Raw genomic sequence first — 72089 nt, 5'->3', positions numbered from 1 at the left:
GGCATCCCCCAGTCCAATTTGCTGTCAGGTTGCAAATTGTACATCATGGCATTCAACATCTGCATGTATTTACTTCTGATAACTTGCCTAAATTTGGGCACAACTTCTCGAAAACAAGAGACCTCTCGAGCAGGGGGCAATCGATCCTCAAGTAGAAGAGAGCAAAAACAAAAACGCTGCCCATCTTGATCAATAGAGTCTTCAAGGCCCGAATAAGAATACTGTCCACACAGAAGAAACGTTCTTACAAGTCCTAACTCCACCCTCAGCTTATTCAAGCCATCATAATCCTTGCAGAAATGAACTTCGCCCACCAGCCACTGCAACTTACCTAAACTTAAATCGATGCATCTTACACACTTCTCCATCATCATGCTTTGTGCCGAATCCGATGATCCCTCTTCCACTATTCTCATATCTGTGTCTACCTCTATCGGTATGGTGATCTTTTTCTTGTCTACCTCTCAACATTCACCAAGTCAGATCTGCATAAGGCATCACTGATATTCACAATCTAATAGTAAGGTGGCAGTACAGTAAACGGACCAGAGATTCTTAAATCAGGGTTAAATCATCATCCACCCCCTTTTGAAATGATGTTGCATGCATTTGCAAGAAGTGAAGGTAGAACAGCACAATAGAGATTCTTAAATCCCATTTTACCGCAGGCAGCTGTGTTTTGACGGAGCATAAAGTTGGTGTGGTTAATTGCAACTAATACCGAGTTTAATCCTCTTAGCTAGTTTGCTGGCTGGATTGTTGTACAACAACTTGTTCAAATCTGGGATATGCCAAGCCTGTCAAACAGCCCGGAGTCAAAGTCAGAACCAGCCACATTACGGATCGAAGATACCTTCTTTCCAAGTTCAATGAAAAAAAAGGACATGGGTAAAAAAAACTACAGAAAAGACACTAAAAAGAAACAACAGGTCACAACTTTCTATTAATAACTACCAAAAAACAATAGCAATAAAAACAATGATCTTAATAATAACAGTCTATTCTCTCTAGTTGTCAGAACATTTGTAATTCTTCTTTAACTGATAATACTCCAATGGCACATCCTATAGTTTGCAAAAATTGAAACATGCAAACTATTTAATCAGGAAAAGAGCATAATACCTTCTCATTCAAGTTTTTCTAGATTTTGAGGTTGTGAAAAGAAGTCTTTTGTATTATGAGCCACCTCTGCCTCCAAGACTGCTTCCAAAACTATGTCAGATCCCATCACCGTATCTGACATCACTATCAATAATAAGTGTTTTGTGGCATAATTAGTCATAGCAAATTCATCAATAACCTAAAACTATCAGGTTCATATATCAGCAAGGCTATATCACGAGCACTTTCAATGGCCCAACATTTACTTTCAACATGTAAGAGAAACAAATTATAATATTCCAAACTTTATAATCAACAGATGCAGTAGATGGTGGCCTAATGTTGTGGAAGAAAGTAAAAGAGACCAATCGTGCATTACACCAGGCAGTCTCCAACAGCCTGCAAGATTGGAGAGTGCATTTATTCTAGCTGATTTATTGCTCTAGCTCCCAGTCTCTACCAAAGAAACTAACAATTTATTGTAATGGTGACGTCGCCTTGCCAACTGCCTCCAAACTGTCCTAACTAGCAAGGCAGATGCTTCCATCTCTGGTGGGCCTACATCTTCCTCCTAACCATATTAATCCTTGCCTAATGTTCAGGAAGAGTCTTGATTTCCAAGATGAAATGAAGCAACATATTCTAAAATGACATGCTAAAAAAAAAAAAAGCAAATTTCATAGAATGTAATGCCCATACAGTAGCTAAGCTATCTCCTCAGCTTCTACTAGATCATTCAGGCAACACCTGATACAAACTAGTAATACTTGTTCATGTATTAACTTCACCAAGGACATAAAAGTTTAATCTAGTGCCACCAACAAATAAGGCTATACAAATCTAAATTACCTTTTAGAGCATCCTCAAACATAAAGATATTTAACTGCCTATTCCAGATAATTGGTCAGTATTAGAAAATACCCTCTAAATCACCCAAAATGCAAAAAGGAGACTGAAAAAGCTAGATGATAAATAGAAGCACAATTAAAGACCAGTAAGAAGAAAGACAGAAATCAGGAAAACCAAAACTGGAACACACCTCACACCTTTTCGATTTGGTAACAATCCTGCACTTTCAGCTGATACAGGTAGGATGGTAAGACCAGATTTATCTGTTAGCTCATTAAGAACTTCATTATTCACAGAAGCAGGGTTCAATGACTTAGATTCAGCCAACTTTGCATAAGATGTAGCTTGGCTGTGCATGTCAGATGAGGCTGAGGCTCGTGAAGCATAATCCTGGAAAAGATAAAGTTTACCCGCTGCTGATAAAACTCACTGCTAATAGTGTAATGTTATAGGAAATAGATTTTAAGCAACATGATGAACCTTAGCAGCGGGGATTGCTAAAATGCTCTCTTTATCTGCTTATTGCAGCCCAGTTTCATCTAAGCCAACCAAAAAAAATGTTACGGGAAAGCGGGGGCAGATTTAAGAGGGGGGCAGTGGAGGCCCTTAAATTCCTATAATACTTCTATAATTTTGACATAATTTTAAAGATGCTCCCATAATTTTTTTTAGAAAAAATGTGAAAGAACACAAAATTTATATCATTCACTTTCCTCCTCTGGTCCCCATTTTCCCCCCAACAAGGCCAAGTACCAATTATATCAGTCATTCCTTTTGGTCCCCACTCCCCAAGTTCCCTTTACTCCTGTGGTCCCCCATTTCCCTTCACAACCGGCTCCTCTTCTTCCATACCCAAGCCAACTACTCTTTCTTTTTATCACTTCATCCAATTATCATTTACTGCCTTTGTCCCCACTCCCCAATTTTCCTTACCTCATCTGGCTCTCGGTTGTCCCCACTCCCCAACATACGAGAGCCATTTTTTCTTCCACAACCAAAGCTTGTTACTCTTTCTCTTGATCACTTCATCCGATTTAGAGATTGCACCAGAATCAATTGATCTTCTGGGACCTGGGTCTGCTACATTTTGCAGCTCTTTTCACCAACTTTAGGAGACCATCAAAATCAGGTTCTAAACAATTACTTCTTATTATTATTATTTTAAATTTGTTTGCAAATATATTTCTAGAGCATGAGACTATTACTGTTTCAAAGAAATTTAAAAATTGATTAGTTAATGTAATAACTAATAAATGGGTTATTTGATAAATATTTTAACTTGTGAAATGGTGATTTTATGGATTTAAAATTTATTTTTATTTTCCTTGATTAGTTTCTTATATTGGAGTTAATGTAATGATGAATAAAGGGCCATTTGACATATATTTTAACTTTTAAATTATTCTTGTATGGATCCTTTTGTCTAATTAACTTGATTAGGTTCATATGTTGTGATTAATGATTTGATATAATAATGAATAAATAAGTCATTTAATAAATAACTTTAACTTGTAAAATAGTTCTTGGATAGATTTTATTGTACATTTAATATTTTAATTGGATTAGTATCTTATATATTGATTTTAATTTCTTTAGCTATGGAGAGATATTTCAAGAGGAAATCAATGGAAAAAGAGTCATCTAATAAAGAAGAAGTCAAGGATAATGAAAGTGCAAAAAATGACAATAAAAGAAGTTACTTGGGGATTAACTTAGATGAATTACCTGCGAATCCAGCCTAAAGAAAAAAAATTGGGGATTATCATCCAAGCCTTCAAGATGAAATTCGGAGATATTACTTGGCAAAGGGACCATGTCAACCTCATGAGCATGTTTTTCCACAAAGAAAGATAGGAAAAAAGATGCGTCGATTTGTTCGGGGTTGGTTTGATGATTACAAGAATTGGTTAGAATATAGTATTGAAAAAGATGCCGCTTATTGCTTAAGCTGTTATCTATATAGACCAGATATGGGGAACAATCTGGTGGTGATAGTTTCATTAAGGAAAGATTCACAAATTGAAAAAAAAAGGGATAGATTTGATGTTCATGTTGGTGGTCCTAATAGCGCACACAATCTGAGTTGAAGTAAATGCCAAAGTTTATTAAATCAAAATCAGCACATCGAAGTGGCATTTTTTAAGCAATCAGAGAAAATGAAGGCTGAGTATCGGACTCGTTTATTAGCCTCAATAGATTGTGCTAGATTTCTCCTACTCCAAGATTTGGCTTTTCGTGGTCATGATGAATCTAATATCTCTAAAAATCAGAGAAATTTTCTTGAACTTTTGCACTTCTTTGCGGATCATAATGATGATATAAAAAAGGTTGTTCTTGAAAATGCCCCTAAAAATCTCAAACTCATTGCTCCAGATATTCAAAAGGATATTTCAAATGCTTTGGCAAGTGAGACTACAAGCATTATTGTAAATGACATTGGACATGGATTGTTTGCTATTTTATGTGATGAATCTCGTGATGCATCAACAAAGGAGCAATTAGCAGTTGTTATTCGTTACGTGGATTCACATGGATATGTGATTGAGCGTTTTCTTGGCATTTTACATGTAAGAGATACTACTACTCTTTCACTTAAAAAAGCAATTGATGTTTTATTTTCAAAACATGGTTTGAGCATATCACAAATCTGTGGTCAAGGTTATGATGGTGCTAGTAACATGCGAGGTGAATATAATGGTTTAAAAACTTTGATCATGAAGGAAAATGGTTCTGCATATTATATTCATTGGTTTGCACATCAGCTGCAATTGTCATTTGTAGGGGTTGCAAAGAAACATGTCCAAGTCTCTTCTATGTATAATACATTGTCTACCTTAGTGCATGTTCTTGAAGGTTCATCTAAAAGACAAGAAATTCTTAGAGAACAACGCCTTAAGAAAGTCGTTGATGATCTAATGACTGGAGATCTTGTGAGTGGTCGGGGTTTAAATCAAGAAACTAGCCTTCAAAGAGCTTGTGATACATGTTGGGGTTCATTTTGGCTCGTTGTTAAAGTTGGTTCTTATGTATGATTCTGTAATAGATGTTCTTTTGATAATTGAAAATGATGGTCTGGTGGAGCAAAGAGGTCAAGCATATGCACTTATTAATTCTTTGCAATATTTTGAATTTGCATTTATTTTACACTTGATGAAGAAAATCATGGGAATAACGAATGCACTATCTGAAGCATTACAAAGGAAGGATCAAGATATTGTGAATGCTATGGGTCTGGTCAAAGTTTCCAAGCAACAATTACAAGCTACTAGGGAAGATTGATGGGATTTTTTACTTGATGAAGTTTGTTTGTTTTGTGAAAACATGAGATTATCATTCCGAAAATGGATGAAATGTTCATTACTAGTGGGAGATCTCGAAGAAAAGTTCAGCAAATTACAAACCTTCACCACTATTGAGTTGAACTATTTTGTGCTGTGATAGATTTACAACTCCAAGAACTCAACAATCGTTTCAATGAAATCAATATGGAGTTGCTTCTTTGTATGGCAAGCTTGAGCCCAAGTGATTCCTTTGCAGCATTTGATAAGAAAAAGTTGATTCATCTTGCTGAACATTATCCTTGTGAGTTTTCTAAGTTGGATATTCTTGCACTTGACACTGAATTGGATACTCATATTAATGACTTGAAATCAGCTAAGGAATTTCTCGATTTAAGAAAAATCTCTGATCTAACTCAAAGGTTGGTGGAAACTAAGAGAGATATTGTGTATCCATTGGCTTATACGCTCTTAAAGTTGGCTTTGATTTTGCCTGTTGCTACAACTATAGTAGAAAGGGCTTTTTCAGCTATGAATATAGTGAAGAATCGGTTACGAAATAGAATGGGAGACACTTGGATGAATGATTGTTTAGTTACATATATTGAGAAAAATATACTTCGTGAAGTTGAAAATGAGAAAGTTGTAAACCATTGTCAAAATATGAAAACTCGTCGTGAACAATTGTAAATAGTTTAGTTTGTTTTTGAAATAAAATTATTATTACATTAATAATTTTGAGTTTGTCTTTTTATGTTTTTCATGGAATATACATATCATTTGTACTTGTTGGTGAATTTATATATATTTTTTTGCTTAAAAAATTAGAAAAAGAGTAGATAAAAAATTTTAGTGTTATTTTTGCTCTCACTAAAATTTTTTTCTATCTCCGCCACTGCGGGGAAGGGGGGTTGAGGTGAAAACCTGAAAAAAGAAGATTTTGGCTATTCAAGAACAAGAGTTGTAAGCAGATTTATACCATTGGTAGGAGATGTATGCACACCATTTTCCACAAGGCTCCGTGTTAATGGACCAGGATTCATGAAAGATATAGTTCGAATCTCATAACGAATGGCTTCCAGTTGGGAAATAGTGTCTTGTAATTCTTTATGCACCTATAAAACACAAACTTAGTACAGCTCATCTACAAACATCATTGAAAGACAAAGTGCACTTTACATTTCAATTGTCTAGCTAGTGAATCTCAGTCAACAACCATGCCATACATGTGCTTTCTATACAAACAGACACAAACATACAGAGACATATATCTATGGGCATGTGTGTGTGTAGAGAGAGAGAGAGAGAGAGACCTAACGAGCCTGAGATTGCTGCATAACACTATCGAATTGGCCACGAGCCACTTGGACATATCCAATTGCCCTTCCAGCTAACCTCCCCGTGGTTCTTGCAATTATTGGCAAATCCTTTGGGCCTGAACTACAACTATGAACGTCAACACATAAACCTCAATTCAACGTTGACTCTATTACATGTGCACATATGCCAGAGCAAGAGACAGAAAGTATCATTTCCAAAGGATCATCCTTGGAGCCACCCAAGCAAAAACGGAAAAACTGCAAAACACAACACACTTTGTCGTGATAGCAAACAATACAACTTACTACATTGTTTCATCGCATTTAGAATCTACATCAATTATACGTAGGTAATCATCCAAAGAGATGCAAAGATCGAAATCTATACAAGGAGGAATAGCCAATAGCGTACCAATTAGCGCAGCAATAGCTCCAATTATGAGAAACAGCTCCCCATAAAAAATCCCAAGCATCACTCTTTGCTTTTGTTCCCCATCCTCCTAGGCACTTGTACTTGAGCAAAGTGCATGACAGGGCTAAATTAGTGTTACTTTATGAAACTTTGGCTCAAAGATAAAACTATAAGGTGTTGAAAAAATGTACTAATAGACACCTTTTGTTGTCTTCTTTATTCAATGACAATAAATTGCACATTGTATTCAAGAAACAATCAATTAAAATCCCAAATTGCAACCACTAACACCAGAATATTTATCGTTTTGCTTTCTCTCTAACACCGCCTCCTCACGCGTGATGCACACAAACACAATTTCACACACTAACACACACACACAAAAAGCACCAAATTTCATGCCAATTATTTATAGCATAAGGATTATGAGAATAAAAAATTCTATTGTCATTATTTAGTTAAATTTTTACTTTAGTATCACCAAATGATACGATTAAACGGATTATATTCTTCTCCTTTTTTTAACTCTCTCTCTCTTTAACTCTCTTTACAAATTGTTTTTAACTTTACAACTGCATTGTACCTTCTTAAAGTGTAAAAATACGAAAAATTAAAGAAAAATAGGCTAAAAAGCATGTATGATGTTTATCATGTGTGAGTTGAAACACAGCACTATGTTGGTTTCAATAACTCCTAAATATGGTAATGTAAAAAATCCTTGCCTTGATCATTTTAGATATAGCAGTCCAAAATGGTCTTGCTTAAGAATAACTATAGTCACTTCAAAACAAAAAAATAATTTAAAAAGTAATTAAAAATTATGAAATGCCTATATAATTGAAAATTATGACGTGCCTATGGTCCAAACGATATACACAAATGTGAGAACAGCTAAAAACAAGGAAGTTTGTTATTTTTTACTTTATTTTTTGACTTACTTAAGCAATATATGCAAACGTGAAAATAGTTAATAATAAAAAATAAATAATTTTTACTTTGTTTCTGCTCATAAACTTGGGTATCTTATAAAATATCATTTTGCTTGAAAGAAATAAGTAGTTCACTATTCTAAATCGCCAACATGCCTAGTCACCACAACTTACTTTCTTTAATTATTAAAAATTAGCTTTAAATTATTTACGTTCTCTCTTTTTATAATTTATGCCAAACTTTTAATAGAATGCTTATTGAGCTGAAAAGACTTTTATAGGTTGAAAGGTAGAAAAAAATTTCTAGCTACTACTTGTTCAATACGTAGATCAAATAATTTTCACCATGCATTTAGAATAGACTTTAGTGGGAGTTTATCACTATGTAATGCTTGCATTATTCTCTTCAAACACCAACCAAATGGCAACAATGGAAAAGGAAAGAAAAAAAGAAAAAAAGTGAATCAACGTAAATGCAGGAAAGGAAATAACAACATACAAAAATGGTAAATATGAAAAAAAGCAGTGAAGCAGCTGATTTTAGAGGGCAAAGAAAAGCTGAGTTCCACAAACAAATTTGATCTTACTCCATATGCCTATATCCCCTCAATGGGCAAATCACTGGCTCACTCCTCGCTCCACTCTTTTCCCTCATCATCTTCTTCAACTTCATCATCTTTTTTATGTCCCATAACTGTATGCTCTTCTCTTCACACTCAATTGCTTACAAACTCAGAAATCTCAATTCTTTTCTCAGTTTCCTCTTGTTCTTCCAAGCTCCAATTCATTCAACAACACTCCACTGCCACAACTACAACACTAAAGCATCCAATTTTGCTCTTCACTGCCCTTGATACGCCCCCTGTTGACGCCCAATCCTTTCTTGCCACTGTTAGTGTCTTGGCTGCCACTGCTCTCTCCCTATTTCTTGGCCTCAAGGTTGCCTTTTTGTTGAATAAATTTGTTATCTTTTTGTGGTTTCTGCTTGATTGGGCTTCATATGCTTATTGGGCAAGGGTCGTTCTTTTTTTTTTTTTAACGCTAAATATTCTTCAGGCTTTAGGATTATCTAGTGCAGCTTGAAATTATAAGCATACAGTTTTTATTTCTTTTGCTAAAAAGCTATTATTTTTGTGGTTTTGTATATGCAGGGGGATCCTGTTCCTTGTGACAAGTGTGCTGGAAATGGTAATCTCTTTTTCTCGGAACGAAATTATTTATACATTATTATGCACGCATTTAGTCTACATAATCAACTTGTATTTAGATTGCAAGTGCATTTTTATGTGTAATTTTACATTATTGTATTAAAACTGGCATTTTCATTTATATGCACAAAAAATCTAATGCAGATTGGCAGGAAATTTTATAAATCTAGTTAAGTCAAAAGTTAAGTTTCTAGACATGCTCTCTCTCTATCTCTCTCTTTCTCTGACGTCTCATTTGATGTTCCCACAAAGGTGAAAGTTTTTTTTTTTCTGGTCGAGCAATACTGATGATCACTATAGATTTTGGTTGGCATGTTTTGTGTGTTTGGCTATGAAAAGTGGAAATCAAGCACCTCAACGTCAAAATAGAAGTGACTCTTTTGCTTTCTGATTAGAAAAGGACAAAAGAAAGAGAAGAAGAAAATAGGGTGGTAGAATTCTTCAGGAATCTTTTTAACCAGATGTGATTTAAAGGTTTATCGCCTAGAGTTCTACTTTTTCCATAATATGAAAAGTCTATGTCCAATGAGAAGAAGTCTCCTAAGTCTGTTAAAGAAACAGTGAAATTGAAAATAAACTTCCCAAGTGCAGATTGTGGAATATTAATCTGGTATTACTTCGTTCAAAAATGTGTCTGTATTAATTAGATATATGCTTTTAGAACAGTGTCAAAATGAGCATCTTTAAGTTGAGGAATTGACGTACAATTGATTCACGAATTTCCAACTGATACCATATTGGAAAATTTAGCTATTTAGCTCTAAGACTGTATGAATGATTACATTCCAATTTACAAAATTCATAGGAATTCGTTTGGTACATAAAGAAGACTATGTTTCTCTCTTTCTTGGATGGTGCTTAGCTTCAATTGACTCAACAGATTATTGCCTGAGCTGCTGCTTTGGCAAAAATAGACTGATAGAGGCACCATGTGGAATCAAAGTGACAACCCAACATTGCAAGGCTTCAGAAACTAATTTCCAAGGGTGAGGAATGGGTAGGATGGTGTAAGATGAAGGTCAAGAATGAAGATCATACTTTGTCCCTTGTTAGTACCAAAATCCTTGAGATGGTATTTAAAGTCGTACCTACCTTGACCTTTCAAATTGCTAATTGAACAGGATTTAAGTAACTCTTTTTCACCTTTTCTTAAGCATTAGCAAAATGAAAATAAAGCTGCTACAATTCGATTTGGGAGTTTTTAAGTCAATTTACTAGTTTAATATCCTCTATGATGTTCGTTTGCATGAGTTATACTGGATTGCTGTTTGATTACTTGCTTTTGAGTGATTGACAAAATACCACTTGGTTTCTTTTTGGGCAATTTTAGGTTCTCCAAATAATATGTTATGTACTTGGCTCTAAGGATAAAGGATTAAGTTCTGGAGCATATTTTGTTGTCAAAACGGCCACAACAATGTTAACACTATTGCTTGAGTCGTGCGTAGCACTGTTCAAAGAAACTATTTCATGAAATTGAAATGTCTCCCTAGGATTAAACAAGCCTTCTTCTATTTGTTGCGAACAAGAAAGACAAACTTTCTTCTTATTGCAAACTAGAAGGACCAGAACTAGCAAATTAAACCAGCAGATATAGAGAGAGAAGATGAGAACAGAATTGTCAGGAAGGTATCAACTGACAGAAATAAAAGAGAGAGAGAGAGAGAGTCAGAGCAACTATCAGAAAGGTATAACTGAAGCTGCTAGGGCAAGTTTCTGAGGGAATGGATGCTATTTATAGATTTTAGAATGAGGTGCAACCTTTCTCACTTCCAATGTGGGACAAAAATTGCAATTCTTCTCACCTCCCGATATGGGACAGAGAAAGCAATCCTTCTCATCTTTCGATGTGGGACAAAACTTTTGAAATACACTTATATTTTACAACAATCTCCTTCCTATTTCAAAAGGTTTTGGACAAAAGATAAGAAAATAATCTGCTGGATTTATTTGGGTGAAATGTAATTCGTTTAGTGTCTTTTGGTCTATGAACCAAACTTAGATTGATAAAACATGACCTATAGAATTATTGATGAAATATAAATTTCTATGAACCAATAACTCTTGATGTATGACAGAGATTTTATCAATAACATTGCAACCTATAATTTGTTAACGCGGTTTTGCGCTTTTAGGCGGTGCGCCTGCCTGGTTATTCATGAGAGCTCTAAAGATTTGACCAATGAATCTTATATGAGCGGCCCCACTCCACTCTGGTGAATTCATTAAGTGCGTATTGCTTTAAATACACCTCCCTAATAGGATATGAATTCATTAAGAGTTTTAACTCATCCTTACAATTACTCAAAACACTTATCTCCAGAGGGACTTAAATTTGAAATGCTTTACCATCAATATTGACTTGTTATTATCCATATGAACCTATTTCATGGGATCACCAATTACATAGGTTGGGTTACCATCTCTATTGGCAACTTGTTGGTCGAAGTCCCATTTCTTTTGAAGTTTGAAGAATCAATTTTCTTCCTACGGGTTTAGTCAGAGGATCGGCCAAATTCAACTCTGACTTCACATAATAAATGAAAATAATTCCATCTCTAAGCAGCTGCTTTACAAAATCATGTCTCAATCTCATGTGTCGACTTTTACAAAGATACGATTTCTTTTTAGCAATAGCAATAACCGTTTGACAATCACTATGTATAGGCACGGGAGGCAACAAACCCTTATTTGAAGGAATATTGGCTAAGAAATTCCTTAACCAATCAGCCTCAAAACCAGTCAACTCCAGAGTTATAAACTCTGACTCCATAGTTGACCTAGCAATGACTGTCTGGCTGGCTGACTTCCATGCTATTGCACCACCACCAAGGGTGAACACATAACCACTAGTGGATTTTGTATCATTTGAATCAAAGATCCAATTAGCATCACTGTATCCTTCTAGTACAGTGGGAAATCCACTATATAAAACACCATAATTTATGGTACCTCTCAAATATTTTATTAGTCTGACCAATGTAAGCCAATGCTCACGATTGGAATTATGAATATATCTACTCAGTCTACATACAATATAGACTAATCTAGTCTTGTAAAATTCATTAAATGCATCAGACTCCCAATAATCTGAGCATATTTCGACTGAGCGACTGGGTCGCCATTATTTTTCTTTAATTGAGTGTTAGCATCATAGGGAGTGCTTACGGGTGTCACATCATAGTTTTCAAACTTCTTAAAATCTCTCTGTATAATGTTCTTATGACAACATTATACCATCATCTCTCTTTATGATTTTAACACCCAATATCATTTTAAGTTCACCCATATCTTTCATATCAAAATTGGAAGACAAAAATTCTTTAGTACTATTGACAATATTTAGACTAGTACCAAATATAAACATGTCATCCACATACAAACTAATTATCACATATTGATCATTTACAATTTTAACATATACACATTTATCCACTTTTTACAGACGAAAATTCGTCTTTGATCAATACTTGATCAAATTTCTCATGCCACTGTTTAGGAGCTTGTTTTAGGCCATAAAAAGATTTAGTTAATTTACAAACCTTATTTTCTTGTCCAGAAATAATACATCCCTCAGGTTGGATCATGTAAATTTTTTCTTCTAAATCACCATTTAAAAAGGCTATTTTGACATCTATTTGATGAACAAAAAGTTTATGAATAGAAACCAAAGCAAATAACACACGAATAGAGGAAATTCTTGTTACCGGTGCAAATGTATCAAAATAATCAATATTTTATTTTTGAGAAAATCCCTTAATACGAAACGAGCTTTGTATTTATCAATAGAGCTATTGGGATTATATTTTCTTTTAAAAATTCATTTGCAACCAATAGATTTTGCACCAGGTGGTAAATCTACCAAAATCCAAGTTTTATTTTTCATAATAGAGTCAATTTTAGTTTTAATTGCTTCTTTCCAAAATTTGCTATCAGAAGAAGAAATAACATCAAAATAAGTTAAAGGATCATTATCAACAAGAAAGGTTTGAAACTCATTTCCATAGGAAAATTCTTTTCTTGGCCGTTTACTCCTTCTCAATTCCTCATTAGAGGTTATTTCTGTGAGGACTCGCAAAAATTTTCTTATTTAAATTCTTATTTCGAGCTTATTTAATTATTTATTTGGTCAATTGCCTCGAATATTATTTTCTAACCTTATTAGACTTAAATACATGGAATTATGGCTTCATTATGTTTTTAAAGTGACTCGTTTCAAAAATTAATTTTTGGAAGCTCGATTAATGAAAATAGTGAAAACGTGTTTGAGAAATTTTAGCCAATTAAGAGTACATTAAACTCGGAAAATTGGAGACATGTACAATGTTCTTAAAATAGGTAAATTTAGGTTTAAGTACTCAAGTGATAGTTAGTGGTACGATCGTTATAAGAATTTCTCGAACGTTTCACCTTATCACGCCTAAATTGGAAATACGCGTTTTCACGCGCGCGCTTAATTGAGGGACTTTAGACCATTATTTTGGGACAATTAAGAGTGAATAATATTTACATGAAAATAAATGCATTAGAGGTTTAGTGCACTAGTGAACCAAACGCACGAGAAATCGAGCCCTAATCGCGTCAAACGCCCCCTAATGTGAGTTGACTAATGGCTGATTTGTGGCCACAAGTTAGTATCTTCTCTTGGAAGCTTAAAAATCTGATCACTCTCTCTCTCTTCCTTCTCAAGACTGCCGACCAGCCCTCTCTCTCTCTTAAGCTCCATTGTTCTTCATTTTACTTCACAAATCTTACTCAAACCACCACCAAAACATCTCCAAATTCAACCAAACTTGCACCACACTTAGCTTAAAACTAGGAGATCATTTTGAGCTGAAAAAAGGGTGCTGGAAATCACGGTTTCTTGGAGCATTTCAAGGGCCAAAAATTCTGATCTAATACATTAAGAAGGTATAACATGATCCATCACCGTAAACTTGATTTATAATAGTAGATATGCATCTCTAAGTACTTGCATGTAAGTAGATGACTTGATATTGTTGGAAAAATGTGAAAGTAGGCTCTATGAACTCCCACTCTTGGGTTGTTGCTGATTTGATGATTGATGGTGGATATATTGTTGGTTTAGTGGTTAAAATGATGGATTAATGGTGTGTAATTGATAGAAACTTCATTGGGTGCAAGAAGCAAAAGTTTCCGATTTTGCCCCTGCCTTGTTCGGCCATTCTAAGGCCAATTTTTAATGATCTAATGGCTTAAATTTGATGTTTATATAATGTATTAGATGTGTGAAAAATTTCATTGAAAAATAATGAGGTTTGGTTGGGCAAACGAATTTTTTTTGTGAAACTAGCAAATCTGGAAACTGTTCACGTATGGCTCTGACCAGCGGTGGTGTTTCGGCCATAACTCCGTCCTCGGATGTCGAAATCACGTCCCGTTGGTGGCGTTGAAAACTAGACATTGCAGGCTTTAATTTGAGATAAAATACACGTTCTGATTCTTTGTGAGTGAGCCGAACCAAACGTTTTAAGATCGCTGTCCTGTTGCTCTGTTCAACTGGAATGAAGTGATAAGGCAGCAAATTGATGCCCGATTTTGGACTAGTTGGGTGCCAAATTTTGATGATTTCTTCTGTGATATTATAGCCCTATGAATGTATTTTTCAACGATATAAACCATGCCCTATTCTGAGTTAAATTGACTGAGTTGTGACCAAAACAAGAGGACTGCCCTGTTTTGGAAAAACCATAATATTTGGACTGGTTTGGGACAAAACCCGGGAGTGATCTTATTAATTGAAGTTTTTGATGCTAAACACTTACCAAAGGTATCATGGATGTATCTTAGACCTTTATTTCACAAATAAACCATGGTTGGATAGCTTTCTTGGTTAAACGATTTGAATTGGGAAATGAAAGTCAAAAGACAGATTGCCTTAGAAATTTTCCGGAACTTTGGATGATTAATTAACTACCTTCCCGAGGGTATTTTTCCCTGAAATTTGATAGAGAGATACCTTTCATATAGGAGTAACATACTGCAAAATTTTATACCAATCCAAGTTCGTTTTGACTCTTAGCGAAGGTTCCAATTTTGAAAACTCAAATCTGGAAATTGTTCACCAGACTTGAATTTTCCTAACTTTGAGCTACCGTATTTCGGTGTTCGAAACTCCAATTCTCAATCTACTTGTTCTGTCCTAAACCTTATTTACACCTCTAATTGAGTTACAAATTTTAGAGGCTAGCTCGCAACGTGTGAATTTTTCCGAATTTCCAAAGTTAGCGAAAAACCAACCCCGGCTCAATTCTGAGTGTTCTGGAACAGCAACTTCATGCCCATTTTTGAATGCCTTCCACTTAGATTCATGGAAAAGTGTCTTCTAAGAACTTTTAGTACTTTCTAAGAGGTTTCCAACGGTACCAAGTTTTCTAATTTTGGACCTACTGAGTGCAAGATCTGATTTTTCTAAATTTGACGCGCAAAGCTGAAATTTGCCGATTTCTTCGAAAAGGAAATTTTGAAAACTCGTTACTCCTTCTTGATGATAATTGGTCGCTTTAAACTTGATTTCATGAAGGAAATCAGTTTTTTTTTGTGTTAATAAAACCTCACTTTTGAACCTTTATTTTGAGTGGCTAAGGTTCTTGGTTTGAGGTATTGACTAGTCCAAATGAGCGTAACTCCTTTCTTGATTAATACATGATTGTGAGTGAAAAATACTTGTTAATTGCTTCAGGTGCTCAAGCGAGTCTTGAAGAGAATCCCGGAGGGGACAACTAAAGATTTTCTCGCTCAATTACTTTTGAATTGGTGAGTGTCAAGTGCATGACTTGTCGTGTTTACTTGATTTACCTGCTTATATACGTGAATATCACTTGATGAGATGAGTGTGTACTTTATCGCACTCGCTCTCCTTTACTTGAACTTTACTTGTATTAACTTGGTTTTCAAAGTCGATTGAGTGAATCTCGTCGACTAAAATATACTCGTTTTCGTGTGCATGTCGTGTTGCCGTGCGTGTCGTGTATGTCGTGCGTGTCTTGTTGTCGGGTGGAGTGAACCTCCTCGACCTATGGGGACGCCCAATTCTCTTAGCCAATCTTGCAACTCGAGCCGGCATGGGCTTGGTCGAGAAGCTTGATAAACCAAGAGAGTAACAAAATACAACTTGATCTTTTGAGATCTTGTTCGGCATACTCGTGGAGTATCGCCCTTTTCGTGCGTGTTCAAAAATCAAAACTTAATCTCTTGAGATCTCGTGTGGCATACTCGACGAGTATCACCTTTTCGTGCGTGTTTGGTTTCGGATCCGAGAGGGTGGAATGTTGGCCGGAGGAAGTAATAAGTGAAGTTTCTACGGATAAAATACCCACCCGGATAACGGAGTGTCATCACGAGGGGGTATCGGATCGAGCCGTGGCGAAACAAGTGGAAAATAGCTCCTGAATATTGGGAATGTTACTTGGACAACGTGCTTGCATGTGTGTTTTCTTGGCCTCACGAGCGTTTCGCTCACCCCGTAGATTTGTTTTCCTTAACAGGAATGGATGGAGTGAAACTCGTTGGAACCCTTTGGATGTACTTTTGTATTAGGGTTTCAAATGTAATTGACTAGACATTTTGGCTATTGTATATAATTGGGAATTGATGTATCTTTTGGATCCTGATGTAAGAATTGGATAACGGATGTATTTTGAACTCGTGGTACAAGACTTGGATATTCGATTATGGAAGCGATTTTTCCTTATTAGACTGGTATAAATTGTTATATATTGTTAAGTTTGAATTGATTTGTCTCGAGTCCTGGCGAGAGCTAGGTAGGCGTTCTGCGGATACCCTTGGGTTCGCCCTTGGTAGAAGTGGGGGTGTCACAATTTCTCTATTTATTTTAACAGGTGCATGAGAAATTTTATTAGACAGTGGAAAAATATGTTCAAAAAATTCAGCATTTTTTGTCTCAATGATTGTATTACAATCAAGTACATCATTTCTTAAAACAAGAAATCTATATGCAGCTCTATGTTTAGCATATCCAATAAACATACAATCAAAAGTTTTAGAACCGAATTTTCTTTTCTTAGATTCAGGCAATAACACTTTAGCTAAACATCCCTACACTTTTAGATATTTCAAATTAGGTTTATAATTTTTCTATAACTCATAAGATGTTTTGCCCGTTCTTTTATGTGGAATTCTATTTTGTAAATGACAAACAGATAAAATAGCTTCCCCCCACAAATTATCAGGAGTATGAGAACTAACTAACATGGAGTTCATTATTTCTTTTAGTATTCTATTTTTCCTTTTAGCTACGCTATTAGATTGTGGCGAATAAGGTGGTGTTACTTCATGTATTATACCTTCATGTTCACAGAAGCTATCCAAGGCTAAATATTCACCTCCTCTATCTGATCTAATTCTTTTTATCCTTTTATTCAGTTGATTTTCTATTTCAGACTTATAGGATAAAAAAGCATTATGAGTATCATCTTTATTTCTTAGTAAATAAAGTTTAGTGTATCTCGAGTAATCATCTATAAAGGTAACATAATATCTTTTACCTCCTCTAGTCAGAGTTTGTTTCAAATCATCTAAGTCTGTGTAAATTAAACTTAATAATTCAGTTTCTCTTTGGACACTTACACAACTTTTCTTTGTTATTTTGGTTTCTACGCATATTTCACATTTGTCCATTTTATCATTAATACCAGAAATTAGGCCACTAGATTGCATTTTCTTTATATAACTTGCAGAAACATGTCCTAATCTAGCATGCCATAAAGAAATTGAATAAAAAATATAAGTAGATGAAGATGCATTTTCATTGATCACATTTGAAAGAATTTGTAAAATAGTATGCCGACATACCTTATTGACATATTGCCAAGATTCTTGCATCTTGACATCCGTAGTTGTAAGTGGTTGTGTTTCTGTCGGTGCATAGGCTACTCCATGAATATCGAGTAGAAAGTGCACATGTTCTTGCCACCTTTTGAAGTTTTCATTGGCAAAAACTTCAATTTTGGATACGTCTGGAAAAGGTTTAGCCAAACGTAGTGCGACTGCAACTGATCCTGATGCAGGTTGCGAGGTGTTAACATTGTTGGAAGCCATAGTTTCTTAGATTGTTGTCGAAATGGCCACAACAATGTTAACACTATTGCTTGAGTCGTGCGTAGCACTGTCCTAAGAAATTATTTCATGAAATTGAAATGTTTCTCCAGAATTAAACAAGCCTTCTTCTATTTGTTGCGAACAAGAAAGATAAGCTTTCTTCTTGTTGCAAACGAGAAGGGCCAGAACTAGCAAATTAAACCAATATATATAGAGAGAGAAGATGAGAACATAATTGTCAGGAAGGTATAAACTGACAGAAATAAAAGAGAGAGAGAGAGATAGTCAGAGCAGCTATCAGAAAGGTATCAACTGAAGCTGCTGGGGCGAGTTTTTGAGATGGGAATGGATGCTATTTATAGATTTTAGAATGAGGTGCAACCCTTCTCACTTCCAATGTGGGACAAAGACTGCAATTCTTCTCACTTCCCGATGTGGGACAGAGAAAGCAATCCTTCTCATCTTTTGATGTGGGACAAAACTTTTGAAATACACTTATATTTTACAACATATTTTATGAGCGTAAACTTCCAGTTAGATTCATAAACCTAAATAGAATATTAGAAAGGTCTGTTTGTTCCAGGTGTACATAGTTTGACTTCAACAAGCACATAGGGAATCCTATTTTGACATTGGCCCTATGAGATGGCTCTTTATAGATTCTAGATCAAACGATCCTATTTCCCTTAGCCCTCTTTATTTTTGGACAAAGTTCAAATATGAACCACCAAGTCATATGCCTTATTGTTTATGTCTATCAAACTCAAGTGTCCAATCACATATGTGCCAGTGGCCAGACACATGGAAACACTTCTCAACCACCATCTCAAAGTCTACCTAAATCAATCATCTCAATTCTCTTACTTACAGCTTCCATCACCAAAGTAAAGGCAAATTCATTTAAGTGCCATATGGTATACTGAGGCACTACCCGGGAAAGTGAACAAGCTGAAATCAGATGACCTGATAGCATCAACTATATTACAAGGTATACGTACTTGATCATAATATATCAAGAGGAGATTAACTGGTGGGAGCAAGTTGGGATAGTTAGGCAAAGCGTGTGTTGTTTCTGGAATGTTTGAGTGGTGATGTTGCTCTGCAGCCCACAGACTCTTAAAAAGTATAGTGGTATTGGATGAGTTATTCCCCTTAGCTATTCCCTTATTTTGGTTCCATTTGACCAATTACTTGTTCTTTATGAGTTCTAAATTATTGCCCTTGAACAATTTATGTAGCTCAATGCATTTTAAAAATTTTCCAATCCTGTTATTAACTAACAAATATATAAAAGGGAGAATGTCATTCCTCAAGAGGGTGCTCATGTTGCTGACGTGGTGACGTGTGATTTGTTGGAGAGTGTTCATTCGAAAATTACTTGGTTTCCAGTGGTAGAGTGAAGGAACCTAGCCACGTAATATTTGGTTGTTTGCCCATGTGACATAAGGTGATTGACTTCACGCGGCAAAATGGAATTGGTGGCAAGTTTAGTGGTCCTTCACTTTTTTTTTTTGTTGGAAAACACAGACGTGACGTGATTGATTGGAGAAGGTTACCTGCTTCCTGGCTTTTCGGTGACAATAGCTCGAGATTTTCTCTGCCAGGCACGCCTTTTCTTCACTCCTTTCATTTGCCATCTGATTTCCTCTTTCCAACCTTTACTTTCTCTTTCATCTTGTCCTTGTTCTTCATCACGAAGAAAGCTCATGTTTTTCTCTCTTCATTTTCTTTCCTATGGATGACAACAAAATCGAAAACTGGCTGGAACTTTTTTTTTCTTCAAAAACTCTTCTTGCTTCTTTCTTCCAAAGCATCTTCATTAGTCTTTTAGTTTTTTTCCTCCTATTATTTACGAGTTTTTTTCTTTCTGATGGACGACAACAAAATCAAAATACTATCTGGAATTTTTTTTTTTGCTTCAAAAACTCTTCTTGCTTCCTTTTTCCTGAGCATCTTTATTAGCGTTTTGGTTCTTCTTTTTTCTCCTATTATTTACGATTTTAGTTGTCTAATTTTTTCCCCTTGTGTGATGTTGTGATGCTGAAAGTACATTATTTGGAAATTTCCCCCGCCATCCTCAAGTGATTTTGTAAATTTTGTTTTTCCCTTTTGAAGTTAGGTTCCATAAGGTTATTTTCTAAAAATGGGTATTCTCACCCCCTCTGCATCTCCAACCCTCTCCTTTTAAAGGAACAAAATAAAAGGAAGAAACTAGAAAAAGCATATTAGTGTTCTTGAAATAAAGCACTTGCTCTTCATCTTTCTTTGCCGTTATAAATTTCTGTCTGAATGTTTATGTTTATTATGTGGGTAGTTTGGTTGACCACTTCTACATATTTCTTTTCAAGTTTCGGAGTATGTGGAAGGCAAATGGCCCTTTAGAGTTGTTGGCTCGCCTAATGGTCTTAGAGAAAGTACATTACAGAAGCATTTTCGAGATATAATTTATGGTTTGATGTATCTTCATTCTTCATGCAAATGTAAGAGAAGGACTTTTCATTTTTTATTGATCTTATATGTTCACTTTCTTTACTCTAAGCTAACTAACTGGTCCAATCCATTACAATGTTATTCTTCCCTTGCATAGAAATAACTTTTCCATTTTTTTTTAAGTTTTGTTGTGATACTTGTAGTTGCACAAATTATTTGATGAAAAACTACTAAAATCGATTTTTTTTTGTTTTCTGACATGCTTTGAAATACCTTTGACTGCTAATGCATTGTGCATGAAGTAGATGTTAATCTTCTTTGTGGTAGTTTTGAGCTCAAAGCCATCCAAAATAGAGCTTCTTAGTGATAGTTGATGATCATATTTTAGTTTTGTTCACTACCAACCATTGTAAGGGATAGGATTTCCATTTTTGTCTTCTACTTGCCGATGCATATTGTTGCATCCCGATTAAGGTCTGTTAGAGATGTAATCACAAAAATTTCTTATTATTCGGTAGTATCCTAGCTTGTGTTAAGACTACCCTTGCCAATTGTGCGTTTTACATGGTTTTACAGTCTGTATTCTCCTTAATTATTGCATTGCCTATAAGGGAATAAAAGGTCTTCCCCTTTGACGGACTGCTACTTAAGCTTATAGATTACCTCAAATAATTTTGCAATTTGAATCATTTAGGAAATTTTTTTCCTTGATGTTGTTTTGTTGTAGATAGTTTATGGTATTCTTACCTTCATCTAAGACTCTGGTAAGATTGAAGTCTCAAAACTTGAGTGCACTTGTAAATTATTTCACCTACTTATGTGCCTATAATTTGCTGAAGAAAATGACCATTTGTTTTCTCCTATGATGTCTTACGTATTCAACTTAACCTAAGCTTTTGTCTTCTATATCGTTTGCATAACATTAAAATGTTCTAATGTTTTGCACTAATTTCTTTCCAATTTCACAGATTGTAGTGCATGGTGATATTACAGCTAATAATCTCTTGGTAGCTGCTTCTGGGATTGTGAAGATTGGTGATTTTAGTTTTAATCAGGTTGTTAAGGTAATGCACTGCAGTTTTCGCAATATTTTTACATTAAGGTGGATCCTTACTTGGTAGAAGAACTATGTGTCTATGCCTGCACACTGACATCTGGATGTTGTTGTATATTCCTCTCTATAAGAGCTCCACTTAATTGACTGTAGCTTTTTCATCTTGTATATCATGCGCAGTTATCACCAGAAAGACAGAATTTGAAAATGTTATTTTTGTTGTGTGGTTGTTGAAGAATTTCCAGAATGCCTGATCATGTTCCATTGAGGTGGTTTTGTGCACACCTATAAATGCCTTTCAGTAAGGCACATAAGAAAGATTAATTAAGACAATTTTTTTTTCTCTAGACCAAAAAAATGCCAAACAATAAAGTAAGAAATAGTCTTTGTTTTTGTTATAGCACATTTTTTATATCTTTTCTTTGTTAGAAATAACCCTCCAATTTTGTTGGATTGCGAGGATCTCCTATTGAGCAATATGGTGGGTTTGTTTTTGTGACCGGTGATTGTTGTTTTATTTTATAGTTTTGCATTTTAATTTTGGTTTGTTATGTTCTCTTAACCTGCTTTTACTTTTATGATGATAACAATGAACTTCGCTGCTCTACTGGGATTCCTATTTTTACCATACCAGAGTGCTGTTTAGGTAGTTGTATGATTGATGCTGAAGTATGCTAGACCTGAGGCTTCATTTTTGCATACTTAGAGAAGTACTTGGCCCTATGTATTTACATCTTTTTTTGGGTATAATTAGGTTCAACCTATCATACCAAAGTTGTTGACATGTTGGTAGTTGGGTTCACACGCATGATAATGTATTCCCACTGCCTCCTCACGTAAAAATGTCCTGTAAAAAACAGGAATGCTTGTTATTCTTTTTGTGCCTTGTTCATTTACTGGTTTCTATAGTTATTTGTAATTGGAGATTTGCACTTTTCGTAGATTGTTAATAACCCCTTGTATATCCCTAATGGAATGAATCCCCTGCTAAAAGACTTGATTGAGGGGCTTTTCTACAAAGGTTTGTCTCTAGATTATTAGTGCTCCATGTGTTTGATTAGCTGATGATACTTAGCAGTTGATTTCCACACACATACTGCCATTCCATTCTTGTGTTCTCTTTTCCTTCTCATATGGTTTTGGTTCATGTGAATCATTGAAAACGAGATTAGAAACTTCGAAAAAAATCTCCTTACTACAAAACTTTTAAAAGCTGATAATTTTAATATTTGTTCCTGACCTTTTGGTGGTGTATGGTAAGGTTTTTGCTTTGATGGTTAGATGAAATTTGGCCAGGACCCTTGAGAAAATAAAAAATAGGCTAGAGAAGGAAAAAATATGAAATTAAAAAAGAAGGGAAAAAAACACAAAAGGCTAGAGAAGCTTTGGAAAAAAGAAGGAAAAACAAATTTTGAACTGAAGGGAAAAATCCCAACCAATGGCTGCGTTTTTTTTTAATGTGAAAAAAGATGATGAAAATTGAAGAGGAAGTAATGGTGATTTAATGGAGGTTCTGATATTTCCCTATGGTTCCAGATGTTTTACTGAAAACATTAACCTCAAAGGTTCATTTTACCCACCGTGTGATTATTTTTTAATCAATTTTTCCAGCTCTTTTTTCCCCTTTTTTTGGGTCTTCTTAAACCTGTTTGCATCTTCTTTAATGGCAGCTATATGATTGAAGAAGAATGAACAACAACTGATGGCAGGTTTTTCTTTTAAACCATATTGTGTGTTTTTTCCAAAAATGTTTGTTGAATTCGTAGCTCACAAAGAGCATTCTTTTTGGTTCCATGGATTTTTAAGAATTAGAGAAATGAAGCATTTTTTCATGATTGTTCATATAATCTCTTTTTTTTTAGCTCTCAAAAGTTTCTTCCTTTTCTTTCTATGGTTTACCCTTGCATTGGAACTTATGATTTTTTTCGTTAGGTGAAATAATTTAACTTGTTTTTTCATATTCTTGGAAAGTTTTATTTTCCTTTTGATATTGCTAGAAACTCTTCACAATCAAGAAATTCAGAGTAAAAGAGTGTGGATTGGTTGTTTCTCTTAAATTGTTTTAGTTAGTTGGTAATGATTTTGACATTTTTTGCCTTTTTGCAGCCAGCTATTTTATACTTTTTGGGCAACATTTTATGGCCATGTGGGTGAAATTCCATCTTGGGGTCTTCTTTGTTGGATTTGGATCAATATTTTTTTAATGGGAATAGAATAGATATCAAAAGTTTGATTAAACAAGTAGTAGCAAAAAATTAAGTAATTCATGTAATTTTTGTGAATATTAAATAGGAGCAACCCTGATACAAAATTTAAGACCAATTTTTAAGATGAATATCTTTGATTGACTTTCACTTTACACTTGCTTATTATTTGCTTTCTTGTTGTTTCTCTCTTTGTCAATGCCTATTGGTTGTTCTACTAAGTTTCTCTATGATGATTTGTTCTGCTAAGTTTCTGTATGCCCCTGGTCTTACTGTAAAACCCATGTAAATTGATTGAGTAAAGTGATGATTTTGGTTATTTGCTGGTTTCATAAGGCTGAGGATGTACAAATGGAAGAAGGTTATTGATGTTGAATGCACTTTAGTATCTTTTGTGGGTATCTTTGATTAGAGCTCTATGTTGTTAGGATGTTTAAATACTTATAAAGCTAGCAATTTCAAAAAATTTGTGGAATTCAGCTTAACATTGATATTGTATAAGTCTATCACATATCATATATTTGTTGATAATCGTCCTTACTGGAAGGCAAGGAATTTTTAACGGTTTCTTGACAATGATTGCTCAAATTTCTCAACTCCTGTTTACTTGTTGTTTGGGTTTTTCAAAATAACTGAAATCATCAATTTCTTGGTTCTTGTTCATGTCTCTGCCTTTGTATTTTTCACTAGTATACAAAGAATAAAATTGCAGATGAAATAATGGTTATGAGGAAATAATTTTGAAGCAGAATAAAGTGGTATTAATTCTATAACACTAACAACTTACAGTGAGGTCTGAACTAACATTATAGTACCAATGTCAACATTTTTTTTTAAAACAACTTTCAAATTTTACTACCTTTTCTAAAACTTTGAACTCATATCTTAAACGTCAATAACTTTTGCAGCATCATTTTGTTTTGGGAATTTTAGCTGTGCTTCAGTTCTGCCGTCAGTTGCTGCTCCTACATAGAGGTTAGTTTTTCTAGCATTCTTTTCTTATCCTGCTAGATTTTTTTTAACCTGTTTTGTATATATTTTGTTACTTTATGCTTAGATGTAAATTTTGGGAGTTGAACTTCTTAGGAATTTCCGTTTTGGGTGTAGCTATGTTTGTTCCAATATGAAATCATCAGAAAACTTGTAGACCAAAATAAGTTCATGAAACTGAAATATAGCTAGGTAAAAATCAAAGTTTCATGCGATTAATTATGCCATTTGACTATTAGTTGCCGTTTAGTTTGAGCCTCAAAGACTAGGTAAAGGGGTAGTTGTTGAATCAGTATTTTTGTTTTGATTTTTTTTGTCAGATATCATGCAAAAAGTCCAGCATAAATGGATGTGTAATCAACTACAATTGCTGATGTATTCTAACCTGCCATATAATACATGTACTGTTCAACTGCTTATCTTTTAAGGTAAACAATTAAGTTAAAAATTACAAAGCATTAGCATATTAACAAACATTTTGTTGCCATTAACAAAGCATTAAATGCCATGTTAACAAAGCATTAACAAAGCATTAAAAATTACAAAGCATTAGCATATTAACAAACATTTTGTACTCCATTAAATGCCTGCTGATTGGACATTGCCATGTGAGAGAGGCTTGTATCTACAAAAACTACTGCTTTGAGCAATATTAAACTTTTAAATAAAAGTAAATCTGCATTGCCTGCTTGGCAGTGGTAACATTTCCTTTATTTTTGTCTCATATACAATAATTTCTACTCTCTGATAAATGTTACCAACTAGCAGTTGGGGGAATATTAGCTATAGATTGGTTTGTGGTCAGAGTTATTGAGGTTTCTAAGATTAAATTACTCCATTACTCCCCAAGTACACAACAAAGTAGAACCTGTGAATGTCAGTTTGCAATTTTGAATTAATATTATACACTTGGAGAGTGGATATGATTTACTTTGACATGAAACGGGTAACTTTTTGTTAGTAATATCATACATGCTCTGTCAACCTTTTTTGCCGCTAACATAACATTCTGCTACAAGGTTTCAGGAGCCTTGTCACTATCACATCTTAATAGTATTTAGAAATCATGTAACGAGTGTTTAGAGAAGCAACAGTAAGAAACACTAGGGATGCTATGGAGCATTTCTGTCCTTGATAAGGCTCTGTAGTGGTTTTGCTAAAAGCTCCAAGTTCTCTGTAGGACTTGTTACCTGACATATTTTAGTTTTGCTCACAGAATGTTGAGCTTCGTCTTGAATTTGTTCATGAGTGACTCAAAACAAAGATGTTTTTGGTACATATCAAATCAGTGCAAACACAATTAGTAGATGCAAGGTAGCACTACACAGTGATATAGTATTCTGAAACTAATGACATTGCCACTTCTGTCCAGTTAGCAGGTAGCGCAAAAAATGACTCTGTCACTTAGCCATCAAGCTCAGATTGTGGAGCTCAGCTCCAAGAATATGAACACTCAATTCAACTTGTAATACACATTTGTCTTTTCCTAAAAGCAAATTGCAGGAAAATTCATGACTGCAGGAGAAGCCAATGGTTCTTCAAAAGTTTGCCTTCGACTCGCTAAAAAGTTCGATGATACAGATAATGTGATAGGAGATGACTCTTAAAATATGGACAGCTACTCCACCAAGAAAACAAGATTAAGTTGAATTCATACTATTCAACTTTTGTACAACTCGAACTTGATACTTTTTGCCTTCTTGATTTGCCATTCTAGATTTGACAGATTGCTTAGAACTTTTTGAAAGGATTATTGCTATATCTACAAATTATGTACATCTGTGTGTGGTTATCCTTAGGCAACTTTTGTGGCAGAGGCTGAACTATGTTTGGTCTCAACTTTGTATCAATTTTAGATCTCGTTCAGAAGACTTTGCTCCGCCTTGATTATGTCTTTTTTGTTTGTTCTATTTTCATTGTATACAAAAACATGTTACATCTCACATTTTACGCAGAAACAAGGAACATCTTACATTGTATGTAGAAACAAGGAACATCATAATGATCTCGGTAATCTTCTTATTATATTTTCTTAACAAATTACTTATTTTCACTCTTAATAAAATTACAAAATCGCAAAGATATTACTGTACCTTTATGCAATTTTTCATACTTAATATATAAATTTGAATAACTGGGCATTTTTTATCGAGCCTAACAATTACACCTCGCATCGCGTGGTGTTTTCCTCCTAGTATACATAAATGGATCGCATTATGTTAGTGTCACTAATGAGTATGTAATCACACTCTTGTTTGGCTTGAAGACTTCTGTGAATCTTTGTAGTCCTTTTGGATCTGAAGCCACGATAATTTCAGATACTTGTTGATAATTGGTAGTTTTCATTATGTGTTAGTAGTTATTTCCCCCGTACCTGATGAACTATTCTTTGTTGATTGACGATAGGTGGTACCAAATGTGTCTTCTGCAATGATGGTAAGATGAAAATGGAAACAGGGATAGTTGATTGTAGGGTCTGCAAAGACGCTGGTTTGATATTTCTGAGCAATAACAGGACTCAAAGTGCATTGTTTACAAACTTGCTATTGTTGCATTTTTATTGATTCGTGTTGTTAACCTCAAAATATCATTTCACAGGTTTGATGCTGCGTAAGAAGTGCGGAGGTTCCGGGTATGCAAGACGTTTGTAAAGAACATTAGAGCCCCCAGAATTGCATTTTCCCCTTGTAATTGCCAATATGGAAAATAATGTCATATCCCTAATTCATTTATTCAAACTTATCTTCTTAGCATCTTTAATAGTTCACTTAACAACAGTTTCCAACCTTTTTTTTTTCTTCCCTGGGGTTGTGGGATTGGAGTAGTATTTTGTTTTTATGTACATTTCACCACTCGGTCAATATGTATGACTTGTGTGACATATTATCACTCGTCTTTTGCCATAGAACACCAAAAAAGGGTGAAAAATTGTACTGAAAGTGAGAAAATAGAAGTCCAGGTAATCCATCAGTTCATGTGTCTGGATAGAGTATTATTTGAATATTTGGAATAATTACTATAGAAGTATACAAGGAGGAAAAAAAATAGATAAATACTACAACTTATTCATGGTATTAATTGTCCCGTTCCAAATTCACAACTTTATACGATGATTATTTAAGGGCAACTAAAAAGAAACAACAGGTCAGAGCCTTCTATTAATGACTACCAAAAACAATAGTAATAAAAACAATGATCTTAATAATAATTGTTTATTCTCTCTATTTGTCAGAACATTTGTAATTCTTCTTTAAACTGATAACACTCCAATGGCACATCCTATAGTTTGTAAAATATAAAAATCACTCTTAGGGATCCATAAATACCAAAAATCGAAACTTGCAAACTATTTATCAGGATAAGAGAATAATACCTTTTCATTCAAGTTTTTCTAGATTTTGAGGTTGTGAAAAGAAGTCTTTTGCATTGCGAGCCACCTTTGCCTCCAAGACTGCTTCCAAAACTATGTCAGATCCCATCACCGTATCTGATATCACTATCAGCATTAAGTGCTTTGTAGCATAATTGGTCATAGCAGCTTTATCAATAATCTAAAACTATCAAGTTCATACACCACAAGGCTAAATCACGAGCACTTTCAATGGCCCAACATTTACTCAACAAGAAACAAAATATAATATTCCAAGCTTTAGTAATCAATGGATGCAGTAGATTGTGGCCTAACGTTGTGGAAGAAACTAAAAGAGACCAATGATGCATATCCGACAGCCTGCTGTAGACACCAAATTTTTGGTGTAATTTCATTTTTAGTTTTTTATTTGTCGTGTTCATTTTTAGTTTTTAGTTTCCAGTTTTATTTTTATTTTTAAGTTTTATCATAGAATTTGTTGAAAAAGAAAAAAAAAGAGAAAAGAAAAGCATTCAAAAAAAATATGATTTAGTCGTTTGTAATTTAAATTCAATGCTTTCTTGAAAGAAAAAATGAAAAATATGAAAAATGAAACAAAAAAGATGGAAAAATGGCCATTTTTGTTGTTTTTAGTTGTTTAGTTTTTAAATTATTTTCATTATTATTATTATTATTACCTGGTTTTTGGCAATTTGTTATTATTATTATTATTTATATTTTATCATTTCTGTATTTATTAAGTTGAAAGTTAAAAAAAAAAAAAAAAAAAAAAGAAGAGAAACGCGACTTGTAAGCTGCGTTTTTGCAGCTTGCAAGGGAGGACTTCGGGCAGCCCCTTGGGTTGTAAATATAGAAGAGCTGGCTGAAGGTTTAGGGTTGTGGTTCCTAGATATAAAAGGAAAGCCGCAAGACAGCCGCAAAGGGGGAACCAACGGGGGAAAGAAAATAGAAAAAAAGACAGCGGAAGATAGGAGAGGTTGGAGGGGAAGGCAAAAACGAAACAGGGAGAGCAAAAGAGAGATTAGGGGTCCGGCTGTAGAGAAGCAAAAGCTACGGGAGACTTATTGAGTGAACGGAAAGGAAAACGAGAGACAGAAGGGAACCATTTTTTGAGAGATAGAAAACAGGGAGGTTTTGGAGGGTAACGGCGGAAACAAAAGTGAAGGAAGAGAGAAAAAGCTGAACAAAGGAGAAGGGAATCTGAAACAAGAGAGAGCTGACGGCTGAGGGCTCCAGGGAGAATCTGAATAGCAAGGAAGGAAGAAAAGGTTTCTGGTTCGTTGTAGCAAAGGAAAAGAATCAGGAGGTGCAGCTGCAAGAGAGCCAGAGAGACAAAGATTTCATCTTTTGGAATACATCAAGCTTCGGTCAAGGATTAAAGGTAACATTTTTTACTTTGGACTGGTTTATAAGTTGCTGAATCATGTTTGAATGCTGAAAGTCTTGGTCTTTACACTTGATTGTGTCCTCCATACAAGTTCTATCTATGAATCTGGTTTGAGTTTGAAGAAAAAGGGGTTTGCGTTAGCTATGCTTGTTTTGTTAATGTCCATAGCTGTTTCTCTTGGTGGTCTTTATGCGCAATCTGGGTTGAAAAATTATGGGAGATGCATAATTTATGGCTGGGTTGGAGGGTAGGACGTATGTTCATGGCTTTTGTTTCGAAAAGATGGCTGTTTTCTTGAGTTTTGTGGGCTGCATATGTCTTGAATTCCATTGTTAGATTATGAAAAGAAAATAGTGGCTGAATCCATGTTTTGCATTTCCATTTGAATCCATGTTTCACGGCTGTTTTCCTCCTGTTTGAGAGCTGGAAACTTCAGAAAATTCTGGAGTTTGCGGACAGATTTGATTGCAGAAAGTTTACTTCTTCCATAACTTACATGAAGCTGGCTGCAACAAGCTAAAAGCCTTTGGTTTGTTGCAGCGGCATGGGTCAATTTCTGTGGTCTTTGTCTTTCGCTGGTTTAAGTTTGGAGTTCATGATGTCTTTGATCTTTGGCTAAGCACATCCTGGACATGTTAGCTGCAAGTTACATTTTTTCTGTTGAGAATTGCATTTCCTGCCATGATAATGAACCAAACCTGGAAAATTGCAGCAAGCTTTGATTGCAGAATGTTTCTTCGTTGCCTTGCATGAACTCCTTTATGAGTTAACATAGTTTCCTTGTATGATTTTGCTTGCTTGGATTATGGTAGTTGTGCAGTTGTTAGTTAGTTCAAAGCTTGGAAGATTGATTAAGAAGTTTTCTAATCTATTCTTGGTTGTCGAGGCTTCAAAGCTTAGGAAACAAATTGCAGAAAAACTTTGCTGCACTCTTTCTTCTTTGCTGTTTAGTTTTTTTACTTTCTTGATGGTCAGCTCCAACTTCATATGTGCAACGGCATTGTGTGTTTAGTTAATGTTTTTTGCGCATAAGAGTGGAGCATGAGATGATGTCTTCTTGGTTGAAGAAAGTTTGGCAAGCTGCCGAATTTTCTGTTGCAGAAAACCTGCGACATGTTTTCCTTTTATTGCTGTCTTGCTGTTTAGTTTTTCACCCTTGATGGCCAGCTTCACTTCTTGTTTTAATCTTGCAATAAGAGTAGCTGCCTTAATCTTGCAAATGATGGAATGGTTATGCTTAGATGAAATGTTTTGATCAAAGCTTGGAAATGGAAATGAGAAGTGCAGCAGTTTCCTTTCTCGGTTGATAGAAGTTTGAATAGAAAGTAAATTGCATAAGTTTTCTTGTCTACGTAGCTTGCATGAGTTTTGCATGAAACAATTGCTGAAAATTGCACTTTGATCCCTCAAGTCTCCCCTTGTTCTACTAGGACCCAATCAATTGAATAACTTCATCAAATTGGTCCTTGGCAATTTTAATTCTACAATTTCATTGCTTGTTTGTTTTAATTGATCACTATGCTTTGTTTCAATTGCACTTAATTCATGATTTTAGGGGCTTTATGACCAAGTGAGCTTGTGTTTGCCTATTTTCTTTAATTTTCCCAAATAAATTGGTACCTTGACCATTTCTTTTATTTTGGAGGATAAAATAAGTAACTTCACCTCATTAGGGCGTCAATTCAAGGGAGGTACACTCTATCCCTCATTTGCACTTCATTTGACCCTACGTGCTCCTATGTGTTATGTGAATATGCCTGTCTACTTCGCTTTCCTTACCTCTTTGCATGCATTTTTACTTTTATTTAAGTTTTATGGGGTATGTGTACACCTCTTGTCTTGTAATAGATAGGGCTTGGCGAGCAATTTGGTCCATTTACCCTTTCCCCTTTATGTTTTTATGGGGTATGTGTACACCTCTTGGCTTGTAATAGATAGGGCTTGGCGAGCAATTTGGTCCATTTACCCCTTCCCCTTTATGTTTTTATGGGGTATGTGTACACCTCTTGGCTTGTAATAGATAGGGTTTGGCGAGCAATTTGGTCCATTTACCCCTTCCCCTTTTGTTTTAGTTAGTGAATGTAATAGGTTCATTAGCTTGGTTGCATGCCTACGTGTTAAGTGTTACTCGCTTTATTAGGCTCTTGCATCTAGTCGAGCATGCTAATTGTTATGTGCTATGTGTCTATAGGTGTTTGGCATGTCTAATCGCTTTCCATAGCTATGAATGAATGTGATGGATGAATGTACGTCACCACACTAGTCCAATGCTAGTTGTGGCTCATTATTTCATTAGGAATTCATAGAAAGGGCTAGTCCAACGCTAGACCCAATAGGATTTTTCCTTTGTTTTCCATTAATGCATTATTTGCCTGTTCACTACATATCATGCATCTTCCCTTAGTTTTATCATCTGGCATGCTCCTCGCACCCCTTTTCCCCTCATTTTAGGACTTTTGCATCTCATACTAGTTATAGGGTTCATTTGCCTGGAGAGTCCCCTTAAATATGGGATATAGACGAGTGTGGCTTTTTCTAAAGCCTTAGCACGCTTGTATCCTCTCTATAGAAGGGCAAATTGAGTCACGATTTAGGTCTCCCCGTACCCAACATGCATGAATTCCCTAAGCTCATGCATCCTCAATCCACTCTATCATCACACTTTCACTTTTGTCTCATTTGCACACGAACACTTTTTTATCTTCACTTGCACACGAACACTGTTATCTTCACTTGCACACGAACACTTTTATCCTCACTCGCACACGAGTACTTTCATCTTCATTTGCACACCGACACTTTCACACTTTTCTCTAAATTGCATACATGCATTTTGCCCACTAGCACTTGGAGTATATTTTATACATTCAAGGACATTTTCTTTGCACACTTCCCCTCACACTATTGTTTTTATTACTTTTTCACACAAACGCACATTTTTCATGGCATGCATTCATCTACTCATTTTTCACGTCATTTAGGTTTAGGTGTGACCTCTCCAAAAGGATCATTGTTGGGCTTCACAATTAATGTGATTGGCATCACTCAACCTTTGAAGAGAAATTTCCCCCATGTCCCCCTAGGTCTAGGTTTTTGCATTCATATAGACATATCCAATACGCGATACATACCTTGGGTAGAAAAATTAGGAAAAATTGGTTTAAGTCACGCAACTAGCCTTGGCTAGGTCGAAGGGGTGCCTTGGATTTTTATCCTTGCCTTCCCCTTCGTCAAATGTGACCCCCGATCCCTCTTTTGGTTACGTAGACCCAAAAGTTCTCTAAAAGGGTTTATTTACTTTTTCAGTCAAAAACAAAAAATCATTTTTGGGTGACTTGGTACACCCTAACTCGATACCAAGTGGCGACTCCATTTTCATTAAAAAAACCCTTTTTGAACTTCACTTGGCCAAATCGTCGCATTCTTAAGTCCCATGGCCTTTTACTTTTCATTTTGCACACGTTCACACACACACTACACACTCACATCTCACACCACTACCCACACAACACATCACCAAACACACCATCAAAAAGTGGGGCGCGACAGTTGGCGACTCCACTGGGGAGTTCCTAAGTGGGTCCAAGCACTTTGACTTAACCATTTGTTTCCTTTTTCTACCCTTTTTATGCATAGCATTTGGATATTAGGATTGCATTTTTCATTTTTAGGACCTTTTGTCTTATGTACGTAATCAAACCAATCCCTCGACTCACGAATGTATGTTTGAATGAATGTTTACTTGTTGTCTCGCGTTTGCATTGCATTTGGGTGGGGGGACATATCCTAGAGCCTCGCGTTGGTTCTTGATCCCTCCCCTCCAAACGAGCACTAGCATACGTGCATACGCTTTAATTTTTCACCCTCCTTTATTTTTCTTTTAGTGGCTTGTCACGCCACTCCACCCTATTAGGATTTTAGGCGACTCACTTGGACGTGTGACCGCGACACGACGTGTGCGTAGCACGATCCGAGGGGTCACTCAATCTTCCGCTTTAAGCTTTGGGTTGATAGCCTTTAGCTTTTAGTCGAAGATTGAGGATTTTTGATAGATTCACTCAGACATGTGGCCGTGACACGACGTGTGCGTAGCAATGTCTGGGGAATCGCTCGAGCCACCGACAAAGAACCTTGGGATTGATGACCCTTGGTTTCCAAGTCTGAAGGCTCGGGGACCTAAAACCTATCGAGTCTAGATGCATTAGTGAGCCAATACCTCATGCATCCATGATAGCTTGCCTAGGGTAGAGTCGGCCTTATCCTGAGCTAGGGACACTATTCACGAGGGGAGGGATCCAACCCCTTTCTCCCTTTTATTGCTTTATTTCTTTGTGTTGATTTCGTTGCTACAATGTGTTATGTGTATTTGTCTTGGCTGAACTAACTTTTCTTGATTTTGTGTCCCCATTGCATTCACAAACCCTAGCAAATAAGAGGTCTGGCATGACCTTCTTTTAGAACCTACCCTCGTAAATAGGTTATTGCACGTTTAAAGATTTTGGTATATTGCATTCATAGATTAATAATGCATTTTTAAGCCTACCTTGGCGTATAAAAGGTCCTTTTAGGTCATGATTTCATTTCAAATTGCATGTTTTACTGCTTTAATAAATGGCATCATGCATAAACCATAGAAAGGGAATGCCACATAGGGAATCCCGTGTTTAGGAATAAGCCACCTTGTGTCTCGGATACTTAATCCAGTGAGACTTGCACGTTTACATTTTGTACCATCCAAAAGGGTAGTGCACAAGGTAAGGTAGGATCCGATCATCTTCATAAGAGCGATTTTTGGAATATGAGCATCTAATAATCACTTTTTGGCCATTTTATCAAAATTGGTAAAATTTCCTTGCGTAAAAGGACATTAATTTGAAGAAAATTCACAAATGATTCCTCCTATTGAGATGATAAATAAATTGAGGCCAAAATTTGATTTTAGAAGCTCATAGACTAATGCATCTCAATAATTTTGAAATCACCAATGGCCGGACAATTCAACCAAATCATTTTGCCAATTCATTCAATAAATCATCAGTTCATTTGACCAACTTACCCTTTTTAGGGTCACCTGGTCGATTTTTGAATAAATCATTTCAATTCATTTGACCAATTTACCCTTTTTAGGGTCACCTGGTCGATTTTTGAATAAAATCAATTCATTTGACCAATTTACCCTTTTTAGGGTTCATTTTGACCAACTTACCCTTTTTAGGGTCACTTCGGTCGATTTTTGAATAAATCATTCAATTCAATTTGACCAATTTACCCTTTTTAGGGTCATTCGGACGATTTTTGAATAAATCCCTAATTCAATTTCATTCATTTGACCAATTTACCCATTTTTAGGGCAACCGAGCCGATTTTGAATAAATCAAGTTTCGTTCAATCTATTTGATCAATTTACCCTTTTTAGGGTGATCTGATTAATTTTGGATAAATTTCATCCAATTCATTTGACCTGTTTCCCTTTTTAGGGTAATTCGGTCGATTTTAAATAAATTGTCAATTTCATTCAACCCATTTGCCCTATTAGGGTTTCATTGTCAAATTCCAAATTGGGAAATCTAGTCGATTTCGAGAAAAACCGTCCATTGCATCCAATCACTTGATCAATTAGGGTTTTGACCCGTAATTCACTAAGAAATTTTATCAACAAATTCCGATCTCTTCGATAGGAGTTCGTCAAGGTCAAACCCATGCGTTTTGCAAATCAAAGGTGATCAATCTATTCAGACGTTGTCCTCATTTTGACAAATCTCTCGTCACTCCAATGGCCAAATTTTTTCAAATTATTTTTCACTCAATGAGTTGATCAGATCCGTCAGGTATGGTATAGTGCTTACCCTAGAGGATCGCGTTTTCATGCTAGGCCTACCCTTGGCATAAAAAGGGCTCCCCCATAGGACATGCATCCGAATTTTCTGGATATCTACTAACTCTTGCCTTTTTCTTTTCCTTTTCTTTATTTTCTTTGGAATAATTAAGCGAGGGTTGAACCTAAAGGCAATCTGTCAAAAATTCTCAGGTGATATTTCAACATAGCTTCTCGTCGAAGCCCCATCATAACGCGATCCCGCAGTAGAGTTCAGAGGAGTCGTGTAAACATGAGTTCACAACCGGAACAGTCAGATAGGTCTGCTACTACCGCTCAACCCGAGACTGCAAGTTCAGGGATTCAGTTGACTGAGATGCTTACCAAGTTTGGAGAGATGGCGTATGAGATGGCCGCTCAAAGGAAGTTGAATGATGAGCTAATTAGCAGCGGAGTTCAACCCGAACCTGTACCCGCCAGACAGCCTGAGCAAGAGCCATTTGACCTGCCTTCGGCCCATGCCACTGTTACTCCATCATTTCCTATTGCACCCGAAGAAACTTTCACCTATCCCACCACAAATTTGCCATACACTTACCCTCCTCATCCTTCATTTTTTCTTACTCACACGCGAGGTCCACCACCCCAAATCACTTCAAATATACCACCTGAGCCACATACCTTTTATTACCCTGTTGCTGAGCCATTCCTACTAGACCATATTGTTCAAACCAAGGCAGAAATGGGGGAATCTTCTGCTCCCGTTGATATAAAGCTGCTCAAACGCCTTGATCGTTTCGATGAGTTTATGAGGAAGAGTCAGGGGTTGAACAAACAAGGAGTCCTGGACTACGATGAGCTTTGTCTCTTTCCCAATGTACAATTGCCTGAGGGATTCAAAACTCCGAAGTTCAACAAATACGATGGGACGGGTAATCCCAAGACACACCTCCGACTATTTGCTAACAAGTTGGGAAAGCCTGTAGACGACGAGAACCTGCCTCTAAGGTTGTTCCCGGAAAGTCTGGAGGGGGATGCCCTCGACTGGTACTCAAATTTGAAGTCCGAAGAAATAAAAACCTGGATTGACTTGTCCAATGCTTTTGTAAGGCAATATGAGTATAACTGCGAGCTGGCTCCGACACGGACCACGTTGTAAGGAACAAAAAGAAAACCCTCCGAGGATCACAAGACTTATGCCAAGAGGTGGAGGAAGATAGCTGCCAAAGTCGAGCCACCGATGACTGAGGACGAAATCATACGCACTTTCATTAAAGCACATGATCCCCCGTATTTTGAAGAAATTTTCCGCATGACTGGATGCTCGTTCGCCGCCATTGTCAATAAACTTGAGGAGTACGATGACTTCGTGAAAGCTGGGAAGATTGTTAATGTCTCTGCCCTCAAATCCCAGTTGGATGCTTTGCAAGGACAGGGGACTAGTGAGAAGAGCCCGCAATTTAAAAAGAAGGAGGGGGAAACTGCCTTCACCTGGAATCCAAACCCTGTCCCAAGACCCAGACCTCGACAATACCCTACCAACTCAAACCCTTACCCCTACTACTCAAATCCTCATCCTGTTTACCACACCAATATCACTCATCCTCGACCTCGCTCAAATTATGCCAACCCGCCTACAACCCCTTTCCAAATATCTCAACCAAGCTTTCAACAGGCTCGTCCTCGGCCTCCTTACCACCAAAGATTTCCCCCACCAAATAGACCCATCTACAACTATCCCCGACCCACTGAAACCTACAATCAAAGCCGTACCCGAACCTTCACCAACCTAGGCAGGCCTTTGGACCAATTGTATGAGCAATTGAAGGTTGCCAGCAAAATAGGCGTGATTCCCCCTCCAACTTACCTTCATGGCATGCCTGTTGGGTACAATCCACATGCTATTTGTGCCTATCATTCGGGAGTACCTGGCCACTCAACCGCCGATTGCAGGGCACTTAAGCACAAAGTCCAAGACATGATCGAGGCAGGAGAAATAGTGCTAAGGAAAAGAGGTGAACAAGGGCCGATCATAAGTACAAATCCTTTTCCTGAACACCAGGACACCTTCGAGGCATCCACCTCCAACGACGAAATTTGAAAATCCTGAAGGAGCTTTGCACAATTTGGATGGCCGAGTATCTTCCCTCTTGAAGGGAATTTCGATAAATCTAGGGGTTGTTATTTACTAAAGTTCACAAAACCCATTTCTTGCATATGTAAATAGCTTCATGAGAACATCTTTCGCAATTAAATTTTTGTCTTGTTTCCGCTTGGATTAGTTTTTCCAATTAAATGCACAATTTGTTTATTTGATTATTGTCCTGAATTTTAATTCTTTTAAATGGCCAAAGATGAAAATTATTTGACCCTTTGAATATCACTGTTCTGGATTCTGATAATACCATTCATCCAAAAGTCCCTTCATTAAGAAAATCCTTCATTGAAAAATCCCTTCATTAAAAATCCTTCACTGAAAAATCCCTTCATTAAGAAAGCTCTTCATTGGAAATCCTTTCGTTAAGAAAGCCTTTCATCAAGAAATCCCTCCTCTGCCAAGTTCTAAGCTGATTGGTTAAAGCAGCGTCACCGACGATTGATTTTGATGGATGAAAGGCAGTTGAATGTCGTATGGCCTGTGTTCATAACCAAAAGGTCCGCCACCGGTCCTTTAGAGAAGAAGGACAAAGAGTTAAAGCAAGATTTGCCAATGCAAGATGAAATCAAAGACGAATTTGGCCTAAACTGGTAAGGCCATTTGTCATTCAAAAAGGTGCTACCGAGTGGAGCACTTATCCTTGAAGAGATGGACGGACAAACAATCTCTCAACCTATCAACTCAGACATGTGTAAGAAGTTTTATTTCTGATTATGCAAATTTCTTTTGGAAATCATGCAAGGGGCGAAACAAAAGTCAGGCCATCTTCTTTTCCAATCAAAACATTTCATCCCTAATCATCCCTTTTGAGCTATCAGAACAATAATTTTTTTTTTCGTTTGGCAGCCCCTGAGGATTGCAAACCCCACACTGGGGCAAATTCATGTTTTTAAAAAAAAAAAAAAAAGATGATGATCAGAAAGAAAAGAAAAACCCCACACTGGGGCAAATTTATTTTTGAAAGAGAGATGAAAGGAAAAGAGGAAAAGAAAGAACCCCACACTGGGGCAAATTTAGTTTTTGAAGGAAAATGCAATAGTGAAAAATGCAATGAAAAGCACAAAGAGAAGAATTCAATCAAACTGGGGCAAATTCTCCTCAGTTTTGTTCAAAATTTGGAGATGATCTCAAAATGATGCAATCTCAGGTTATTTCACACCTCTCATCAAATTTGCTTTCAAGCCTCAACTTTTCTTGAAATACCCCACCTGACCCCATTACAAAAGCCCAAAGTCCTGGCTTTCGTCACTTACTGTATTTCTATTGGAAAGTTTGCTAATCAACTGACAAGTGATGTCCATAATGCCTTCGCCTAATCTTACAAGGGGAAGTGCATTTTACTGATGTCAGAAATCTTTAACTCATACTCCTGAGGCGATTAAGGTTGAGCTCTTCCATTGCTTCCTTAGGTAAAAACCCGAAAGGGCACCTCAAAAGAAAAGGAGAAAAAGAAAAGGAAAAGAGAAAAACAAAAACAAAAACAAAACAAAAGAAAAGGAGTGGGGGCAACCTTGGTGAAAACCCGAAAGGGCGCCAAGGTAAGATTTCCGCAATGAGCAAGCACAAGGAGGAACAACTGGTGGTTTGATCCATTTGGATTTCTCCTCATTTTTGTCATACCCCTGCCAATATTGAATTCCAGAACAAGGATATTCAGAGATTCGAATACGCATCCTTGGGCCAAAGCTGTGTCATTTTGTAAAACATTCTTTGGCAAATCCATGCTTAGGAAATTCATTTTTACCAAATTTCTTGCATTCATGGTATTTTTGTAGAATTTAAGCACAAAATGGTTATGTGTGCATTCTTGTATGACATGTGAATTTTCTTGCATACTTCATTCTTTATCTTTGAATTTTGGTGAATAACAATCCCCGTGGTTTATTTGAAGCATACTTGGGTTCAGTCATCTCCTGAAAAGGGTTAAGGTTCAACAAAGTCAGTTATGCAGACTTCACAATATGGCAAAGCACATACCTGATCAGTTTGTAAATCGGAAAAGCCTTAGGGTGAAAAATCCAACCCAATCGGCTGCCACAACAAAAGTTGATAAAGGCATCGAAAGACTCATGTTTACACGATTCTCAAAGGAAAACGGATCAAATGATGGTGGCAATTTCTTTGTTTTCTTTTCTCTTTTGCAGAAAAACTGCATGCACAGATGAAAGTAATCACACCTCGCACTGGAATCGGTGCCAGAAAGAGTCCTCCGGTGAACAAAGGCAGAATGAAAATGTCGCAAGCAAATTTCATCAAAAATGCAACAGCATAGCGATACAGAATCAACTCTGGACTCACATTGCAAAAATTCATCATACTGGGGCAAATTAATTTTTTGGAAAGATTTTCAAAAGTCAAAAAGAAAAGCAAAAAGAAAAATCATCAATCAAAAATCAACACAAATTTTATCACGGCAGGCTCGGGTTTAATCCCACTGACCGATTGTCAAGGCATTTTTTATTTTACTCTGCCACTAGTTGTAAGTCAGTCCCACTAGTGCGCATTTCATTTTGCATCGCCACTAGCCGCGGGTCAGTCCCGCAATTCAAAGCCTGTTCGGGTCAGTCCCGCGATTAAAATCATTTTCGGGTCAGTCCCATGATCAAAAGCACATTCGGGTCAGTCCCACGATCAAAAGTTTATTCGGGTCAGTCCCACGATCAAAAGCTTATTCGGGTCAGTCCCACGATCAAAAGCATTTTCGGGTCAGTCCCATGATCAAAAGGTTATTCGGGTCAGTCCCACGATCAAAACCATTTTCGGGTCAGTCCCATGATCAAAACTTATTCGGGTCAGTCCCGCGATTCAAAGCTTGTTCGGGTCAGTCCCGCGATTCAAAGCTTGTTCGGGTCAGTCCCGCGATTAAAATCTTTTTCGGGTCAGTCCCACGATCAAAAGCATTTTCGGGTCAGTCCCATGATCAAAAGCTTATTCGGGTCAGTCCCACGATCAAGAGCATTTTCGGGTCAGTCCCATGATCAAAAGCATTTTCGGGTCAGTCCCATGATCAAAAGGTTATTCGGGTCAGTCCCACGATCAAAAGCATTTTCGGGTCAGTCCCATGATCAAAAGGATATTCGGGTCAGTCCCACGATCAAAAGCATTTTCGGGTCAGTCCCATGATCAAAAGGTTATTCGGGTCAGTCCCACGATCAAAAGCATTTTCGGGTCAGTCCCATGATCAAAGCTTATGCGGGTCAGTCCCACAATTCAAAGCCTGTTCGGGTCAGTCCCGCGATTAAAATCTTTTTCGGGTCAGTCCCACGATCAAAAGCATTTTCGGGTCAGTCCCACGATTCAAAGCTTATGCGGGTCAGTCCCACAATTCAAAGCCTGTTCGGCTCAGTCCCGCGATTCAAAGCTTATTCGGGTCAGTCCCGTGATTAAAGCTTGTTCGGGCCAGTCCCATGATTTGAATTTCCTTCTCTAGTCGGTCCCAATTTTAATTTTTCTGTTCGGGTCAGTCCCGTTTTAAGTTCCTGTTTGGGCCAGTCCCGTCTTTAAATTTCGTTCGGGTCAGTCCCGTTTTAAATTTCGTGTAGGGGTCAGCCCCCATTTCTAAAGCGTCCATTGTTCGAGACGTGTTCGCCGCCAAATAACACAGGTGAGTATTTGGTGTCTACTTCTTTGTCTCAAGTTTTTCCAAAACTCAGACAAAGAGGGGCAAACTGTAGACACCAAATTTTTGGTGTAATTTCATTTTTAGTTTTTTATTTGTCGTGTTCATTTTTAGTTTTTAGTTTCCAGTTTTATTTTTATTTTTAAGTTTTATCATAGAATTTGTTGAAAAAGAAAAAAAAAGAGAAAAGAAAAGCATTCAAAAAAAATATGATTTAGTCGTTTGTAATTTAAATTCAATGCTTTCTTGAAAGAAAAAATGAAAAATATGAAAAATGAAACAAAAAAGATGGAAAAATGGCCATTTTTGTTGTTTTTAGTTGTTTAGTTTTTAAATTATTTTCATTATTATTATTATTATTACTTGGTTTTTGGCAATTTGTTATTATTATTATTATTATTTATATTTTATCATTTCTGTATTTATTAAGTTGAAAGTTAAAAAAAAAAAAAGAAAAAAAAAAAGAAGAGAAACGCGACTTGTAAGCTGCGTTTTTGCAGCTTGCAAGGGAGGACTTCGGGCAGCCCCTTGGGTTGTAAATATAGAAGAGCTGGCTGAAGGTTTAGGGTTGTGGTTCCTAGATATAAAAGGAAAGCCGCAAGACAGCCGCAAAGGGGGAACCAACGGGGGAAAGAAAATAGAAAAAAAGACAGCGGAAGATAGGAGAGGTTGGAGGGGAAGGCAAAAACGAAACAGGGAGAGCAAAAGAGAGATTAGGGGTCCGGCTGTAGAGAAGCAAAAGCTACGGGAGACTTATTGAGTGAACGGAAAGGAAAACGAGAGACAGAAGGGAACCATTTTTTGAGAGATAGAAAACAGGGAGGTTTTGGAGGGTAACGGCGGAAACAAAAGTGAAGGAAGAGAGAAAAAGCTGAACAAAGGAGAAGGGAATCTGAAACAAGAGAGAGCTAACGGCTGAGGGCTCCAGGGAGAATCTGAATAGCAAGGAAGGAAGAAAAGGTTTCTGGTTCGTTGTAGCAAAGGAAAAGAATCAGGAGGTGCAGCTGCAAGAGAGCCAGAGAGACAAAGATTTCATCTTTTGGAATACATCAAGCTTCGGTCAAGGATTAAAGGTAACATTTTTTACTTTGGACTGGTTTATAAGTTGCTGAATCATGTTTGAATGCTGAAAGTCTTGGTCTTTACACTTGATTGTGTCCTCCATACAAGTTCTATCTATGAATCTGGTTTGAGTTTGAAGAAAAAGGGGTTTGCGTTAGCTATGCTTGTTTTGTTAATGTCCATAGCTGTTTCTCTTGGTGGTCTTTATGCGCAATCTGGGTTGAAAAATTATGGGAGATGCATAATTTATGGCTGGGTTGGAGGGTAGGACGTATGTTCATGGCTTTTGTTTCGAAAAGATGGCTGTTTTCTTGAGTTTTGTGGGCTGCATATGTCTTGAATTCCATTGTTAGATTATGAAAAGAAAATAGTGGCTGAATCCATGTTTTGCATTTCCATTTGAATCCATGTTTCACGGCTGTTTTCCTCCTGTTTGAGAGCTGGAAACTTCAGAAAATTCTGGAGTTTGCGGACAGATTTGATTGCAGAAAGTTTACTTCTTCCATAACTTACATGAAGCTGGCTGCAACAAGCTAAAAGCCTTTGGTTTGTTGCAGCGGCATGGGTCAATTTCTGTGGTCTTTGTCTTTCGCTGGTTTAAGTTTGGAGTTCATGATGTCTTTGATCTTTGGCTAAGCACATCCTGGACATGTTAGCTGCAAGTTACATTTTTTCTGTTGAGAATTGCATTTCCTGCCATGATAATGAACCAAACCTGGAAAATTGCAGCAAGCTTTGATTGCAGAATGTTTCTTCGTTGCCTTGCATGAACTCCTTTATGAGTTAACATAGTTTCCTTGTATGATTTTGCTTGCTTGGATTATGGTAGTTGTGCAGTTGTTAGTTAGTTCAAAGCTTGGAAGATTGATTAAGAAGTTTTCTAATCTATTCTTGGTTGTCGAGGCTTCAAAGCTTAGGAAACAAATTGCAGAAAAACTTTGCTGCACTCTTTCTTCTTTGCTGTTTAGTTTTTTTACTTTCTTGATGGTCAGCTCCAACTTCATATGTGCAACGGCATTGTGTGTTTAGTTAATGTTTTTTGCGCATAAGAGTGGAGCATGAGATGATGTCTTCTTGGTTGAAGAAAGTTTGGCAAGCTGCCGAATTTTCTGTTGCAGAAAACCTGCGACATGTTTTCCTTTTATTGCTGTCTTGCTGTTTAGTTTTTCACCCTTGATGGCCAGCTTCACTTCTTGTTTTAATCTTGCAATAAGAGTAGCTGCCTTAATCTTGCAAATGATGGAATGGTTATGCTTAGATGAAATGTTTTGATCAAAGCTTGGAAATGGAAATGAGAAGTGCAGCAGTTTCCTTTCTCGGTTGATAGAAGTTTGAATAGAAAGTAAATTGCATAAGTTTTCTTGTCTACGTAGCTTGCATGAGTTTTGCATGAAACAATTGCTGAAAATTGCACTTTGATCCCTCAAGTCTCCCCTTGTTCTACTAGGACCCAATCAATTGAATAACTTCATCAAATTGGTCCTTGGCAATTTTAATTCTACAATTTCATTGCTTGTTTGTTTTAATTGATCACTATGCTTTGTTTCAATTGCACTTAATTCATGATTTTAGGGGCTTTATGACCAAGTGAGCTTGTGTTTGCCTATTTTCTTTAATTTTCCCAAATAAATTGGTACCTTGACCATTTCTTTTATTTTGGAGGATAAAATAAGTAACTTCACCTCATTAGGGCGTCAATTCAAGGGAGGTACACTCTATCCCTCATTTGCACTTCATTTGACCCTACGTGCTCCTATGTGTTATGTGAATATGCCTGTCTACTTCGCTTTCCTTACCTCTTTGCATGCATTTTTACTTTTATTTAAGTTTTATGGGGTATGTGTACACCTCTTGTCTTGTAATAGATAGGGCTTGGCGAGCAATTTGGTCCATTTACCCTTTCCCCTTTATGTTTTTATGGGGTATGTGTACACCTCTTGGCTTGTAATAGATAGGGCTTGGCGAGCAATTTGGTCCATTTACCCCTTCCCCTTTATGTTTTTATGGGGTATGTGTACACCTCTTGGCTTGTAATAGATAGGGTTTGGCGAGCAATTTGGTCCATTTACCCCTTCCCCTTTTGTTTTAGTTAGTGAATGTAATAGGTTCATTAGCTTGGTTGCATGCCTACGTGTTAAGTGTTACTCGCTTTATTAGGCTCTTGCATCTAGTCGAGCATGCTAATTGTTATGTGCTATGTGTCTATAGGTGTTTGGCATGTCTAATCGCTTTCCATAGCTATGAATGAATGTGATGGATGAATGTACGTCACCACACTAGTCCAATGCTAGTTGTGGCTCATTATTTCATTAGGAATTCATAGAAAGGGCTAGTCCAACGCTAGACCCAATAGGATTTTTCCTTTGTTTTCCATTAATGCATTATTTGCCTGTTCACTACATATCATGCATCTTCCCTTAGTTTTATCATCTGGCATGCTCCTCGCACCCCTTTTCCCCTCATTTTAGGACTTTTGCATCTCATACTAGTTATAGGGTTCATTTGCCTGGAGAGTCCCCTTAAATATGGGATATAGACGAGTGTGGCTTTTTCTAAAGCCTTAGCACGCTTGTATCCTCTCTATAGAAGGGCAAATTGAGTCACGATTTAGGTCTCCCCGTACCCAACATGCATGAATTCCCTAAGCTCATGCATCCTCAATCCACTCTATCATCACACTTTCACTTTTGTCTCATTTGCACACGAACACTTTTTTATCTTCACTTGCACACGAACACTGTTATCTTCACTTGCACACGAACACTTTTATCCTCACTCGCACACGAGTACTTTCATCTTCATTTGCACACCGACGCTTTCACACTTTTCTCTAAATTGCATACATGCATTTTGCCCACTAGCACTTGGAGTATATTTTATACATTCAAGGACATTTTCTTTGCACACTTCCCCTCACACTATTGTTTTTATTACTTTTTCACACAAACGCACATTTTTCATGGCATGCATTCATCTACTCATTTTTCACGTCATTTAGGTTTAGGTGTGACCTCTCCAAAAGGATCATTGTTGGGCTTCACAATTAATGTGATTGGCATCACTCAACCTTTGAAGAGAAATTTCCCCCATGTCCCCCTAGGTCTAGGTTTTTGCATTCATATAGACATATCCAATACGCGATACATACCTTGGGTAGAAAAATTAGGAAAAATTGGTTTAAGTCACGCAACTAGCCTTGGCTAGATCGAAGGGGTGCCTTGGATTTTTATCCTTGCCTTCCCCTTCGTCAAATGTGACCCCCGATCCCTCTTTTGGTTACGTAGACCCAAAAGTTCTCTAAAAGGGTTTATTTACTTTTTTCAGTCAAAAACAAAAAATCATTTTTGGGTGACTTGGTACACCCTAACTCGATACCAAGTGGCGACTCCATTTTCATTAAAAAAACCCTTTTTGAACTTCACTTGGCCAAATCGTCGCATTCTTAAGTCCCATGGCCTTTTACTTTTCATTTTGCACACGTTCACACACACACTACACACTCACATCTCACACCACTACCCACACAACACATCACAACACATCATTCAAAAAGTGGGGCGCGACACCTGCAACATTACAGAGTCCATTATTGTTTATTATAGCTGATTTCATTCCTTTTATCTCCCAATCCTTAATAAAGAAAATAACACTTTCTTGTAAGGATAAAATCCTCTTGCCAACTGCCTCCCATTTGTACTAACTAGCAAGGGCGGTTGCGTCCACCTATGGTGGGCCCACTTCTCCCTCCAAACCTCATGAATCCTTGCCTAATCTTCGTCAGCACGAGTCTCGATTTCCAAGATCAAGTGAAGCAGTATATTCTAAAATGACATGCTAAAAAGAAAACAAGCAAATTTCATAGAATGCAATACCTATCCAGGATCCTCAGCTTCTACTAGATCATCCAGGCAACGAACACATGATAAAAGCTAGTAATACTTATTCATATCTTAACTTCACCAAGGAAATGAAAGTTTATTTTAATGTCACCAACAGATAAGGTAAGATACAAATCTAAGTTACCTTTTAGAGCATCCCCAAACACAAAGTTCTTTAACTTGCTATTCCAGCTAATAGGTCAGTACTGGAAATTACCCTCTAAATCACACAAAGAGCGAAAGAAAGACCAAAAAGTCTAGATGATAAATAGAAGCACATTTAGAAAATAGAGAGCAAGAAGAAAGACAGAAACTCGTAAAAACCAAAACAAGAAAACGGCTCACACCTTTTTGATTTGGCAACAATCCTGTACTTTCAGCAGATACTGGCAGGATGGTAAGACCAGATTCATCCGTTAGCTCATTTAGAACTTCATTATTCACAGAAGCAGGGTTCAATGACTTAGATTCAGCCAACTTTGCATAAGCAATAGCTTGGCAGTGCATGTTAGATGAGGCAGAGGTCCGTGAAGCATAATCCTAGGAAAGACATAGTTTTAACCCTACCGATAAAATTTGCTGCTTAAAGAAACATTAATGATGTTACAGGAAATAGATTTTAGGTAGCACGATGAACCTTAGCAGTGGGGATTGCTGAAATGCTCTCTTTACCTGGTTTTCCCAGCCCAGTTTCATCTAAGTCAAACCAAAGAACAAAAAAAAGAGTGGGTTGGGGCATGCAATAAGGTGAAAACCTGAAAAGGGAAGATTCAGGCTATTCAAGAACAAGAGTTAAAAGAAGAAGTTATACCACTTGTAGGAGATGTATTCACAGCATTGTCCACAAGGCTCCGAGCTAATGGACCAGGATTCACAAAAGATATAGTTCGAATCTCATGACGAATAGCTTCAAGTTGGGAAATAGTGTCTTTGTAGTTCTTTATGCACCTACAAAACACAAAATTAGTACAGCTCATCTACAAAAATCATTGAAAGACAGTGCCATTTACATTTTAATTGTCTAGCTAGTGAACCTCAACCACTAACTATGCCATGCATGTGCTTTCTATACAGACAGACAGGCAGACAGAAACATTTAGAGACATATATCTATGTGCATGTAGAGAGAGAGAGACCCGATGAGCCTTAGATTGCTGCATAACACTATCGAATTGGCCACGGGCCACTTGGACATATCCAATTGCCCTTCCAGCCAACCTCCCCGCGGTTCTTGCAATTATTGGCAGATCCTTTGGGCCTGAACTACAGCTATGAATATCAACACATAAACCTCAATTTAACATTGACACTAATACGTGTGCACATATGCCAGAGCAAGAGATAGAAAGTATCATTTCCAAAGGATCATCCTTGAAGCCACCCAAGCAAAAATGGAAAAACCGCAAAACACAACACACTTTGTCGTGATAGCAAACAATACAACTTACTACATTGTTTCATCGCATTTATACGTAGGTAATCATCAAAAAAGATGCAAAGATCAAAATCTATACAAGGAGGAATAGCCAATAGCGTACCAATTAGAGTAGCAGTAGCTCCAATTATGAGAAACAGCTCCCCATAAGAAATCCCAAGCATCACTCTTTGCTTTTGTTCCCCCTCCTCCTAGGCACTTGTAGCTGAGCAAAGTGCATGACAGGGCTAAATTAGTGTTACTTTTTGAAACTTTGGCTTAAAGATAAAATTGTCAGGTGTAGAAAAAATGTACTAATAGACAACCTTTGTTGTCTTCTTTATTCAATGACAATAAATTGCACATTGTATTCAAGAAACAATCAATTAAAATCCCAAATTGCAACCACTAACACGAGAATATTCTCTTTTTGCTTCCTCTCTAACGCCGCCTCCTTGTGCTTGATGCACACAAGCACAATTTCGCACAGTAACACACAAAAAGCATGAAAATCTCTATTTCCTTTGCATTTTTTCCTTTTTGAGTTCTCATGTGGACATTTTATTAAAATCTTGATGTGCATGGGCAAAAACAACAATTTTTCTGCTCAACCTGAGCTAAAGCAGGGCCCAAACTTTCTATTTCAACCATATTCACAGCCTTTTCCACATAAATGGAGCAAATAGTCACAAAGTTACAGATGAAATATTGAAATACCCAGAAATTATAACAAGACCATTCAACAATACCTAGCAAAAAAATTCAATCTTGTACATAAACTATACATGATTTGAACGAAATTGACAATTGATAGCATGGGAAGCAGCTCACAGTGGTATTTCGAAGAAAAATTGCGCCTTGATAGTATCCCTATTTTGTCGTTCTTTTTCTTCTTGAAGGAAATGGCGAGTTATCAGAGGAGCTGGAGATAGGGGGACATTGCATCATCTGAGGTTTTGAAACCGAGACCAAATTGGTCGAACCGAAAAATGGTGGTCAAGGGTCATGACATCATAAATATGTTAAAATTAATTTTTGTGATCTAAAAGATAATTATGCAAATCAAAAAAATTACATGAAGCAATTGAGTAGTTCGTATAATTCATTGAACTGGAAAATTTGTAATCTTAAGTAAAAACATACAAGTATTCTAAAATCATAAATCAATATTAAAGAGTAATGAACTAAGATTTAAAGCTAAATATATCATTAACATTAATATATTTCATCTTTTAAGTTAAGAAAGCAAATTTAAAAATATTAATCCTTATGTTCTATTTGGTTATTTAGTGAAATAGCGTAGTAAGAAAATTGTAGGAAAGTTTGAAGCAAAGGAAAAAATGCGAAAAAAAGTGAACTGTAAAGTAATAAAATAAACATTGACCAAATTAAGCTCAATAAAACTCATTGTATGCTCCCAAGAAAAAAAAACTCATTGTATGGTAAATGAATTTTGAGCCCTTTCATCCCAATTATTTACAGCATAAGGATTATGAGAATAAAAAATTTAATTGTCATTATTTAGTTAAATTTATGGGTTGATAACTAGAGGTCTAGGGAAAAAAATAGAGGTCTAGAAAATAATTCTTGTAAATTCACTCAATTTAATGGTTTCCTAATTGAAAAATCCAACTTTTCTAGTTTGCATTAAAATGGGTGGTTTTTTTTTCATATTTGCAAGTTCCAAGATTGAACCAACTCAAAATTAATTGAGTTGATGTTTATTATTGTATGATTTTAAAAGATTATTATCACTAAATAGTTTAGTTTTAAAACATTAATATCACCAAATGATACGATTAAAAGGATTGTATTCTTCTCCTTTTGTTAACTCTCTCTCTCTCTCTTTACAAATTGTTTTTAACTTTACAACTGTATTGTACCATCTTAAAGTGTAAAAATACCAAACAATTATAGAAAACTAGACTAAAAAACATGTATGATGTTTATCATGTGTGAGTTGAAACACAACACTATGTTGGTTTCAAAAGCCCCTGAATATGGTAATGTAAAAAATCCTTGCCTTGATCATTTTAGATATAGCAGTCCAAAATGGTCTTGCTTAAGAATAACTATAGCCACTTCAAAACAAAAAAATAATTTAAAAAGTAATTAAAAATTATGAAATGCTTATATAATTGAAAATTATGACGTGCCTACAGTCCAAACGATATACACAAACGTGAGAACAGCTAAAAACAAGGAGGTTTGTTATTTTTTACTTTATTTTTTGACTTATTCAAGCAATATATGCAAACGTGAAAATAGTTAATAATAAAAAATAAATAATTTTTACTTTGTTTCTGCTCATAAACTTGGGTATCTTATAAAATAACATTTTGCTTGAAAGAAATATGTAGTTTACTATTCTAAATCGCCAACATGCCTAGTCACCACAACTTACTTTCTTTAAATTACTAAAAATTAGCTTTAAATTATTTACTTTCTCTCTTTTTATAGTTTATGCCAAACGTTTAATAGAATGCTTATTGAGCTGAAAAGGCTTTTATAGGCTGAAAGGTAGAAAAAAATTTCTAGCTACTACTTGTTCAATACTTTGATCAAACAATTTTCACCATGCATTTAGAATAGACTTTAGTGGGAGTTTATCACTACTAGTTTTTCAGCCCTGATGCCATGTGTCAGGTAAATGAGACTCATTATTTTGCTGTTATGATTGTGTGTGTGTTTTTTTTTTTTTTTTTTTTATCTTTGTTAGATATAGTAGCCATAGGTGTGAGTGTGTGTTTTTTTCTAATTGCACAAATAAACATTGTGAGGACCCGAATTTTTCTCACTTATAATTCAATTTTTATTGCTTAATTAATTATTTGCTTACCCATTTTCTCCGAATATTATTTTCTAAGCTCTTCAGACCTAATTACATGGATCTATGGCTTTGTTATATTTTAAAAGTGACTTGTTTCAAAAATTAATTTTTGAAAGCTCGTTTAGTGAAAAAGTGAAAACGCGTTTGGAAATTTTAACCGTTTGAGAGTACAATAAGTTTGGAAAATTGGAGAATTGTATAATGATCCTAAAATAGGAAATTTTATGTTTAAATACTCAAATGATAGTTATTAGTAATATCGTTATAAGAAATTTTTGGAGGTTTCGCTTTATCGCGCTTGAATTGGAAATATGCGTTTTCAACCGCGCGATTAATTGAGGGACTCTACACCATTATTTTGGGACAATTAAGAGTGAATAATATTTATATGAATATAAGTATGTTGGAGGTTTAGTGCACTAGTGAAATAAACTCGAGAGGAATCGAGTCCAAAACGCGCGCGTACACGCGCAAGAGAGAGTTGACTTTTGGGTGAATTGTGGCCACACATTTAAGCTTACTTTAGGAGCTTTATTTCAGCACCACACTCTCTCTCTTTCCCTCTCACTTTGGCCTAACCATCAGCTGCAAAAACAACTCAAAGTTTCTCAAATTTTCATCTCCAAATCTTGCACAAACCTTCACCAAATCTTACCAAATTTTAACTACACCTACCTTAACACTTGGAGATTACATCTAGCTAAGAAAAGGAGCTTCAATCCACGGGTTTCTTGGGCAAAGAAGGGACCAAAATTCTGCCTTGCTACATCTAAACAAGTAGGTAACGATCAACCTTGAAAATCTTGGTTTATGGAAGTAGTATTACACGTATAAACTCTTGCATGCATGTGGGTAGTCTTGTTTATGGTGGATTTGTATTGTGTGAGCTCTATGAACTCCCACATTTGATGGATGGACTGATTTGATGTTGGATTATGAAATTAATGGTGGTTTAGTGCTTATATTAGTGGATTAATGTTGTATTGTTGGTAGAAAATCAAAGGAGGTGCTTGGAGCAAAAGTGACCGTTTTACCCATGCCTTGTTCAAACACTTTTGTGCTAAATTTTGAGGTTCTAATGACTTGATTATGTCGTTTACATGTTATTGTGAGTGTGTAAAAAATTTCATTGAAAAATAACGTGATTTGGTTGGTCAAATGAGTTGATTTCCAAAGTTAGCAAAACTGGAAAATGAATTCCGTATTGCCCAGGCAGTAATTTTGTATCGGCCATAACTCTTTGCTCCAATGTCAAAATCAAGTTCCGTTTGTGGCACTGGAAACTAGACATTCCCAGCTTTCCATTGGTATAAAATGTACGACCTAGTTCCACTCGAGTGAGCCAAACCATTCGTTTGAAATTGCTGCCCTGTTTCATTGCTCTTCAGGAGGCAGGACATGAACTGTAACTTGATACTCAAAGACGAGTTGCTTGTGAATATATTTTGAAAATGGTTTCTTCTGAAAAATTCTATCTTTATGAAATATATTTTCAACGCCACCTACCAAGCTCAATTCCGAGTTGAATTGAGTGAGTTGTGTCCATATTTCGAAACTGATGCAGTGAGTAAAAATCCTCTTTTGGCTAGTAAAGGCCTAACCCTTGGTTGGGACTTGTTGTTTTGAAATTCTTGATGTTAATCACCTACCGAATGTATCTTGGATTCTTATTAGATCTGGTTATCACAAATGAGACATGTTTTAGGGATTTTATTGGCCCAAGGTTTTAGAAAAGAAAATTTGAAGTACAAGGCAGATTTGTCTTGGAAATTCTTGAAACTTTGATGGTTTTGTTAACCAACTTGCCGAATGAATTTTCCTATGAAATTTGACAGAAGAATAGCTCTTATATGGTAGTGTAATCATACCAAATTGGTGCCATTCTGAGTCCATTTCGCTACCAAATTAAAGTCCCAAAGTTTGGAACTCAAATCTGGAAACTAACTTAACAGTTTCATTTTTTTTTCCTCCAACTTTGAGCGGCCATATCTCGGTGCTCAAAACTCCGATTCTTGATCCGCTTGTTCTGTCCTAAACCTTACTTGCAACTCTAATTGATTTAGAAATTTCGGAGGCTGGTTTGCAACGTATGAATTTTACCGAATTTTTAAAATTAGCGAAAAATCAACCCCGGCACAACTCTATGTAACCTGAAATAGTAACTTTAAACCCATTTTTGAATACCTTCGACTTAGATTCATGGAAAAGTGTATTCTAAGAATTTTTAGTACTTTGGAAGTAGTTTCCAACGGTACCAAGTTTTCCAATTTTGGACTTGTAGAGAGTGAGATACAATTTTCCAAAAATCTCGTATCCAAACAGAAATTTCCGAAATTTAAGGAAATAGAGTTTTTCAAATTCTCATTTTTCCTTCGATATCACTTAAATGTTTTGCACATGATTTCAAATATAAAAACCCGATTTCTCTTATGTTTTGAAACCCCATTTTTGAGCCTCGATTTGCATGTGATTAGGACTCGTACTCGTGAAATCTTCTTAGATTGTATATGAGTACAATCTTTCTCAATAAGTTGGGGATTTTAAGCGATAGTGTGTAATAGTTGATTATTATTTGTTTAGGCACTCAAGGGGACCTTCAAGAGGAACTCGAAGCGGATGCCTAGACACTTGTTTGAGTAGTTACTCTCTTGTTGCAATTGGTGAGTGTTCCATATAGGAGTACGTAATTTGAATAAATCTATGATATGCTTATTCCATGATCGTCAAGTGTTAAGTGCTACATATTAAGTATTTACCACACTCATGCATATTTAAGTAAGGTATACTTGAATTATTCGACATGAAATGCTTGAAGAGCATGTTTACGTGACTACTTGAATTACTCTACATGAAATACTTGAAGTGCATATACTTCAATTACGCGACATGAAATACTTGAATTGTATATTTATGTGAAGTGTTTACATGATTAATTATGCTATGGCTGCATAAGTCGGTTGGAGTGAATCTCCTCGACTCTTAAGTGGTAAAAGTGAGAAACGGCCAAAAGCGGCCTATTAAAATGACTAATTTCTACCAATTAACCGTGATTACTACCGTCAACCGTTAACCGTTTACCGTAATTACTTATCGTTTTCCTATCTACTTGATTACCTGGTACTTGATTACTTGGTTACCGTAAATTACATGTTCACATGAAATTATCAAATATTGCTTACGTGTTTATGTGTTAATTGTTGCTAGTAATTGCTCATATGAAATTGTTCACCATTTTAAGGCGAGTGTATACTTTATCTTACTCGACCTACGAAAAGAATAAATTTTTACCATTCGCCAAGTTATTTGATTACTTGTGCATGTTGTAAGCTCTAAGCTGAACTTGGGCTCTGCCCTTGGTTACTGACCTACTCAAGCCAGGATTGGGCTCGGTTGGGTTGGTTGGAACTCTGGGCCACCGTTTCGATATACTCGAGTATTACCACTAGACGGATAAGGTGATGGCCAGACAAACCGAGCGGATCCGGAAGTCATAAGGTGCAGATGACCGAAATGGTTCCATTAGAACACCGTATCCTTCAATGTGTGTTTAACTTTGCATAGTGAAAACCATTTTATGCAAATGTGCCAACGTGCAAATCTTGAGTCATGCCTGTGAGATGTTCAAAGTACTCGTATAATGATATTTGTCTCATGTTCATATACCAACGTGCAACCCCGAACCATACATGTAGTATGCTCTCTTTACTTGATTTATTAGAACTGCTAGAGTGTTTTGGAACCTCACTGGACTGTATAACTCATACCACGTCGTGGATTTCTTTTACAGGGTCCGAGACCAAGAGTGCCCGAGAATAATACTAGATTGCTTTCTTTTAAAGATCTTAAGTTGTATTATAACGGATGGTTATAGTACATATGCTTTTGGATTGTATTAAGCTTGAGGGCTATCCGATTGTAAGTGTGAAATGTTTTGGAGTACTTTAATTATATAATTGAAGTATTTGAAGTATTCCTAGTTTTGAATTATGGATCGTATCGAGTCCTGACGAGAGTTGGGCAGGCGTCCCGCTGATACCCTTGGGTTCGCCCTTGGGAGAAGTGGGGGCGTCACAAACATGACTTTGAAATTAGATTATCTTACATTCTTAATATAGCATTAATCAGTAAATAATGCCTAAAATTAGGCGGAACTAAAAGGCATGATTATTTAACATTCTTAATGTAGCATTAATTAGTAAATAATGCCTAAAATTAGGTAGAACTAAAAGGCATATAGCTATACATGTAATGTGTAGCCTTGCTAATTAGTCACATTACTTCTCTAAGACAAGCAATTTGACAATTTCCAATTTTTTTGACAATTTCTGTTTGCAAGTACTTCACATTTAACAATCTTTTAGAAGAAAGAAATAATGAAAGACAATTATAAAATGGGTTTGTAATTTTCTTTTGTTTGCTAGACTTGAATGAGCATTCAAACATATTTAAAAATATTTTCAAACCAATGTAAAATTGAGTTAATCTTTTTTGTATATTAAGTGGCTTTTTTGTTTTACATTAATAGGTCTATATTCATGACACATAATTTTTATTCAACTCTAACCCACCATGACCTTGGTTTATATATACTAACATTTCTCCTAATCAGGATTTCATTGGATCCTATTCTTTCTGTTGTAATTCAAACGATTGTTTGATTGAAAGATTAAAAGTGTTCAAGAATGGAGGGAGCAACAATGGTTTCTTTGGATAGGACATCATCTATTGAAAATGAGCCTCGGACTCTCAATATTGAACAACTTTAACTTGCAAGGGTGAATATACATATTTAATTATTTTTCTTTCTTTCTTCTCTTTTTTAGGCTGTCTATCTCTTTGTTTTTTTTTTTCTTTTTTGGAAATTTTGATGATTTTGATTTTGATAATGTGTATAGGAGGCAACACTTTATGTGGTGAGTACGAGGAGCATGGAAGAAGCTCTTTGAATTTTCACTAAGATAATGGCTTAGATATATACAATATCGAATAATTTCTTGAGCTTAAAATTTTTCTTTTCTACTTTCTAGGTTCTTTGGATTTATAATTCTTACTTATTTGATGATTCTTTCTCTTACTTGGTTGTTGAATTTTTTTTTTTTGTAATCTGTATCATAAGCTGCAAATTTATAGGTTATTTTGTGTTCTCAAATCATGTGCTAAAATAGGTGAGTTTCTCTTTTTCTTTTTCTTTTTTAATAAAAGTGGTATTCAAAATCAAGAGATAGTTGGAAACTTTAAATGGTGAATTCCAAATCAACTTGTGTTTAAGGATAGGTTAGAATAAAATACTAAGAAATAACTGGTGGAAATATTCTACAAACGGGATAATAAACTCGTGTTTAAGGTTAGAAAATATGTATTTATTGAATCATTTTTTCATGCTCAAAAGAAAAAAGTTGGGCATATTGCAAAAGTTCAAAAACTATAATCCATTTCTTAAATTGCATTTTTTTTATGAAGAAAGTTTATCCTTTTGCCAAAACAAAATGTTTACATGGAGATCCCCTTGTATATATATATTTTATTTTTTTTGCAAAACAGAAGGACCCTCTAACCATTTATATATCCGGTTTCACTTGATTTGTTCAGCCTTCTATCTGGAGAGATTAATCTATCAGTTAACTTTACTCCGAATATTTATTACGGCTTTTCCCAAGTGTTGCAAGGGGTCGGATGAGAACCCCGTTCCTAGTGGTTTCATTAATCTCAAGTTCAAATGCTTCTTATCATTATTAATCTTAAGTTCAACAAACTCCATATATCATTTCACATTACGTTTCTTATTTGGTCTGATTTCATCTCGTTCTTTGAGATAAGTAATTTTTTCACACTGTATGTCATAGTGAAATAGAACTGTTATTCTTTAACCATATTGGTTAGATGTGTAAAATGCAGAAGAGCTCAATGGCGCTATTGGGCCTCAAGCACAAATTGTAGAACTACCTTATTTAAGCAAACCACACTCTTACTATGTAGTATTACTTTGATTCATAACTCACAACTGTCAAACAATAATGTTCGTGAACGTCTTAATTAATAAAAGATGCATGCTGAATAACAGATTCTAGCATAAACAGAGAAAATAAGTCCATCAAAGACTATATGTATAAACTGAAATACCATAACAGATAACATATGCACCATAATACAAGTGCAGCAAAAAAAATTAGATATGCCTCAAGAATCAATAGTTTAAAGCAGCATTAATGAGTACAACTATTAAGCTCCTACTTCATTAATCAAGTCATCCGAGGCTTTTGTGTAATTATAATAACTTATCCACTGAGCCCAATGAACTAATCCCACTGCTCACTGACCAAGGGTCAATATAAGACAAAAAAAGATCCAATGGCTTTTAAGAAAAGCAAAGCTAAAATAGCGCCAGGCTTGTTCTTCGCTTTGCACTTTTTGTGCTTTTCCTGTACGTTATCATGGTCACTTGTTTCAGCAATGAAAAGTGCTAGACTTGCTTGTAGCTTTGAATTGGACATAAGCATGCAGCTCATTTGGTTTTGAGTACTGTGTCTTTATAGTTGTTCAAGACAATTATTCAGACTCCTTACATGCAGAAAACATCATAATTCTGCTTGGGGCAACCAACAAAAGAAATCTAAATTTTGGATTCAAGTTACTAAATAGTTGCTTTTCATCCAAAGGAAGGATAACAAAACACCACACAACATTCTAAACAAATCCAGGTGAGCAGCACATTTTTCCCTTACTACACAACACATAGTTTCACTTTTCCAAAATTATCTTACTCTGCATATTTTCCAGTGACCAAGACTCCTGCAACGAGTTGTATAGTCAACCTGACAACCCTGTCATTTGCATACATCCTAAACTTCTCAATTTGTATATATATGTAACAAGGTTTAAGTAGTTCAAATCCAATACTGGTAACTTCAATACAAATAGTTCCCTATTCACAACAAAAATCTTGCCAAATTTGTTTCCCCTTTTTCTTGCAACCAACCTCATGATACAGAAATTTGTTGAAGAAAAACCACTCTTACAAGCTCAATAACACTTTTCAAACCAAATTAACCCTACATTGCCTCAAAAATCACCAAAGTCCCAATAATCATCATCCAAACAAAAAAAACCAACTCTTATATTCTCCACCTCACAGTGAAGAACTAGTACATAAACTAAATCAAAAACAAAATCAGTAAACTTGGTACTAATTAATCACAAAAAGAATACCACAGGAAAAATTATAGAAAAGGGCGTATAAATTTGAGCAGCTTCTGTTAAGGGCATCTCTACCGACTTTTCTACAAAATGTAAATATATTTGTGTGCATTTAGAATTACATTCAATCAATAGCCCAAATTTGTATTCATCATTGGAGCTTCAAGGACACACCCTTTTCACTAATTTTCCCACAAAAAAAGAAAAAAAAAAGAAAGGACAAAAATCAACGGAATTAAGTACATCCTACTGCAGAAAAGGATAAAAGATCAGTAAAAACGAAGACTGGGTGGATAGACTTATTGAATTCACCTGAAAAGTGAGGCTAAAAGGGTTCTTAAACCCACCTTTGGGGAGGCGGCGATGAAGAGGGGTTTTGCCACCTTCAAATCCAAACTTAATAGTCCCTCTGGCCTTCTGACCTTTGTGACCCCTCCCTACAGTTTTCCCTTTGCCCGACCCGATGCCACGGCCTTTCCGGGTCTTCTGCTTTCTGGAACCCCAGTTGTCTCTCAGATCATTCAAGGCCAAAAGGCTGCTGCTGCTACTATAGCCCCTATTCTGGTTAGAATGAGAACAAGAACAGGAGTAATATGACCCCAGAGCTCCATTGCTTAAGATGGTACGGCAAAGTTGAGTACACAGGAGTTGTTTTGGGGCAATTTGGGAGGTGGGTTTGTTGATTTTCGTCCAACCATTGCAAATTCTAGAGGCTGAAACCAGTGAAGTAAAAATTGTTGACTGCCAAAATTGTCAGCAGAAATTGCTGACTGCCAAAATCATCCGCATGAAATTCCAGCAGAACCATTGCCACCGAATGGCAAAAGACCAAAACGCCCTTCAAAGCCACAACAACCATGGGATAACCGGTCCATTTTTCACTGTTCACAAGCCGGTTCACGCTTTATATATGTAAGACTAGATATTTTGCCCTGACGTTATGCGTCAGGTAGGTAGGAAAGAATTGTTTAGTTGGTAAGAAAAGGAAGTAGACAAAGGTGAGGCTGTGGCGGTGGTTTGCATTGGCGTTAGCCAGGTGTTGCTTATGTGGTTTTGTAGTATCTGGTTTGTAGTTTGCATGAGTAGGATTGCTATTTGTAGTTGATGCGTGGATTGTGTCAGGAAAGAATTGCCTAGTAGTGTTGATTTTCTTTGTACGTGGCTAGTTTCCTGCTATTATATATAAGGATCTTCGTCTTTTGGGAATAGATATGTGTGGTATATTTTTGGTTTGCTAGGTAGTAATTTGTATTTGCAAAGTGTTTTTTTTTTGAGTTGGATGGAGTCGCAGTGTGTTAGTGTTTGCGGATTGAATGATAGAATTCGAGGATGGATTGCTAAGTTAGTTGTCGTGGAAAAATCTCTATTTCGGCGACCACGGAATTTGACTCGAATGTTTTTACTGATGCTTCTGTAAGGGCTTCTTAGACTTATTTTTGTAAGTTTTATTGTGTTTTTGTTTTGTTGATATGGGTAGTAGGTATCTCTTTTTTTTTTCAGGGTGATACAATTCAAGGAATAACATATTTATCTGATCTGGATGCTATGGATTATGCATTGGAGTTGCATGGGACATATTATATAGCAAATGCCACTATATAGTGTCTGCGTAGTTCACGGATGCAGATTGGGATGGTTCCATATGAGATTATTATATCACATAATACTGTGATTAATCATGTTTTACCTGAGCATGCATTATCGGTGGAAAATTTCTATGAATTGACTCGTTTTTACGATTTGGATTCCTTGAGAGCTAATCTAGATGCAAGGATAAGTATAACTTCTTTTTTGTTTTTTTGGTTGTGGCGTATTAGTAAGTTTAGGTATTATTAGTGTGATTGTAGGCTAATTTGTTATTTTGATATAATAGCTTTGCTTGGGATAGCTGTGTATGCTGGTCCAGCAATATTTTACGCCATCGGAAATAGACATGTTCATTTGCAAGAGTTTATAATCTTGAATGAAGAGTATGTTATCAGTTTTTGTATGGTTAGTTAATATAGTTATGATTATATTTTTTAACTGTGTTTGTTTAATCTTAGTATGTATATAATTTTGCCAGGAGGATACCAATAGTGTTTTCAGTATGGGATGATTATTTTGAGGATGATGCCATGCATTTAGTTGAACTTATCAGCGAGCGACCAGTTGTTATGATTTGTCGTCCACGTATTAGTCATCTTCATGGTATATGGGTTTGATTTTAGTTTTTTATTATTTATTTATGGTTGTGTTTAAGATTTTTGTTTATGTAAATATTTTTTGTATTTTTTTTCTTCGCAGGTCTTTCTATTGCGAGTCAAGCGACTACCATTATTATGCATAATCCTAATTTGCTCGTGGCTCAGCAGCTAAGGCATTGGTATGATACATTTATTGGTGATGCTGGCTTTTGAGCAACAAAAATCAAGGATTTTCGGCATTGCTTGTGGTTTATGCTGATCCGTAGCTATAGTTTTGGGGTGTTATGTCATTATTGTTATTTTATTTCTGTTGGTGTTATAATAGCCAGTATGTAAGAGTGATTTGTGCATAGTTGTAGTTTTGGTGTGCTATGTTGTGATTGTGATTTCATTTGTGTTGGTGTTATAATAGTTGGTATGTGACAGTGGTTTGTGAATATTGAACGTTTGATTTTCCTTTTGTTTTTTTTCCTTTGGCTGATTTGAAGCGGTATTATTGAATCTAAGTTTGCTTTTTTAAGAAGTATTTTTTAGTGAATTATTTGATTGTTTTTAGATGAATTTTTTAAATATCTTCTTGTTGCATTTTGCTTAACATTTATGTAGCTGTAATTGAATTATGCTGATGCGGTATAACTGTGTATAAGAAGAAGAAATCGAACCGTAAGCAACGTATAAATAAGATATGCGCAAATTTGAGTAGGAACAGGATAAGTAGTTATATCTTACATATATTTCATTTACAAGAGTAAGATGCATTTAAAAGTGGCCTTGCTCAACTGGCTGGCGTTTTATGTACATTCCACATCTTAGATATAAAAGTGTCGAAGCAGGGCCTACATTAGCCATTTTCAATATTGCTGAGGCTGGTTCTAGATACAATATTGATGATAGGGCTGAGCAAAAATGATAGAAGATGTGTTGAGTGAGAGATTTAAAAGGTGCTGAGGTGTCTATGGCTTTGGACGTTTGTTGTGGGCTTCTTGAACTGATTGAAGGGGGTGTTTTCATGTTGTTTGTTGCTTGATTGAGGTAATTTGGTCACTGTTGGTGGTATCGATTGATGGTTCATGTGTAGATTCTTGGGATGTGTTTGGTTGAGTAGAATTAGTCACAATTGTGGTCTGAGGGTCACTGCTGTTAGCGGTTAAATGGGGAATATTGTTTGGGGTGAGAGGGATTGTAAGATAAGCAACAACAATGTATCGTGCAGGCTGAAGTGTTTCTGATGGTCGAACGATATTTCGTAGTTGGATATAGAATTGGGTATCCTGTAGGTTGTTATTGATCAGTTGGATGTTGATTTGTTCATGTATCTTTTGGATGTTGACGACTTGCTCTGCTGACATTTGAAGAATAGACTCCGCATATTTATCTTCAATTAATGCTAGTAGAATACTTGTACCATCAAAGAGTTGAACTTCAAAACGGAGCCTACCATTACACCAAATTGTTAAGCATAATATTAGAATAGGTAGAAAATTGCGTAGTAATTGATAAAGCATAGAAATTAAATGTGAACCTTGGTAATGGTTTTTGGTAAGTGAGATGGCAGTAAAAGCATTTGAATTCTGTATTAGTATCAGCTCCTGTTGGTTTTGAACAATCAGGTTTTGGACAACTTAAGTAGTAAAAGCGTATGTTTGTCACTGAGATACGAATCTGAGCTTTTATCCAAAAGGGCCTGGTCTGTAGTTTCATATGATAATAGTTTTTGGTAAGTGAGATGGCAGTAAAAGCATTTGAATTCTGTATCAGTATCAGCTCTTGTTGGTTTTGGACAACTTAAGTAGTAAAAGCGTGTGTTTGTCACTGAGATACGAATCTGAGCTTTTATCCAAAAGGGCCTGGTCTGTGGTTTCATATGATATATGTTAGATATTTGTAACTTTATCTATAAATGATTAATAGCAGTATGATTGAGACTTACATGTTCAGCCATCATGGGAATTGCTGCTATTTCTTGTAGTTGTGCAGTGGTTGGTGGATAGATAATTTGATTTGCTTTTTCATATAACCTTTTTTTTATTATTGTTTGTATGTAGCAGCTATTTTCCTTCATCCTGTGTAAAAGTTGGGTTTATGAATCTAGTTGATATGAGGATTATATAGTTTAAAGTAATAGGATTACCAGTTTCTCAAAGTTGTGGCTTGGGGAATTTCTGGATTGAATAATATGATAGTGGTTGCCTGTGTTCCGAGAGAATTGCTGCAAATGAATGTAAATAAGAATACGGATTGTGAAGGTGCGTGATAACTTCATATAATTGCAAATTTGTATCAGAAAATAATATGGTTACTGTGATAGGAGTTGACTTTTGGTCTAGCCAATAAGATGATAGGCTATTGAGGTACCATTGCTTTTAATTGCGATCCTTCGACACATAAGAATTCTTCCCACATCGTAAAAGTCATTGGTTGTTTTCTGCATGCATAGAAATGTAAATATTATGAATTAGTAACATATGGTAGAGAATAAGTTTTAGTTAGAATTGGCAAGTACTCTTCATTAACAATAGCAAATTCTTGGATTGGCACATATCGTTTTCCTCTTGGCACTAAGCGAGGAGGTAGTGCATGCAGGACAGCACAGAGGATATCTATACATCAGAGATCAATTGTATTTAGACTACATGTTTTGTAAAAGGCAGTGTAAGGGGATGGATGAAGATCATACTTATTCATGTTGAGTAGTCGCCAATGTAATTATGCAGCTGTGCAAAGGATGTTAATTCATAGCAATCATCAGAGGGCAATGCATTATATGCTGAAACAGCCTGAATAAATGTTCTTTTAGAGATTGTTAACTGATATGGTGAAGATGCGAGATAAAAAGGGATGCTTATTTTTGTAACCCAAGCATTCCCAATGTAGTAGGTGGAATAAAGCTGGAGAATTGGCTCGATATCTTGAATGTCTCTTTCGAAAATAGTTGATTGGATGGTGTTTTTCTGCATTTAAAAATTGAAGAGATGTAATCAGTGATTTTGTGTATAAATGTGTGTGATAATAGGTGGACGAATGAAAATTTATTTGGTTTGATATATCTGACCATAGCATCAGCGAACACTAATTTTTGATATGGCCTGCCATCTTCTTTGCTATAATGAATTGCACTTTTTCTATCACAATGAGCTTAGCAAACCAATTCAAGTTTGTGTCTATCAACTTTGGTATCAGAATGCATTTTCCCTCCATGCTGATACTGAAAAAACAAGAAGCAAAGTAAAATTAGTTAATAAGTAAGGAACTTGTGTGTAAAGCATTTATATAAATCTAAGATATTAAATACTTTTATGTATTAGTATATTGAATAATGGCTAGGAAATATATCAAATATTCAATTGACAGAAAAAAGTTTCTGTGTATTATATACGCGAAGGATTTAGTTTCAGTTAGGAAAGTTTGTTTGAATGCTTGCAAAGGAAAGCTAGGAATGAAGTTACCTGAATAGATTGGAGAGCAAGGATTCAGAAGCAGAAGAAGAAGTTCGCGAGTTTGTGCAAGCTAATGAGATGTGTTTGTTCAGATAGAATCGATTTATATATAATGAGAAGGATAGTGGAATGAATGATATGTGATCATAACTGAAAAGCGAATATGCATTTGGTCTGGCGCATTGTTAATGGGAGACAGTATGTAATTGCATGTGATTAGAAGGTGCCAGAGAAAGTATGTAATCATTAAAATAGTGCATGGCAGATAGAGACTACGTGTTACACCTAGCAATGAGTTTTACATGTGGCATGCAATGAAATTAGAAACAACCGCTGCATATTATGAAAGACATCTGGACATGGCTTTGATGATACAGGTAGCATTATTGAAGGTACAGGTGTTTAAGCCGAAAATTGTTGAAGGTTCTGAGCTGGTAAAGTGCTATATTGCTATCTGTGATTGATTAAACATCTTTCTTATATTTTCAAATAGCTGAAATAGGTATGTAAATGGAGCTTTGTCAGTGCGTTGTTAAGCTCAGTAAAATTGAATAAGTGGTAGGGTAATTAATATAAAAGAGGTAGAATGTATCAGACAAGTTCTGGTTTTTAAACTATCTATTTTGTGATTTTGAGTTTTCTATCTCCGTAGTTAAAGTCATGCATTGGCTTAGTCATTTTTAATATCAGATCAAAGGCAGAGTCATTGAGAATTTCTTCTGTAACTGGAAGAGTTGATTAGTTAGCATTCTTAATATTGCAGAAGAATGAGAAAACAAGGCCGGAGACAACATTGGTTTTTTATGATATACTGAATGATTTCACTTCTGAAGAAACATATAAAGAAGGTTGACCTTACACCTAAAGTACAGAGCATACTGTCTGTGTCACAGTAAGAATGAGCAGTATAACGTCAGCAATAACAGAGATGATAGACCATGGACTGCTAAAATAATCGTTGTATAGCATTGTATACCACATAACCAATTCTGTCACCAACTTGTGTCTCTATGTTTTGCATCTGTCTGGGTATGAATTTGAACTCATCTGAAACATCAAACTTGAAAGAGGAAAAATTACTGTAACAATATGTATTGCTTATGTGTCGCTGCTTTACACGTGTGTGGCCATGAATTTGAATCTGTCTGTAAGAATTTCAGCATGTTTGTGTCCTCAGATTACACACCAACAAAAAGAAATGAGAAGTCCAAAAGAGTCTCTACATGCAAGAGCTTTCGAACCATAGAAGAAAGAACTGGCTCTGCTATGCACTTGTGCATTGGAATGACATCTGCTAGAGAACCTCCATCCATGTACTCTAGAGTTATGCTTATTTGTCCAGAATTTGGAGTGTAAAAAGCTCTATAGAATTCAACAAGACCTTGATGATAGGGTGCTTCACACAAGGTTTTTATTTCATTAAGAAGTTGCTACTTTTTCTCCTGATATGTGCATGGTACAATGTTTTTCTTTTAGGGAGGTAATATTTTTTGGAATTTGTTGTGATTTGCGTAAGAACGCCAGGCACCACTCTTGCCATTTTAGATGCAGGACTTGTCATTCAATCCAAGACTTTCGTTCTAATATTCTAATAGGTCTTTTGACTTAAATGAGACTTGAAAAAAGTATGTTAATTGCATATTTCACTTGAATCTGCAATTTCGACAGAGACGTATAACTTATATTTAATCATAAACTTTTTGTCATAATTATAACTTCTTAAGAGAAACTTTACCTGCACCCTTGAAATTGTACTCTCTTCGATGAGTGGTCACATAATCAGAAATTATTCTGCTGAATAAAAAAAAAAAGGATAAGACGTCACTTGATTAAAATGACTAATGCAGTGGTTCAGAACCTTTTATGGACGAAAGTCTTGAGAAGCAAAAAGCTCCAAGCAAGGCAAGTAGTTAGGGAGAAACGAAAGGTGTGCGGCTAATATTTTCCTAATAAACATGAAAAGATTACACGAGAAGAACTGGATTGCAAGTACTTATTTCACAAGTTGGAGAATGAACTTCCAAAATGAAAACCCAAGACCAAAGTGCAGCACTTGACAAGAGGAGGACAAAGTGCAGCACCAAAACTAAATGCTAGCCTTCCTTCGCCACGAGCCCTGTGGAGGGGAATAAAATATTTTTGGGGTGAGTTAGAAACTCAGCGAGTAACCAGTAAAAGCAGTCATCAAATATATTTCACAATAATGCATTTCAATGATGTCATGATTCCAAGATCAAATGTACGTTTATTGCTCTCGTGAGCCAGTGAAATCATTGCACTTGAACACCCAACGCTCAAATAGATCATTTAACATTAACAGTGAGAGGGAGCCCCTTTTTGAGCTCCAGATAAACATGAACATGAACCATAAACAGGGTGGAGACGTTGGTGTCCAGCACAAGACTTTCCCAGAACTCATTGAAGCCAAAATCATATCATGAATTCACATGCAAGCACGCATGAGATGCCATCGAGTAAATAATGCAAGAAACATTTCAAAAATAACTTTGGAAACAGTTTAGGGTCACTCACCTCCATGGCTCAGAAACCATCCATCAAATATCATTGCCTTACTCAAATCCAAGCCTTAGATCACAAACGCAAAGCAATCAAGCCCCTTAAAAGTTCGGACAGCACTTCCCCTAAATTTGCTTACTTTTCCAGCCGTCATGGCTTCATTATATTTCTCATTCAAACCCAAAGGTACACACACAACAACAAGTTCATTCAATAGCCATTCAGCAAGCTCCCAGAAGTACAAATACAAGTCAAGCTAGGGAAAAGTTCGGAAATGAAAGTTAAGCTCAAAACCAGAAAAATAGTTTTTGACATCATTTTGCGATTTTGGCACCAAAGGTACTACGAGTATCGGATGGAGGTACAAGACCCACCGTTTCGAAGATAAGAGATAAGGCTACAATGTTGAAGAAGGCAACTCTGTCCAGTATCTAGTGTAACCAGGTCAAAAATGCAAGATACTACACCAGAACCGCAAAAACAGGTTCACCAATCGCATTCTGGTGCAAACATCATAAATGAGCCTACCTAAGCCCAAATCCAGAAATTCCAAAGCCATCCGAAAGCTAAGAAACAGGGATACATTTCATCAGAAGACCTCAACAACCAATTCGGAAGCATTCCCAACCAAAATAACCCATTACAGAAGCAATTCTCAAATTCGGGTAGAAACAGGGCAGCAAGGGTAATTCCATCTTTTCACAAGCTACGCTACTCCGATTGACCTGAAATTTTGCAGGCACCTCTAAAATATCATTCCCTACAACTTTCATGTTTTAATCCAAGGCCAATTCGGCCTCTAACTATGAGCTACAAAACTGGGCAGAATGTAAATCCAAGAAACCCTAATTTTCCAGATTTCTTCCAAAACAGAAATTGCTTGCAATTTACCACTTTTTCCACCTTCTAGCTTCCTTAAATATCATTTCCAATCATCATACATGACCACATAATCATATCCATATGAAAACAGAAAAATCCCCAATAATTATAAAACTTCACCAATTCAACCAAAATCAAGATATAATCCATAAAAGTGCATCTTATACCACCACCAATCATGAATTGAACATCATTAGAGGAAGGAGAAGGGTTCTTCACAACTCACCTTAGCAATACAAGAGATAGAGCAACTAGTCACCTTAGCTTTCCAAACAACTCCACAAAACACCTCAAGACCACTTAGCAAAGAGATTTTATGGAATGATTTGGAGTTTTATTGGTTGGATTTGAAGATTGAGCAAGAAATAGAAGGAAGAAATTGATAGCTTTTCTTTCTTTTGCTCTCCAATAAATTCGGCCAAGAGAGGAGAAATAAGAGGATGTTTTGGCCAATTTTTGGTATTTATTTGGTAAAGGTAAAAGTAAAGTTAAATGGTCAAAGTCAAGAGTGAATTAGATGGTGACACTTGTCACCTTTAGGTTTAAAACTTATCTTTTTGTCTCTCCAATACAAATATCTTAACACCTTGTAAAATAATATCACTTAATACAAAATTCCAATAAGTTGTCAAAAATATAATGCATTTACCGCACTAGCGGGTCCCACGTCCAAAATACGCTCTTAATTTCTCAAAAACTAACCGATACTAGAAAAACCATTTTAAAACTATCTTTGCTCATAAACTTTATCTGGGAAATTTTTCTAATAAAGAAAATGTAGAAAAGGCGGGCGATTAAATAAAATAAACCCTAGAAAATTAGAAAATTTTCGGATTCTCACACTCATTCTTTCAGGGCGTCACAATTGTACTTGCCTAAGAGGGATAGGCTTGGAAGTACTGAAACTGATTTTAACCTTAGTTTTAGGATCAACAAGAATTACAACTTTTTCTTCATCTTCTGTTCCAGTCAGTTGATGAAACCTGACTTTGTTTTTGACCAGTCCTTTTTCTGTTGACAAGTAGAAGAAAACTCATATTTGTTGGTTTTGAACTTGGAACTGGGAAGAAGAAATCAAAAGGAAAAGTAAGAAAAGTACATATATATGTTTGTTGAATGCTCAAAATAAGGCAATAAGGCAAGAAGAAAGTAATGGGGAGCCAAATGTTACTTTTTCAGCCAATAAGATTTCTTTAATCTAGGAGGGAAAATTTAAAAAAAAATTAAACAGCAAAGCTTTCTTTTGTTTTCTGTTTTGATTGCAACAAGAGGTATAAGCAAAGTATTTATCTTGTGCCTTATGTTCTATTATACAGGATAGTGAATTTTTCATTATATAGTATGTTAGGAAGAAAATTGGAAAGTTGCACAACAAGGATCAAAAGGGAATTTTGTGTACTAATGACTGGAGAGATTTGCATTCATGGCAGCAGGGTTAATATAAAGTTCTAAGATAAAACTTTCCTCTTAGAGGCTTTCAGCGATTGCCATCTATAACACAATTTGGTTCTGAACATTTCTTGATTATAGACCTTGAGTTGAACACTTTGCTTTTCCTTTTTCTTTTTTGGAATGTACACTTTTTGCTGGACTCACGCGATTAAACATATTAACTAATAATGATATGATCAAGCTATTGGTTGGCGGTGGATGATGCTTGGTGAAAATAGTAGACATTTGCTGGAGTCCTTCGTTCTAGCAGTAGTATAAAACATATTGTTCATTTGTGTAACAAACTTGGCAATACCTGCTTTTACAAATAAAGTAGCAGGGAAGCACAAACAAAATAAATTTGAAATGTAAATTAGCATAAAGAGTTAAATAACATACCTCAATCTGCATTAATATGAATTGCCAGCATATATTCATTAATACTTTGACATTACTTGATGTTCTGCCATGCGATAATGCAACATATAGTTGGCCATGAGAGAAAACAGGCTCTTTTAGATATAGACCGACATAATCCAAGGTTTGTCCTTGTGCTTTATTAATCGTCATTGCAAAACATAATCTTAGAGGAAACTGTCTTCTTTTAAAAGGAACTGAGCAGAAATCATCATCAGAAGTTTGCAAGGCCAAGCGTTTCCAACTATGTTCTCAAACTATCATCATCAAGTGACCTGAAGCCACATTGGCCTTAATGTACACCAGCAAACATGTTAAGCAACAATCATACAATCAGGTTATTGGTTGTCGTTGCATGATGTTCAGCCAAAACATCAGACATTTCTTAGAGCCTTTCGTTCTACTAGTAGTACAATTTCACAAAAAAAAAAAAAAAAAAGTTGTGGGGAAGCAGAAACAAAATAAATCTGAAACAGAAATTAGCAAACATTTTGTACCACCAATTAAGGTAGGCTCGGGTTTAATCCCACTGACTAATTCATCACACTGGAACAAATCTTTGGGTAATTTTTCAAACAAGCCTTATACAGTTCCTTCATACATACCAGCATTTCACGTATACTGCCACTAGCCGTTGGGTCAGCCCCACTAGTGCGCATTTCTTTTGTACTGCCACTAGCCGTTGGGTCAGTCCCACTAGTGCGCATTTCTTTTATACTGTCACTAGCCGTTGCACATTTCTTTTATACTACCACTAGCCGTTGGGTCAGTCCCACTAGTGAGCATTTCTTTTGCATCGCCACTAGCCGTTGGGTCAGTCCCACTAGTGAGCATTTCATTTTTGCACCGCCACTAGCCGTTGGGTCAGTCCCACTGGTGCGCATTTCTTTCATTCTGCCACTAGCCGTTGGGTCAGTCCCACTAGTGAGCACTTTATTTTGCATCGCCAATAGCCGTTGGGTCAGTCCCACTAGTGCGCATTTCTTATATTCTGCCACTAGCCGTTGGGTCAGTCCCACTAGTGAGCGCTTTATTTTATACTGCCACTAGCCGTTGGGTCAGTCCCACTAGTGAGCGCTTTATTTTATACTGCCACTAGCCGTTGGGTCAGTCCTACTAGTGAGCGCTTCATTTACACTGCCACTAGCCGTTGGGTCAGTCCCACTAGTGCGCATTTCTTCTATTCTGCCACTAGTCGTTGGGTCAGCCCCACTAGTGAGCACTTTATTTTATACTGCCACTAGCCGTTGGGTCAGTCCCACTAGTGAGCATTTCATTTTCACTGCCACTAGCCGTTGGGTCAGTCCCACTAGTGCGCATCTCTTTTATTCTTCCACTAGCCGTTGGGTCAGTCCCACTAGTGAGCATTTCATTTACACTGCCACTAGCCGTTGGGTCAGTCCCACTAGTGCGCATCTCTTTTATTCTGCCACTAGCCGTTGGGTCAGTCCCACTAGTGAGCATTTCATTTACATTGCCACTAGCCGTTGGGTTAGTCCCATTAGTGCGCATTTCTTTTGCATCGCCACTAGCCGTTGGGTCAGTCCCACTAGTGAGCACTTCATTTACACTGCCACTAGCCGTTGGGTCAGTCCCACTAGTGCGCATTTCTTCTATTCTGCCACTAGCCGTTGGGTCAGTCCCACTAGTGAGCATTTCAGTTTCACTGCCACTAGTCGTTGGATCAACACCACTAGTGCGCATCTCTTTTATTCCGCCACTAGCCGTTGGGTCATTCCCACTAGTGTGCATTTCATGTTTCATTGCCACTGAACATGGGTCAGTCCCACCAGTGAGCATTTTATTTTTCATTGCCGCTAAACAGGGGTCAGTCCCACTAGCGTGCATGATTTCTTTGCCACTAGCCGTTGGGTTAGTCCTACTAGTGTACATACCACGATTTTAATTTTTTGTTGGGGTCAGTCCCGATTTTAAATTTCTGTTGGGGTCAGTCCCCTCGGGTCAGTCCTGATTTTTAAATTTTATGTTGGGGTCAGTCCCCTCGGGTCAGTTCCGATTTTAAATTTCTGTTGGGGTCAGTCCGCTCGGGTCAGTCCCGATTTTAAATTCCTGTTTCGGGTCAGTCCCGATTTAAATCCCCTTGTTCGGGCCAGTCCCATGATTTTAATTTTGTGCGGGTCAGTTCCATGATTTTAAATTTCTTGTTCGGACCAGTCCCATGTTTAAATTTTTGTTCGGGTCAGTCCCATGATTAAAATTTTATTCGAGTCAGTCCCATGGTTTAAATTTTTGTACAGTCTTCATTGCAAAAGCGTCAGTCGTTCGAGTCATTCGCAGCCAAATAACACAGGTAAGTATTTGGTGTCTACTTCTTTATTTCAAGTTTTTCCAAAATTCAGACAAAGAGGGGCAAACTGTAGACACCAAATTTTTGAGGTATTTTTGTTTACTATTATTTTTATTTTTGATTAATTTCATTTACTTTTTGTCTTTTATTTTTAAGTCATTTTATCATTTAATTATCTTTAATCATTTAATCATTTAATTTTTATTTTGTTTGTTTCGATTCTAGGTTTTATTTTATTTGATTTTTTGTTTCGATTCGTGACTCTTGTCTTGCTTTAATTGAATCAAGAGTTTTGCACTAAATTTTCGGACAAAAAGAAAAAGAAAAGAAGAAAAGGAAAAGGAAAAAAAGGGAAAAAGTCAATCAAAGGGACAAGAATAAGACACATAAGCCTACTTTGGGGTTTGAAATCTTGGCCTTCCATATTAGGTCTAGTCTTGTGAGGTGCCTTTAAAAAGCAAAACAGCCGCAAGAGAGAGGCAAGTGGGGATGACGGATGGGGAAGAAAAAAAAGAAAAGGGAATAGAGAGCAAAAAAGGGGAGCTGCAAAAAATAGAAAGAAGAACAAGAAGAAATCTGGAAAATGGGAAGTTGGCGGCGCAGAGGAAAAATAGAGGAAAAGAAAGGGAGCAAAAGGGGGGCCTGGGTTGAAAGAAAAAGGGAGTGTTTCATCGGAGGCTAAAAACAGAAGCAAAGAAAAATTAGAGGAGAAGGCTTCGGCAACAGAAAAACAAAGAGCTACGGGAAAGACCTGGAACTTTTGAAGGCTTTCGGGGATTAAGGAAAACAGAGGGAAAGGAAACAGAGGAGGCGGCGGACAAAAGGGGGACGCTGGGAAAAAGCACAGGGGGAATGAGGAGTTTGGGAGGCTGCGAGGGGAGTAAGGAAAGAACAGAGCAAAAAATGGAGGGGGTTTCGCCTGAGAGCAAAGGGAAAAATGAAAGCTTCGGTGAAGGAAAAGAGGGCAAGGAGATGGAGGAAACTAAGCGAGAGAGGGTTGCAGGAGAAAAGGGGGCGGACAAAGGGAAAACAGAGGAGGCTTTGGAGTTGCAAAAGGAACAAGAACTAGAAACTCTGGAAAGAAATTGAGAGGGGAGTGTTTCTGGAGTTCGGACTGGGATTAGAAAGGAAAAGCTGTCGGGCAAGCAAGTGAAAAGGGGAAGGAAGAAACAAGAAACAGAGAAAGAAAATCTGGAAAAGAGAGAGAGTGGAAGGAGGTCGACTTAGGAAAATCTGAGAAATTGCAATCGCCATCGCCGACCGCTTCCTCACCGCCGGCCGCCAATCGCCCCAACCCAAATCCTCCGATGCTCAGGTCAATGAAGCCAC

The 72089-nt window shown here is 36.4% G+C and overlaps 1 protein-coding gene, 1 long non-coding RNA gene and 2 pseudogenes across 2 annotated transcripts in view; 2 read left to right on the top strand and 2 right to left on the bottom strand.

Moving 5' to 3' along the window:
• Positions 1 to 1126: 1126 nt before the first annotated feature.
• On the bottom strand, positions 1127 to 7020 carry LOC113693406 (uncharacterized; annotated as a pseudogene).
• Positions 7021 to 8497: 1477 nt separating this feature from the next.
• LOC113689107 (uncharacterized) lies at positions 8498 to 27506 on the top strand. Its single transcript, XM_027206938.1, has 4 exons — positions 8498 to 8827; positions 9040 to 9076; positions 27262 to 27345; positions 27454 to 27506. The coding sequence occupies exons 1-4, from the start codon at positions 8498 to 8500 to the stop codon at positions 27504 to 27506; spliced, it is 504 nt and encodes a 167-aa protein (XP_027062739.1).
• Positions 27507 to 28232: 726 nt separating this feature from the next.
• Positions 28233 to 47743, bottom strand: LOC113693415 (uncharacterized; annotated as a pseudogene).
• A 23491-nt stretch (positions 47744 to 71234) lies between these two features.
• Positions 71235 to 72089, top strand: part of LOC140009357 (uncharacterized) — a 6716-nt gene continuing 5861 nt past the window's right edge. Inside the window, exon 1 of the long non-coding RNA XR_011816762.1 lies at positions 71235 to 72089. This exon is cut by the window's right edge and continues 1583 nt beyond it. This is a non-coding gene — a long non-coding RNA (uncharacterized lncRNA).

This window comes from Coffea arabica, chromosome 1e, assembly GCF_036785885.1.
Source record: "Coffea arabica cultivar ET-39 chromosome 1e, Coffea Arabica ET-39 HiFi, whole genome shotgun sequence".
In the NCBI taxonomy this organism is placed as follows: Eukaryota; Viridiplantae; Streptophyta; class Magnoliopsida; order Gentianales; family Rubiaceae; genus Coffea; species Coffea arabica.
This window is presented reverse-complemented; position numbering and strand designations above follow the sequence as displayed.

What these genes read in the sequence shown, in the direction of transcription:
- LOC113689107 (XM_027206938.1), top strand. Translation starts at nt 8,498, where the DNA reads ATGGGCAAATCACTGGCTCACTCCTCGCTCCACTCTTTTCCCTCATCA. An exon ending in TGACAAGTGTGCTGGAAATG is followed by an intron (nt 9,077 to 27,261) that starts GTAATCTCTTTT and finishes GATTGACGATAG; the next exon opens with GTGGTACCAAATGTGTCTTC. An exon ending in TAGGGTCTGCAAAGACGCTG is followed by an intron (nt 27,346 to 27,453) that starts GTTTGATATTTC and finishes ATCATTTCACAG; the next exon opens with GTTTGATGCTGCGTAAGAAG.